Source organism: Mesoplodon densirostris, chromosome X (assembly GCF_025265405.1).
Source record: "Mesoplodon densirostris isolate mMesDen1 chromosome X, mMesDen1 primary haplotype, whole genome shotgun sequence".
Lineage (NCBI taxonomy): Eukaryota > Metazoa > Chordata > Mammalia > Artiodactyla > Ziphiidae > Mesoplodon > Mesoplodon densirostris.
Genome location: NC_082681.1, coordinates 32,504,323 through 32,569,125, shown reverse-complemented (window position 1 = coordinate 32,569,125; position 64,803 = coordinate 32,504,323). Strand labels below are relative to the sequence as shown.

At 42.7% G+C, this 64,803-nt stretch overlaps 1 protein-coding gene across 1 annotated transcript; it reads left to right on the top strand.

The window, feature by feature from the left end:
- The first annotated feature begins 33,115 nt into the window (after positions 1-33,115).
- On the top strand, positions 33,116-60,386 carry LOC132482118 (homeobox protein ESX1-like). The gene is made up of 4 exons (XM_060087188.1): positions 33,116-33,221; positions 33,377-33,758; positions 56,762-56,807; positions 59,943-60,386. The coding sequence occupies exons 1-4, from the start codon at positions 33,116-33,118 to the stop codon at positions 60,384-60,386; spliced, it is 978 nt and encodes a 325-aa protein (XP_059943171.1).
- The last annotated feature ends 4,417 nt before the right edge of the window (positions 60,387-64,803 follow it).

Sequence of the window (64,803 nt, the reverse complement as noted above, 5' to 3'; positions counted from 1 at the left end):
TATGTATGTATGTATGAGTGCGCGGGCACGCGCACGCGCGCACACACATACACACACACACACACACACACACACACTTTTTTTTCTTTACAATTCCAAGTAAATTAAAGGGGGTTTATCTAAATTGGTGGAGAGCTACAATGTCTAAGCCCCATATTGCCCAGAGGTCACAAATTCTGTATTACTCATTTGAGCCTGTTAACATTCCAGTTAGGTTCGCAGCACAGAGGAAAACTGCATATTTATCCCTCAGCCACCCATCGCCACCGATGTGCTCCAGAAAAAGGAATTTATAACCCTCTCCTTGTCTAGCTCCTTAAACTAGTCCCATAATATGTGAGGACAAAAAAAAAAATGTTGCCTGCCATACCAATAAACTAGGAATGTTGCCCTCCCTCAAGCCACCAGCCACTGCAGCCGCCTTGACCCCCACACCCTACCCCTGAGGGGAATTCAGGGTGTTGAAAAAACAGGATAGTGGCCCTAGATAGGGAAGATGCATATCTAAGGAATAATTGCAATGAGCCCAGACTTTGGCATCTTTCCATACAGAGAAAAGCACTAAAGTCATTAACTTGAGATGTCTGGTTGTTTTGTGATTAGCAGTAATCTTTTGATGTTCAACTACAGGTTTTTTGTTTTTGTTTTTCAGCAAAAACTCCTATATATCGTGGCTCCTCCTTTACCACTTCAGAACAGTTCCTCAGAGCTGAGAGGCTGTCTCCCAGGCTATAGTCCTCAGTAGGGTCCCCAAATGAAACATAACTGGCAACTTTTAGGTTGTGTGTTTTTCTTCAGTCGATATATACTAGCTCAGCAATACATGGTTAATGGTCATTATTTCTCTTCATTTTATACTGTTTTAAATGAAAGAGCATTAAAACACAAATTATACTAATTTTTAAGATTTATTTTTTTAAATTTTATTGACATATAGTTGATTTATAATATTATATTAGTTGTGTCTCATGGTTTTGATTTGCATTTCTCTGATGATTATCGATGTTGAGCATCTTTTCATGTGCCTGTTGGCCATCTGTAGGTGTTCTTTGGAAAAATGTCTATTCAGGTCCTCTGCCCATTTTCTAAAAAAATTATTTATTTAATTTATTTATTTTTGGCTGCATTGGGTCCTCATTGCTGTGCAGGCTTTCTCTAGTTGTGGCGAGCGGGGGCTACTCTTCGTTGTGGTGCCCGTGCTTCTCACTGCAGTGGCTTCTCTTGTTGCAGAGCACGGGCTCTAGGTGCACGGGCTTCAGTAGTTGTGGCTCATGGACTTCAGTAGTTGTGGCGCACGGGCTTCAGTAGTTGTGGTGCACAGGCGTAGTTGCTTGGCAGCATGTGGGGTCTTCCCGGACCAGGGCTCGAATCCATGTCCCCTGCATTGGCAGGCAGAATCTTAACAACTGCGCCACCAGGGAAGCCCCCCTCTGCCCATTTTAAAATCAGGTTGTTTGTTTCTTTGATATTGAGTTGTATGTGCTGTTTATATATTTTGGATATTAACCCCTTATTGGTCATATAATTTTCAAATGTTTTCTTCCATTCAGTAGGTTGTCTTTTCATTTTGTTGATGGTTTCCTTTCTATTGACCTTAATTTTTGAAGGCAGAATGAGTTTGCTCTGGAAATTATTATTATTATTATTATTTTTTTACTGTACGTGGGCCTCTCACCGTTGTGGTCTCTCCCGTTGCGGAGCACAGGCTCCGGATGCGCAGGCTCAGCGACCATGGCTCACGGACCCAGCCGCTCCACGGCACGTGGGATCCTCCCGGACTGGGGCACGAACCCGTGTCCCCTGCATTGGCAGGCAGACTCTCAACCACTGCGCCACCAGGGAAGCCCTGGAAATTATTTTGAAAAAATTATTTCCAGTTGTAAAGTACATTTAATGGTAGGAAATCAATAATGATGATAGTAATGGACACCATTATATTGAGCACATTCTATGTGCACAGCACTTTACATGTACTATCTGTATTCCACATAACAACCAGGGTTAATATTGTACATTTCAAATGTTTTTAATAAATGAGTCTCAGAGAGACAAATGTGCCATATATCAAGTAAATGGCAGAGCTGAGGTGCAAACCAAGATATCTAAAAAGTCCAGATTCTTAGATGTCAATGAAAGGTGGTAGAACATTTTTCCCTTTTCTAATCTCAGTCAATCTCTCTTCCACCCTCCGTGTCTTCTTCTGTCCTGTACTCAGTTCCCTGCCCTGCCCCTCACCTGCCACTGCTGTGGGAATTCTGAATCCAGTCTATCAGTAGTTAGATGGCCTCTGGGGTTTTCCTCTTAAGAAGTAACCTATCAGACCATGAAAACTAATGCCATTGATTATTGGAAATCTCCTTCTTTTGGAATTTAAGAGAAAGATGTACAATATAATGTTAAATGGAAAAAGCGGACCACACTACTGGATATCTTCTATGTAAATACAATTAGCCATGGGGTGAGGACCAATAACTGAATTGAGTAAGAGAAGTTATGTTATTTGGGATGGGGATTTAGGGAAATTTCTAATAAGCCAGTTTTCAGTGGAAAACCTATGCCTAACTTTTGTGACACCTGGCTGTACACTTTCACATCAATTGCCTGTAAAAGCCAACTTCGGAACAGTGCTTCGTCTACCTGCCCAATGGCTGGTAGGCATGCATTTTAGTTCCAGTGAGAAATCCTAACCCTACACCTCTGATTTGCATGTTACACTTATTGCTCAGCTTCCTTGGAGCAGCCTGTTTTTTTTCGTTGTTGTTGTTTTTTTTAAATAAATTTTATTTTTGGCTGCGTTGGGTCTTCATTGCAGCGCGCGGGCTTCTCATTGCAGTGGCTTCTCTTGTGGCGGAGCACGGCGCGCAGGCTTCAGTAGTTGTGGTGCATGGGCTTAGTTGCTCTGCGGCATGTGGGATCTGCCCGGGCCAGGGCTCGAACCCGTGTCCCCTGCATTGGCAGGCAGATTCTTAACCACTGCGCCACCAGGGAAGCCCAGCCTGTGTTTTTTGACTAGGAAGTGAGGAGGAAGCCAGAACACACAGGCAGGTGTAGGTAGTGAATAGAGTCAGGCAGATGTTGAGTCCTGTGGAAGCCCAGCCCAGCCAAGACAAGGAATCATTCACACTCACATTGATTCGTTCTTTACAGGAGTTAAATCATTTGTGTGTTATGGGCTATGAGGGCATTTGGCTTTCATTAACTACTTCTCTTTGTAATCCAGTTGCCTGGACAGGTTCATCACTACCACCCAGAGCACCAAGGCTGGGATCTGGGTTGTGGAAATGAGGGTTGAGGTGGTAGAAGTTAGGGGGACTCTTTTGTAGTCTGTGTCCATTTGAATTTGTAGGTGCTTTCCAATTATATCAACGATTGTTTAAGAAGTTCCAAGACTAAAAGTTTTAAATTACGAATCTGTTTTGAAAGGATTTACAGGCTCAAAATCTGAACTACATACTTGAACATTTTTTTCTTCCCAAATACTTCTTGGTTGATACATACTTGTGGTCTCTAGTAACTCTGCTATGGTGCCAGCTTTGTCAGTCCCTCTAACACCAGGATTTCTTCTCTGATACTGAATTGATGCTCCATTTATAGGAAGGAGTTTGATCATATTAGGCCTCTAGATGTATGGGAAATTTATCAAACTCTTGGGTCAGCTAATATGAATTTCACATTGGAAAACTGTGCCGTAAATGGACAATTATTTCTAGCTTACCCTCACTGGGAGGAGCTATGTCTGCCAACAGGTAGAAAAGCAGCTGGAGTTTATGGGAGTGTTCTGATGGCCCAAATTAACACAGGATGAAATGGAATGATGTGACCATTGCAGGATATATTTGAGCTAAAGTGTCTGTGTGTGTGTATTCAAAAGATAGAGGAAAGAATGAATAATGCACTGCACAGAGCATGGCTTGGATGGAGAATTTGAGTGTTTTGCTGCCCGCCAGGCCCCTAGTGGAATAAGATGTTGACCAGCTTTGCTAGAGGCTAGTGTTGAGCGTGGGAAAGCTCATCCTCAATGTCTGAGAAGGGTGGAGACTGAGGAAGCCGCAAAAATTGGCAAATAACTCAGATCCTGAAGCACAGCCAATGGTTGTGGTATCACAGATTCCAAATAAAATTAAACAACTATCAATTCACATCTCTCTGTGAAAGAGGAGAAAAGGGAAAGACGGTTGAATACAGAGGCAAAGAAGATACAGCTCTCCACTCCTGCATTGCTTAATTCCAATTTACTAATGTCTTTATTTGTGGCATTTAAGGTATAAAACTTTGGTTGTGATGATATTAAAAGATAAATGTGCTGCACATTTGCTATTCCTTTAAGGGCAAATGTTAAATATGGTGTTTGATTTCCTCGGGCTGCCGTCTTCTTTTCTTCTTTCCTTTTCCTTCTCCACATCTCCCTTCCTCCTTCCTTTGCTTTAAAAATGAAAGAACACGGGTTTCCCAGAATGAGGTTTTGCAAAATTTAACCAACAGCACACGAAGTACTTTTATATCTATTATCAGATAAACTACACCAAGAATCCTAAAATCCAAAATAGGCACATCTTGAAAACATTGGATTCAAACAAGTGGAGATGCTAGCAATATTCATGCTTTGATCTTGTCTTGCTTTTTAAAAAAATTAGTAGACTTTATTTTTTTTAGATGGTTTGCAGCAAAATTGAGCAGAAAGTACAGACAGTTCTCATACACTCCCCCTCCACCCTAGCTAGCTCCCTGCCCCCCACAGTTTCCTCTATTATTAACATTTTGCATTGGTATATTTGTTACAATTGATGAACCACATTCATGCATTGTAATTAACAAAAACCTGTTGTTTACCTTAGGGTTCACTTCTTTGTGTCTTGATTCCTATGGATTTTGTCAAATGCTTAAGGTCAAATGTGTCTACCATTACAGTATCATACAGAATAGTTTCACTGCCCTAAAACCCGCCTGTGCTCCACCTATACATTCTTACTCTTCTGCTCTCTTCCCCTTCCCCCACCCCTGGCAACCTCTGAAATTTTTACTGTCCCTACAGTTGTACCTTTTCCAGATTGTCATATTGTTGGAATCAGACTGGCTTCTTCCACTTAGCAATATGTATTTAAAGTTCTTCCATGTCGGGACTTCCCTTGTGGTCCAATGGTTAAGACTCTGTGCTCCCAATGCAGGAGGCCCGGGTTCGATCCCTGATCAGGGAACTAGATCCCGCATGCTGCAACCAAGAGCCTGCATGCTGTGACTAAAAGATCCCGCATGCCGCAACTAAGACCCGGCGCAGCCAAATAAATAAATAAATATTAAAAAAAATAAAGTTCCTCCATGTCTTTTCATGGCTTGGTAGCTCATTTCTTTTTTCTTTTTTAAAATTTAATTTACTTTTTTAAAAATTAATTTTTATTGGAGTATAGTTGATTTACAATGTTGTGTTAGTTTCTGCTGTACAGCAAAGTGAATCACTTATATTGATACGTATACATTTATCCACTCTTTTTTAGATTCTTTTCCCGTATAGATCATTACAGAGTATTGAGTAGAGTTCCCTGTGCTATACAGTAGGTCCTAGTTGGTTATCTATTTTATATATAGTAGTGTATATGTCAATCCCAATCTCCCAATTTATCCCTCCCCCACTTTCCCCCTTTGGTAAGCATAAGTTTGTTTTCTACATCTGTGACTCTATTTCTGTTTTGTAAATAAGTTCATCTGTACCATTTTTTTTAGATTCCACATATAAGCAATATCATATGATATTTGTCTTTGTCTGACTTATTTCACTCAGTATGACAATCTCTAGGTCCATCCATGTCGCTGCAAATGGCATTATTTCGTTCTTTTTTATGGCTAAAATAGTCCACTGTATATATGTACCACATCTTCTTTATCCATTAATCCGTTGAAGGACATTTAGGTTGATTCCATGTCCTGGCTATTGTAAACAGTGCTGCAATGAACATTGGGGTAAATGCATTTTTCGAATTATGGTTTTCTCTGTATATATGCCCAGGAGTAAGATTGCTGGATCATATGGTAGCTCGATTTTTAGTTTTTTAGGGAACCTCCATACTGTTCTCCATAGTGGCTGTACCAATTTACATTCCCACCAACAGTGTAGGAGGGTAGCTCATTTCATTTTATCACTGAATAATATCCCATTGTATGGATGTACCATAGTTTATCTACTCACCTATTGAAGGGCATCTTGGTTGCTTCCAGGTTTTGGTGATTATGAATAGCTATTACACACATTCAAGAGAAATGTTTTTGTGTAGACATTAATTGTCAACTTACTTGGATAAATATCTAGGGGTGGGATTGTTGGATCGTATGGTAAGAGTATGTTTAGTTTTGTAAGAAACTGCCAAATTGTCTTCCAATGTAGCTGAACCATTTTGCATTGCCACCAGCAATGAATTAGAGTTCCTGTTGCTGCACATCTTTGCCAGCATTTGGTGTTGTCAGTGTTTTGGATTTTAGCCATTCTAATAGGTGTGTAGTGAAATTTTGTTTTAATTTTCAATTTCCAAATTACTAATGATATTGAGCATCTTTTCATATTATTTGCCAACTTTTTATATTCTTTGGTGAGTTATCTGTTCAAACATTTTGCCCACTTTTAAATAGCATTGTTTGTTTTGTTGAGTTTTAAGAGTTCCTTGTATATTGTGAATACAAGTCTTTTATCTGATATGTGTTTTGCAAACATGTTCTTCCTGTCTGTGGCTTGTCTTTTCATTCTCTTAACAATGTTTGCAGGGCACACATTTTTTATTCTAATGAAGTGCAAGTTATCAGTTTTTCTTCATGGATTGTGCTGTTTGTGTTGTATCTAAAAACCCATTGCCAAACCTGAGGTTACCTAGATTTTTCTCCTATATTATCTTCTAGAAGTGAAAGATGTGAGATTTGTTTTTTTGTTTGTTTGGAATGTGAATGTCTAGTTGTTCCAGCACCAGTTGTTTCTTTCTCCATTGTAATATCTTTGTTCCTTTGTCAAAGATCAGTTGACTATATTTATGTGAGTCTATTTTTGAGCTCTCTATTCTGTTTCATTCATCTATTTGTTTATGCATTTGGCAGTACCACACTGTCTTGATTACAGTAGCTTTATAGTGAGTCTTGAAGTTGGTAGTGTCAGTCTTCTGGCTTTGTTCTTCTTCAGTATTAATTTGACTATTCTGGGTCTTTGGCCTTTACATATAAACTTTAGGATCAGTTTGTCAATTTCCACAAAGTAACTTGCTGGAATTTTGATTGGGATTATGTTCAATCTATAGATCTAGTTGGGAAGAACTGACATCTTAACAAAATCAGGTCTTCCTATCCATGAACGTAGAATATCTCTCCATTTATTCAGATCTTTTGATTTGTTACATCAGAGTTTTATAGTTTTCCATATATAGATATTGAGATATTGCACATATTTTGTTAGGTTTATACATAAGTATCTCAGTTTTGGCATGCTAATATAAATGGTGTGTCTTTAATTTCAAATTCCAATTGCTAATTGCTGGTATATAGGAAAATGATTGAATGTGTCCTGCAATCTTGCTATAATCATTTATTGGTTCCAGGAGGGTTGCTTTTTTTGTCAATTCCTTGGGAATTTCTACCTAGACAGTCATGTCATCTGAGGACAAAGACAGTTTTATTTCTTCCTTCCCTATCCCTATACCTGTTTTTTTTTTAAATAACAGTGAACTTTTAAAAATAATTAGTTAATTTATTTATGGCTGCGTTGGGTCCTCATTGCTGTGCGCGGGCTTTCTCTAGTTGCAGCGAGTGGGGGCTACTCTTCGTTGCGGTGCGTGGGCTTCTCATTGCGGTGGCTTCTCTTGTTGCGGAGCACGGGCTCTAGGCACGCTGGCCTCAGTAGTTGTGGCACGTGGGATCTAGGGCGCAGGCTCAGTAGTTGTGGCACACAGGCTTACTTGCTCCACAGGATGTGGGATCTTCCCGGACCAGGGCTTGAACCCCTGTCTCCTGCATTGGCAGGTGGATTCTTAACGACTGCGGCACCAGGGAAGCCCCCTATACCTTTTATTTCACTTTGTCTTAGTGCATTACCTAGGACTTCCAGTATGTTCTTCAATAGGAGTGGTTAGAGGGGACATTCTTGCTTTGTTTCTGATCTCAAGGTGAAAGCACCTAGTTTCTCACCATTATGATGATAGCTGTTAGTTTTTTTATACATGTCCTTTATTGTGTTAAGGAACTTCCCCTCTATTCCTAGTTTGTTGAGAGTATTTTTTTTTTCTTGGCCGCCCCGTGCAGCTTGTGAGATCTTAGTTCCCCAACCAGGGATCGAACCCAGGCCCACGGCAGTGAAAGCACCAAGTCCTAACCACTGAACAGCCAGGGAATTCCCTGTTGAGAGTGTTTAGCATGAATTGGTGTTGGATTTTGTCAAATGCTTTTTCTGCATCTGTTGATATGAATATGTGATTTTTCTTCTTTAGCCTCAAAAGTCAACAATTGACTTTTGAGTGTGAAACAGCTTTGCATACCTGGGATAAATCCCACTTGGTCATCATGTATTGAATATAAATCTTTTCATACATTGTTGAGTTTGATCTGCTAATATTTTGTTGAATATTTTTACATCTATATTCATGAGAGACATTGGTCTTCAGTTTTCCTTTCTTGTAATGTATTGTCTGGTTTTGGTATTAGGGTAATGCTTACCTCATAGAATGAGTTAGGAAACTTTCCCTCTCCTATTTTGTAGACCAGATTGAAGAGAATTGGTATCATTTCTTTTTTTTTTTTTTTTTTTTTTTTTTTGCGGTACGCGGGCCTCTCACCATTGTGGCCTCTCCCATTGCGGAGCACAGGCTCTGGACGCGCAGGCTCAGCAGCCATGGCTCACGGGCCTAGCCGCTCCGTGGCATGTGGGATCCTCCTGGACCGGGGCACGAACCCACGTCCCCTGCATCGGCAGGCGGACCCTCAACCACTGCGCCACCAGGGAAGCCCCTTTTTAAAAATTAATTAATTTATTTATTTATTTTTGGCTGCATTGGGTCTTAGTTGCTGTGTGCGGGCTTTCTCTAGTTGCAGCAAGTGGGGGCTACTCTTCATTGCGGTGCGCGGGCTTCTCATTGAGGTGGCTTCTCATTGCAGAGCACAGAATCTAGGTGCACAGGCTTCAGTAGTTGTAGTTTGTGGGCTCTAGAGTGCAGGCTCAGTAGTTGTGGCACACAGGCTTAGTTGCTCCATGGCATGTGGGATCTTCCTGGACCAGGGCTTGAACCCATGTCCCCTGCGTTGGCAGGCAGATTCTCAACCAATGCGGCACCAGGGAAGCCCTACCTCACTGATTCTTACCTGTCTTGTCCAGTCTATTGATAAGCCCATCAAAGGCATTCTTCATTTCTGTCACAGTGTTTTTGATTTCTGTCATTTCCTTTTGATTCTTCTTTAGAGTTTTTATCTCTTAGCTTACATTACTCATCTGTTCTTGCATTTTGTCCACGTTTTTCATTCCAGCCCTTAGTATATTAATCATAGTTGTTTTAAATTCTAGATCAGGGAATTCCCTGGTGGTCCAGTGGTTAGTACTCTGCGCTTTCACTGCCAAGGGTGCAGGTTGGATGCCAGGTCGGGGAAGTAAGATTCTGCAAGCTGCATGGCATGGCCAAAAAAAAAAAAAAAAGATTAAAAAAAAGTTCTAGATCAAATAATTCCAAATATCTATGCCATATTTGAGTTTGGTTCTGATGCTTGTTTTAGCTCTTCAGAATATGTTTATTTTTATTTTTAGCATGCATTATAATTTTTTGTTGAAAGCCAGACATGATGTATTGGATAAAAGAACTGAAGTAGATGGTTTTTTGGTGTGAGGTTTTGTGTTTATCTGGCTTGGAATTAGGCTGTATTTACTGTTAGTAGTAGGTGTCAGAGGCTAAAATTTCCACTAGTGTCCTTGTTTTGTTTCCCCTGTCATCTTTGAGTTTCCTTAGAGGCTTATTCTTTTATTTTTTTTAAGATTTATTTATTTATTTGGTTGCACCAGGTTTTACTTGCGGCAGGTGGGCTTCTTAGTTGCGGCAGGCAGGCTCTTTAGTTGCAGCATGCCCGTGGGATCTAGTTCCCCGACCAGGGATCGAACTGGGCCCCCTGCATTGGGAGCATTGAGTCTTAACCACTACACCACCAGGGAAGTCCTGAGGCTTATTCTTTTTTTTTAAATTAATTAATTTAATTTATTTAATTTTGGCTGCGTTGGGTCTTTGTTGCTGCACGCAGGCTTTCTCTAGTTGTGGCAAGCAGGGGCTACTCTTTCTTGCGGCACATGGGCTTCTCATTGCGGTGGCTTCTCTTGTTGTGGAGCATGGGCTCTAGGCACAGGGTTCAGTAGTTGTGGCACGTGGGCTCAGTAGTTGTGGCTCGCGGGCTCTAGAGCACAGGCTCAGGAGTTGTGGTACATGGGCTTAGTTGCTTCACAGCATGTGGGATCTCCCGGGACCAGGGCTCGAACCTGTGTCCCCTGCATTGGCAGGTGGATTCTTAACCACTGCGCCACCAGGGAAGCCCTCAAGGCTAATTCTTAAATAGAGTCTGAGGCTTGCAGTTCTTTTCAGCTATCATCCACTGTTATACAGGAGCACTGTTGATGTGGTGGTACGGTTGGGGGGAGGGGAAGCAGTCTATAGTCCTATGATTAGATCTCAGTCTTTTAGTGAGCCTATCTCCCTGGGCTGTGACCTTTACAAGTGCTTCTCAGATCTCCCACCCTTCCCTTCAGCTGAGAAAGGAAGGCTAGAAGGAGCTGGAATTGGGTATTTCCTTGCCCCCTGGTCAGCTGGGCTTTGGTGAAACCCAAGTCACTTAGGCTCTGGTAAAATAATTTCCCTTCAGGGCAAGTCTTTGTTGAAGAAAACAGAGCTCTGGGTATATTTCAAAATGGTTACTTTTCAGGAATTCACAGGTGGTTTAGTGTTTAGGATTCCTTGTTTTCACTGCCGAGAGCCCGCCTTCAATCCCTGGTCGGGTAACTGAAATCCCACAAGCTGAGGGGTGCAGCAAAAAAAAAAAGGTTAGTTTTCCTCTCCCCTTGCTGTAAGCAAGAGGGGATTTTTCTCCAATCTTTACAGTGACAACTTGGTGGCTGTTCCTAGAGGTAAAAGTCATGAGAGTGTGGAGTCCCCTTAAGGAACTCTGCCCTCAGTGTTAGCTCTCAAGGTAGTCCATACTGAGCTTCTAGAAATTCCTCAATTACAGTGTAATGTGTCCCTACTTATACTGGCTCCAACTGTGGGTTTCTGCTCTTGGGCTTCTGTTCCTGGTAAACTGTGTTTCTCTTTATCCATCTGTCTCTCAAGTTTTCAGGGCAGCAGTTTGCCCTGTGACTACAATTCTCCGATCTAAGAAGAGTTGTTTTTAGTTTGTTCAGGTTTTTCTTGTGAAGATGAGAATGACTTCCATACCCTTTACATTTGAGGCTGGAAACTGGAAGTTCTTATCTTGCTTTTTGAAGTGTGAGAGTTCTATATTTCCATAATATTGTGTGTTGACACACTGCTTACCGTTGACATAGGGAAAGAGACATTGTGTTTTCTTTGAAAAATAACAGCTTAATCCACTAACTTAAAAAAGCCACCACTTTTCATTTTTCTTTTCTTATTGTATGTATGTCTTTTTTTTGTGTGTGGTATACAGCAGCCTCTCACTGTTGTGGCCTCTCCCGTTGCGGAGCACAGGCTCCAGATGCGCAGGCTCAGCGGCCATGGCTCACGGACCCAGCCCCTCCGCGGCATGTGGGATTCTCCCAGACCAGGGCACGAACCCGTGTCACCTGCATCTGCAGGCAGACTCTCAACCACTGCGCCACCAGGGAAGCCCTGTATGCATGTCTTATATTTTGCCTTAAATCCTAAGACAGAGAATAAATGGATGAATGAATGAATAACAAAAAAAGATAGTTTAAAGTAAAGGGAATTCATTTAATTGATGCAGGTACAAGAATAAATGAGAATTACCTGCTTCATGCCCAGTGGTTTAATCTGCTTAATTTTTATCCGGAAGGATTGTATGGTGATATATTAAAGTGAATCCTTAATTCAGCAGAATGTCTAACGTATGGGGTTATTCTGGTCAACGAAATATTATGATGAACTGAGAATGAACACACAACCTATGTTTTTTGTTTATTTCCATCTGTCCTATTGAAAAGAAATGTGAAGGGCTTCCCTGGTGGCACAGTGGTTAAGAATCTGCCTGCCAGTGCCAGGGACACGGGTTCCAGCCCTGGTCTGGGAAGGTCCCATGCCACAGAGCAGCTAAGCCCGTGAGCCAGAACTACTGAGCCCACGTGCCACAACTAGTGAAGCCTGCGCACCTATAGCCCATGCTCTGCAACAAGAGAAGCCACTGCAATGAGAAGCCCGCGCACCGCAGCATAGAGTAACCCTCGCTCGCCGCAACTAGAGAAAGCCTGCGCGCAGCAACAAACCCAACTCAGCCAAAAATAAATAAATAAATAAATAAATAAATAAATTTTTTAAAAAAAGAAAAGAAATGTGACATTCACTAGTGCAGGAGACCCAACCCCCAGGGCCATGGACTGGTACTGGTAGGTCCGAGGCCTGTTAGGAACTGGGCCACACAGCAGGAGGTGAGCGAGGGGCAAGCGAGTGAAACTTCATTTGCAGCTCCCCATCCCCCCCATCGCTCCCCATTGCTCGCATTACCGCCTGAACCATCCCCCCTTCCCCCATCCGTGGAAAAATTGTCTTCCATGAAACTGGTCCCTGGTGCCAAAAAGGTTGGAGACCGCTGCCCTAGTGCATTTTCTCCCAAATTCAAAGAATTTATTGAAATGACTTGAATATTTGATTCAATGAATTCTGTTGTAGCCACTTGTCAGCTGTGTGACTTTAGGCATATTATTTAACCCAGGGGTCCCCTACCCCTGAGCTGAGGACGGTATTGGCCCGAGGCCTGTTAGGAACCAGGCCCACAGAAAAAAGCGAGCAGCAAGTGAGCTAGGGAAGTTTCATCTGCCGCTCCCCATCCCCCCCATGGCTCGCATTACCACCTGAATCATCGCCCAGCCCCCCATCCCCCAGTCCATGGAAAAATTGTCTTCCACAGGACCAGTCCCTGGTGCGAAAAAGGTTGGGGACTGCTGATTTAACCTCTCTCTGTGTTAGTTTTCTCCTCTGCAAAAAAGAACAATGATAATTCATGCATATTGCTTAGCACAGTACTGTGTACACATTAAGCCCTCAGAAAATTGTAGCTGTTTTAATTGTCATTATTCATGATTGTAAAGCACCACCTAGCCAGCTGTATTGAGGGAAACAAAAAAGCTAAAGACTCAGTGGGTACTTCAGGTACTTACTGTGCAGGTAAGGGACACAGGATTGACATCACAAAACAGTTAAGTTTCATTGTGAGGCCATTGTTTATGACCTTTCTTGCCAAATGAGTGATCCACACTTCAGGTTTGTAGAAGTTCAGGGAGGGGAGACACCATGTGGGCAGGCTAGGATGAAAAAGGAAGGAGGAAGAACGAAAGGAGAATAGGCAAGACCTGAATGAATTGGCTAGATGAAAAAGGGGGAAGAGGAACGGAACAAGCAAACTGTAGGGTCAGAAATGAGCGACATGCTCTGGGGATCCGCTGTGAGGTTGCAGTGTCTCAGAGTCATCGTTCTGGAGATCAGATTTCATTGTCAGAAGACTACAGCTAGAAAATTTGACAGAATGTGTGCTGAACCCTGGGACTTTTCTCTGAATGGTTACAATGGAAACAGTAGGAAAAATAAAAAAGATAAAAACTCAGCAAAAGAAAAAAAAGACTCTTTCCTGGCAATTTGCCTTTTCCTGCAATAAATATGCAATCCTATGAACCAAAATTACCTCCTAGTATGATTCTACGTAATTGAGATATTGCTGTACAATATTACAGGACTACCAGTGGTGAGGGAGAGCAAGCCCGTGCTTGTGCAAAAGGCCCTGGAATGGCAAGGGAGTGTTAAGAGCTATTGAAAGTACCATTGGTCTGTTTCCTGTGGATTAAAGTCTTCTCATGGTTCTCAGGGGAAGGAATGGTGAGAAGGAGCAGGGTGAGGCTCATGGACTTCAATTTCTGGCCTTGGATTTGGTTACTATTCTTGGACGGCTGTCTGATGACTATGAGCTCTCTTTCCTTATCTCTTCACGCTCCCATCTTGGTGTGGTCAGCCTTCTTTTTTTCTTTTTCTTTTTTTGCTAATTGAAGTATAGTTGATTTACAATATTGTGTAAGTTTCAGGCGTACAGCACAGTGATACGTTTTTCTTTTTTGCAGATTATATTCCATTATAGGTTATTATAAGATATTGAGTATAATTCCCTGTGCTATATAGTAAGTCGTTGTTGGCTATCTATTTTATGTATAGTAGTTTGTATCTGTTAATGCCATACTCCTGATTTATCCCTCCCCCTTCCCTCTCCCTTTTGGTAACCATAAGTTTGTTTTCTATGTCTGTGAGTCTACTTCCATTTTGTATATAGGTTCATTTGTATTATTTTTTAGAATCCACATGTTAGTGATATCATATAGTATGTCTTTCTCCATCTGACTTATTTTGCTAAGCATAATATTCTCTAGGTTCATGCATGTTGTTGCAAATGGCAGAATTTCATTCTTTTTTATGGCTGAGTAATATTCCATTGTATATATATACCACATCTTCTTAATCCATTTGTCAGTTGATGGACATTTCAGTTGCTTCCATGTCTTGGCTATTGTAAATAAATAGTGCTGCTATGAACACTAGGGTGCATGTACCTTTTCAAATTAGAGTTTTTGTGTTTTTCAGATATATAACCAGGAGTGGAATTGCTGGGTCATATGGTAGTTCTATTTTTAGTTTTTTAAGGAACTTCCATACTGTTTTCCATAGTGGCTGCACCAATTTACACCCCATCAACAGTGTATGAGGAACCTCCCTGGTGGTCCAGTGGCTAAGACTGTGTGCTTCCAATGCAGGGGGCCCAGGTTCAATCCCTGGTCAGGGAACTAGATCCCACATGCCACAACTGAGAGTTCACATGCCGCAACTAAAGATCCCACATGCAGTGTTGTTATTCAGGTTCCAAAGAAGAGACAGACAAGGAGAATGTATTTAAACAGATGAACAGCAGGGGACTCAGGACTCCAACAGTCAAGAGTCCCAAACCTCTGCCCATCCACATATTTATTTACTGGATACACAATGAACTTGTTTTTCAGCTAGTATTGAATAGAAATCAGATATAGGTCATCGGCTTCAAAATATGTGTTGGTCTGCAGGCAAGCTCGTACAAAAACATTTGCGAACCCATTAAAGTAATTAAATTGTTCAAACTTTTCTTGTTCTTAAACAACATGAACAAGTCGTTCCAGGACACTTAATTCTCTGAACACTTCAAAGAGGGGCTAGAACCATTTGTGATTCTTCAGCCAGATGTCTCTTGTGTGCAAGGACATCTCCGTGTTCTCAAGAATGCCGTCCCAAAACAACCTTTTCGTATAAGCTAAACTTTTTGGACACTTTCCACAATGCAGCAACGAAAATCCCGCATACCACAATTAAGACCTCGTGCAGCCAAATAAGTAAATAAGTATTTTTGAAAAACTCAAAAAACAGTGTACGAGATGAACACTCTTTTAAACTGAGTGTTAAGCAGGGTTTTGGAACTGTAGAATGCATTCATCTAATGGAAGGGCAGGTTTGGTCACAGAGACCCCTGAAGTCTAAGTCTCTATGCTAAATAAGTAAAAGAACCAATTTAGGACCTGGAAATATTTCTGTCTGACTCCCTGTTGGAGTTAAGGTTTTGATGTGGTGGGTGGGCCCACAGAATTAATTGGATATTCTTTTTTTTTTTTTTTTTTGCGGTACGTGGGCCTCTCACTGTTGTGGCCTCTCCCGCTGTGGAGCACAGGCTCCGGACGTGCAGGCTCAGCGGCCATGGCTTATGGGCCCAGCCGCTCCATGGCATGTGGGATCTTTCCGGACCGGGGCATGAACCCGTGTACCCTGCGTCGGCAGGTGGACTCTCAACAACTGCGCCAACAGGGAAGCCCGGATATTCTTTATTTTTATTTTTTTTTAATTTTTGGCCACGCCACATGGCTTACAAGATCTTAGTTCCCCAACCAGGGATTGAACCCAGGCCCCGGCAGTCAAAGTGCAGAGTCCTAACCACTGGACCGCCAGGGAATTCCCTAATTGGATATTCTTAGGAATTTCTTCATATTAAAATGAAGAAATAGGACCATTCTGGATGGTTTTTGAGGTGCTGGGGTTGGGGACCTGGGCTAGGGCCAGTCACAGTGAGCGCCCCCCTGCCCCCCCCCCATTTTGACTTTCCCTCCTTCCTTACGAATATTTCAGTCCTGGTGAAATCCCTGCAGGTGACCAGTTGCGTTAAAAGGAGGGTAGGCAAGAGAGAAAAAAAGAAAAAAGAGCTCTGTTGCTTGACCTTGTGATGGGGGCTGAGGAAGGGGATGTAAGGAACTCATCTGCACATGAACCTGAGTCCTGTTTTTCCTTTCTCTTAGAAAGCCCAGCGAGCCAGAGCCATCTCCTTGTACCCGCCCCCCCCCCCCCCGACTACTATCCAGAGGACGTGCTGAGCTGCCAGCTCCCCTCAATACCCAGCTCCCTAAACCGGATCGATAGCTCCGGGCCCAGCTGTCGACATCGATTTCTTTTTCCCCTAGAGCCTCCTTTCCACTTACTATGAAAAAATATCCTTTGTTTCACCCTTTGTCTCTCTTGTTCATGGGTGAGGTGGACAGAGACTTTTCTTTGGTCTCTACCTTGTCTCCATTTTTTTTTCCGTAAACCAAGATTCTTGGGACTGGAATAGGAGGAGGTGGTGCTCCAAACCTGCAATTCTCAATAGCAGCATTAATTTTGTCTGGGGACCGTGCTTCAGATGGGTCTAGGCATATCAATTACATACCCGTGCCTGAATGCCACCACTTAAGTGTCTTGTGTCCCTTGATTTTGAAAGCCAGCTTGTGGGTAGGAGACATGTTTTGTACGCCTGGAGTCTAAAATATTGGCATGTAAATGTTAGGAATTCAGACATTTACCTTAAGACCTACCCTTGGCGTGGTGGGGGGGCGTGGGTAGGTGGAGACAGCTCACTGCAGTTGAAAATTATATTTACACCATCGCACCCAGGGTCCCCGCCCCATAGATTCATGCTGATATCTGAGAAGGAGCAAGTGTGACATTGATCAAGGCAAACCATAAATTATCAACTTCAAAGTAAGTATTAATTGCCTCATGACAGTTTCCATTATCCTCCTTTCCTAAAAAAGCGAATTCAGCACGAGCTTAGGGCTGGGTCTTGATCATGGGGCATGCCGCTAGTTGGCAGACTTGGCTTTGCAAGGAGATTGGGAGAAATGAGGGCTCTGGTAATGGAAGCACACTCAGCCTTTTGTGAGGAGGGTACAAATTGCATCACTCTCAGGGCCTGAAACTGTGGACATCAGGAGGCCGAATGCCTCTGCAGGGGAGGTTGATTCCTTTTCCTACAGGTAAAATGGCTCAGTGATCAGGCTTTGGTGGGAGCTTTGAGTCTTCAGCCCTCTGAAGGAAAGAGTTCTTGGGCAGGATGGAGCTTTAAGGGCTGAGGAGCTGAACCTGGGCTGATGTGCACTGCCTGTAGCTGGACGATACAAGGCCCAGTGGAGGGCATGGCCACCAAAAGGCTGGTCTTCTCTGGGATGAACTCTGGGTGCTTTTTTGGGCTGGCCACTCCACTGCTCTGAGCCTATGTCCCAAATCTGTAAAATGAAGGGTGTGAACTGGATGACCCCAAAAGTCCCTTGCAGTTTGGAGACCACCATGGTCTCTTCCTTTAAGCTAGGTACAGAAAACAAAGGCACTTTGCCTGGAAGAGCCACATGACCCAATGGGACTGGTTCTCTGTGGTTGCCAGCCTTCTACTGCAGGGTCTGTGAACATTTGTCTCTTTTGCCGAATGAAGGTATCTTGTGTAAGTGTTCCACAAAGGAAAATGAGAATATGCCTGCTAAGAAAGATGACCTGGTGAAGGTAAGGATTCACTCTCACTGGGACACCCCACTGCTTTGGCTTAATGGGAGGGAGTGGAAAGTCTCAGATGAATCCCAAAGTAAAAGTAATGTCTTACAGCATTCTTAGGATGAGGGGTATGTCATGAGGTTTATGTTATCATAGCAGCTGACTCCTGAGGTGTCCACTCAAGGTTTTGGGAACCCCAGTCCATGTCATGGGCTACAGGAAGTCAAATGAGACCAACTTGGGCTTACCAGTCAGGAAATCCAGTGAAGAACTCTCTTTTAGCTCCACTATTTCACTTCCAGGATTCCAACAAGTAAACTAAAGATGACTGTGATAGGTAGAATAGTTAGTTGAATCCAGGAAGTTGAAAACCATATTCTTCTCAGCTCTACCTGCTTATTTCTTGTTGGGAAAGTCAGATAACACTACAGATAACTGAGTGTCCCTAGGGTGCTAGATAACTAGAAATGGGTAGAGATAAGTAGAAAAACTTATAGACGTCCAGAACCTGGAAAACACGTTTTTTTTTTTTTCAAATTTAAATACAAATTACTTGTGGAAAAATGAGCAAAGAGTATGGTTATCTAGTGGTACCTAGGTAATTAGTGAAATGAAGGTAACTAGAAACAAGCGGAATAAATACTTTAGATGAGGCTGTTAAGAAAAACATTATTCTGGGACTTCCCCTGGCCGTCCAGTGGTTAGGGTTCGCACTTCCACCGTGGGGAGCACGGGTTTGATCCCTGGTGGGGGAACTAAGATCCCACATGCCGCACGGCCAAAAAAAGAACTAAAGAAAAAGAAAAACATTATTCTGAAATATAACTTTTATTTCTTGTGATAATAATGAGTATTATCAGTGAGTAGTGGTACCTATGTATTTATTTAATTAGGGGAAACTAGATATTCCTTAGAAGAATAATTTGAAGCCACGAAGCTGAAATCCATTTCTCTCACAACTAAATATTAATTCTTGTTGCAGTAATGAGTTAGACTATAGATAACTGTTGGTACCTAGGTAATTTGTCTACTATGGACAGCTAGAGAAAACCAGGAATCTATAAACCTGGACGTTGAAAACCACTCCTCACAGCACAGTCTTATCTCTTGTGGGAATAAAGATTTAGTACTATGGATAACTACTGGTAACGAGGTAACTACCTAACTACAGACGACTACAGATAAGTACTTGTAGCCAGAATGTGGAAAACACAATCTTCTCAACCCAAACTTCTCATTTCTCATTGAAATGCTGCATCAGTAATAAGATAACTATTAGTAACCAGGTAAGTAATATACCAGATATCTAGAACAGTTTGAATCTAGGATGCTAGAAAGCACCCTACTCAGTTCTTATGTTTTGAATATTCAGTTAGTAATGTAGAAAATGACAATTGCTTAGGTAAGATTTAAATAGAGATAATCATGTAAAAACAGAATAAAAATTTGAAGCCAGAAAGCTAAAAACATTCTTCTTAACTGTTAGTGCTTATCAAAACCACAATGAGATACCACTTCACACCCAGTAGGATAGCTGTTACCAACAAAACAGAAAATAAGCGTTGGTGAAGATGTGGAGAAGTTGAAACCCTGTGTATTACTGGTTGGAATATAAATGGTGCAGCCACTATGAGAAAAGGTATAGTGGTTCCTCAAAAAATTAAACAGAATTATCACATGATCCAGCAATTCCACAGCGGTTCCCTAAGAACTGAAAGCAAGGACTTGAATACACATTCATAGCAGCATTAATCACAATAGCCCAAAGATGGAAACAACCCAAATGTCCATCGACAGATGAATGGGCAAACAAAATGTGATGTATACATACAATAGAATATTATTCAGCCTTAAAAAGGAATGAAATTCTGACACATGCTACAACATGGATGAAGCTTGAAGACGTTAAGCTAAACGAAATAAGCCGGACACAAAAGGACAAATATTGTGTGATACCATTTATATGAGATACCCAGAGTAGTCAAATTTATAGAGACAGAAAGTAGAACAATAGTCCCCAAAGGCTGGGAGAAGAGGTATTTGGGAGTTTTTGTATGGAGTTTGGGAAGGTGAAAAAATTCTGGAGATGGATGGTGGTGATGGCTGCACAACAATGTGAATGTACTTAATGCCCCTGAACTATACCCTTAAAAATGGTTAAGATGGTAAGTTTTATTTATGTGTATTTTATTGCAATAGAATAATATTAGTCTTAATTTTTCTTGGAATAATGATTTCGTACTATAGACATTGGCACTAGGTGTCTAGTTACTTAGAGATATCTAGAAGAAGTAGTTGAAGTTAGGAGCTTAAATGTAGGTTCTTCTGGACCCTAAATTCTTTTTCTCCTGGTAGATTAATGAGTTAATAATATAGCTAAATAATAGAACTTAGGTTACTAATTACCTAAACAATATTAGTATACGGAGTTGAAGCCCTGAATTGGAAAACATATCCTTCTCAATCTAACTTTATATTTCGTGTTGAAAGAGCTCATAAGTCTGAGATGAATAGTGGTACATAGATAACTAGTTTACAGGAGGTATCTAGAGATAACTACTAGTACTCATTGAAGTCAGAAAGCTGAAAACTACATTCTTCTAAAATGTAAATTCTTATTTGCTTTTGGAATAATGAGTTAGTACTGCCGACTGAAAAAAATGCACAACCTAAAAGTTGAGAATTATGTTTTATTTGGTAGACAAAACTGAGGACTTCAGCCCAGAAGACAGCTTCTCAGGCCGCTCTGAGGGACTGCTCCAGGGAGGTAAGGGAGGAGCCAGGATATACAGGGTTTTTTGCAACAAAAACCAGGTAGTCAGAACATCAAAAGATTACTGTGAATTAAAGAAACCATACATCTCAAGTTATTGAGACGCGCTTCTCTCCGTATGGGAAGATGCAGAAGTCTGGGCTCATTGAAATCATTCCTTTGATAGGCACCTTAGCTATCTAGGGCCAGTTTCCTGCTTTTCTCCATCCTGAATCCCCTCAGGGTGCACTGTTGTGGGTGGCTGTAGTGGCTGCTGGCTTGATGGCTGCAGCATCCCTTGTTTACTGATATGGCAGGCGACAGTTTTCATCCACAGTACCATAGATATGTAAGGGGACCTAGATGATTTGTTAGCTATAGATAACTAGTGATAACTAGAATAACCAGTCCAAACCAGTAAGGTGAAGACCACAATCTTCTGTCTAAATTCTTATTCCTTGTTCTAATAACGAGTTGATTGTACAGATATCCAGTGGAATCTAGGTAATTTGTTAACTAGAGCTACCTAGACTAAACCAGAAAGATGACTTGTAGACGTTGTTTTGCAGCACCGTAGAGAGTATCTGGGTCAGAGGGCACCAAAGGGCAGCAGTGGCTTGTGGTCTTATTGGCCCAGGGCTCATCTTACTGATGGCTAGCAGATGTTAGGCACAATTTCATGGGGAAGGTAAAACAGCCAGGCTCTAAATGGATAAAAATATGGCTAATTTGGATATGTTTTAAACAATTGGATGTGTAAAAATTTGTTTGGCTCCAGAAGGCTTTTGAGGTAATGGGTCTCAGCCTCCAGTGAAGAAATAAACACCTAGCGGCCAATAGACAGTGGCCATTTTTGGCTCATTGGTATAACGTAAGTTAAAGTCCCCAAGCTGAAAGACACCATCCTCTCAACCCTAAATTCATATTTCTTGTTGGAATGAAATATTAGTACTAGAGATAACTAGTAATACCTAGACAACTACTTTACTAGAGTTAAGTAGAGGTGACTAAGAAAACTGATGAATCCAGGAAGTTGTAAAATCATTCAACACTAGCTTCTTTGCATCTAAATGCAAAACAAATGCAATGCATGAAACAGATACCTATTCTAAAAGCAGCTATAAAAGACATTTGGGACAATTGCGGAAATTGGAATATGGACTAGATATATGCTAATATTACTACATTATTGTTAATTTTATTAAGATGTAATAGCATTGTGGTTATGTAGGAACATTTCTTTTTTAAGGGGATGTATAGTGGAATCTTTTAGAGTTATAAATGTCATGACAACTGTAACTATTTTTGCAAGGTTCCCGAGACAGACAGAGAAAGCAAATATGACAACATATAAAAAATTTTGAAATACAGGTGAAAGTTGTGCCGGGGCGTTGTTGTTCCTGTGTGTTTGAAATGACTTGACATCCAACCCTGTTATTTGTTCAGCTTCCTCCCAGTTTAAAGAACTAGTGTAGGAAGAATCATCTGAAACTTATGACCAATTTCTCCTCCCGTCCTCCTTGGACCTGATGAGGGATGTGGTGACTTGGTCCCGGCTGTGCTGCCAGCTGTGATAGGAGACCAGACGCCACCACGGGAATGTGTGCCAGCTGCAATTATATGGAGATTCTCTCCCTATAAGATGTCGGGATGTGTGAACTTGACAAACCAGGATAAAAGCCTCTTCATTTTAATGGTAATTTTATTTCAACAGAGATTAATATGCCAGGCACTCTTCTAGGTTCTGGGGATACAACAGTGTACAAAAGACACAAAAACCTCTGTCTGCATGGAGCTTTCATTCTGCTGGTGGGGATACAGGCAGGGAATACGCAAAATAAATAAGGACATTATGAAGTGAGGAGAGCTAAAGAGAAGAAATGGAGCAGGGACATGGTGTAAAAGGTTTCCAGGAAGGGGGTAGGCGATGAAATTTTAGTTGGGGTGGGCAAAAAAGGCCCCCTGGTGAATTGTTTTTGAGGAAAGTCCTGAAGAGGGCGAGAGAGCAAGCCGTTGCAGATATCTGGGGGGAAGGCGTTGCAGGCAGAAAGAATAGCTAGGTGACTTCTACCCCTGAGCAGAGCATGGAGATCATGGGTCACAAATGGAGACCGTATAAGTCGCCTCTCTCTTGTTTCCCTGGCGCATATCTTTGATTAGTCATTGAGCACTTTCCCACAGTACCCAGATACAGCCTCAGAATCTTCCTGAACACCGTGTATTAATTTGCTATTGCTGCCATAGCAAATGACCACAAACGTAGTCACTTAAAGTAACACAAATTTATTCTCTCCCATTTCTGTGTGGGTTGGCAGCCCAGGTAAGATGTAGCTCAGCTAGATCCTCTGTTGGGTGTCACAAGGCTGAAATCAAGGTGTCAGCTGCATTCCTTCCTGGAGGCTTTGGGGATAAATTTACTCCCAAGGTCATTCAGATTGTTAGCCAGATTCAGTTCCTTGTGGTGTGGGACTGAGGACCTCGCTTCCTTGTTGCCTGTCAGCTGGGAGTCAGTTTTTGCTACTAGACACTGCCCTCATTCCCTCTCATGCTTTTCTTTCTTTTTTAAAGCATATTTATTTACTTATTTGGTTGCACTGGGTCTTAGTTGTGGCAGGCGGGCTCCTTAGTTGTGGCATGCGAACTCTTTAGTTGCGGCGTGCATGTGGGATCTAGTTCCCTGACCAGGGATCGAACCTGGGCCCCCTGCATTGGGAGCACAGCGTCTTAACCACTGTGCCACCAGGGAAGTCCCCCTTCTCATGCTTTTCATGTGGCCTTCCTTCAACAAGAGCTGGCCAAGTTCCTCTTACTTTTTTTTTTTTTTTTTTTTTTCGGTACACGGGCCTCTCACCGCTGTGGCAACTCCTGCTGCGGACACGCAGGCTCAGCGGCCATGGCTCAGGGGCCTAGCTGCTCTGCGGCATGTGGGATCCTCCCGGACCAGGGCACGAACCCGTGTCCCCTGCATCAGCAGGCGGACTCTCAACCCCTGTGCCACCAGGCAAGCCCCCTCTTACATTTTGACTCTCCAACTGCTCTATCTGCTACATGTCTCTTGCCTCCAGCCAGGGAAAGTTCTTGACTTTGAAGAACTCATGTGGTTAGATTAGCCCCATCCAGCTAATCCAGAATAACTTCCCTATGTTAAGGTCCATAACCTTAATTATATGTGCAAAGTCCCTCTTTGCAGATGGCATATAAGATAACATATTCGCAGGATACAGGGATTCGGGCATGAACATCTCTGGTCAGCTATTCCATCTACCACATTGCAATCCAGAAAGTCATCACTTGTTGGCATAGGAAGAGGAGATGAAACTTGTTTGATCTAGGTAACGATAGGGAAACTTAGGCCTTTTACATCCATATATCTGGACTTTGACTCAGCCCATTGCAACCTATGTGTTAGTTTTCTATTGCTGTACCACAAACTTAGCTGCTTAGACCAACACAAATGTATTATGTGATAGTTTCCTTGTGTCAGGAGTTTGAGCATGGCTCAACTGGATCCTCTGCTCAGGGTCTCACAGCCCGTAATCAGAGTGTCAGTCAGGCCAGGAACTCTTAAAATTTTCACATTTTGGTGTGTTTTGGTAAAAGGCATAAAAGAAGGAAAATTCTTTATAAAATAAATCCAAAGCTGTGTTTTTATTCTTTCTCTTCGTTGCGGTGCGCGGGCTTCTCATTGCGGTGGCTTCTCTTGTTGCAGAGCATGGGGCTCTAGGCACACGGGTTTCAGTAGTTGTGGCACGTGGGCTCCAGAGCGCAGGCTAAGTAGTTGTGGCGCACAGGCTTAGTTGCTCCATGTTACGTGGGATCTTCCCGGACCAGGGATTGAGCCCGTGTCCCCTGCATTGGCAGGCAGATTCTCAACCACTGCGCCACCAGGGAAGTCCGTGGGATAGGTATTTAAAGGCAAGCATGGGGGCTTCCCTGGCGGTCCAGTGTTAAGACTCCAGGCTTCCACTGCAGGGGGTGCGGGTTCAATCCCTGGTCCGGAAACTAAGATTAAAAAAAGAAAGAAAGAAAAAAAAAAAGCAAGCACGAACAGAACATGGTGTATTTCATTTCACCTTCAACTCCAAACACTGAGTATTTGTGGTTTTCTCCCCCTCAGAAAGGAGCTTACAAGATGCATGTGTGTGACTGAAGCCAGAATATAGGTCAGTAAACCTGAAAAAATTGTGGAGGCAACCATTCTAAAACCTGCTTCAGGACTTACCTTTGCCCTAGATATTCTGAAGTTGTGTGTTTTGTTGCCTTTTCCATGTTTGGGGAATAAGTTTTGAACTTTGGGTCTTTGTGAGTGGAAACTGGGATATGTAAACCCCAGCTTCTGGGAATTTCCTATTACCACCAGAAACATGATTTCCTAAAGGAAAAAGAAAAATAGTACTGAACCACTTCTTCTAGTCTCTGTATACAATTAAATATATATATGGATAATTTATAAGTAACACATAAAATCTGGCAACCACCTGTATGTACTCTGTATCTATAACTCTGTTCTGCTTTGTTTGTTCATTTGTTTTTTTAGATTCCACATATAAATGAACTCATACAGTATTTGTCTTACTGTCTGACTTATTTCACTTAACATAACACCTCCTAAGTTCATCCATGTCATTGCACATGGCAAGATTTCATTCTTTTTTATGGCTGAGTAATGTCCCATTGTGTATATATACATCTTCTTTATCTATCCATCTATTGATGGGCATTTAGGTTGCTTCCATATCTTGACTATTGTGAATAATGCCGCAATGAACTTAGGGGTGCATATATCTTTTCTAATTAGTGTTTTTGCTTTCTTTGGATAAATACCCAGGAGTAAAATTGCTGGGTCATATGGTAGTTCTATTTTTAATTTTTTGAGGAATATCCATACTGTTTTCCATAGTGGCTGCAGCGATTTACATTCCCACCAGCAGTGAACGAGGATTCCCTTTTCTCTACATTCACTACATGTTTTTTAAAAATTAGAATCAGATTTGAGTAACATAAGCATAATCCTCTGAAATGTAGCCTGTCCAACTATGATTTCTGTCCCATCGATCTGCTAGATTCTAGCAGTCTATGAAATGCTACCACAATTTTTTTTCTTTCACTCAAACCATAGTACCAGATTGACAGACCATTGATGACATAATTGCCTGAGAGTTGCAGTAGTGAAATGTTGGAAATATTTCTACTAAAAGGCATATATATCTAAGTTGACTATTGGATATCACCAAATTTTGAGCACTTTCTCTAGCTATCCCCAAAATTGAGCCTAAGCATCCTTAAATTTGGTGGACAATGAACTTAAAACATAATTTACTTAGGGACTTCCCTGGTGGCACAGTGGTTAAGACTCCACGCTCCCAACGCAGGGGGCCTGGGTTCGATCCCTGGTCCGGGAACTAGATCCCACATGCATGCCTCAACTAAGAGTTCGCATGCCACAACTAAGGAGCCCTCGAGCTGCAGCTAAGGAGCCTGCCTGCCGCAACTAAGACCCGATGCAACCAAATAAATAAATAAAATAAATATTTTTTTAAAAACTTCCTATTTAAAAAAACCCCCAGAAAACATAATTTACTTATATTTTACAATGAAAAAACAACCAAAATGGAAATCAAAGACATCTGGGAGTTCTATAACAAGTCATTAAATCTTCTTTCATGACATAACATACACAAGTACGTAGCACAATGTCTAGCCACAGAAGAAGCCCTCAGAAATGTTCACTACTGTTACTCCATAATATATCCTTATCACCACGGTGTATTACCTGTGGAATATGTGGCATAATGGAAAGAGGCCTGATTAGGAATCACACATTCTGGTTCTTTAAGAGACACACACTGAAATATTTACAGATGAGATGATGTCTAGATTTGCATCTAAATAATCAAGGGGCAGATGCAAGTGTGTTGGAGAACTGGTTAGGGTGTTGATGAAACAACACTGGTGATGGATAATTGTTGATACCGCGTGAGGAGTACATGGGGTTTATCCTAAGATTCTCTCTGCTATTATTTTGAATAATTAAAAAAACATGTTTTTAAATGATCAGGGTTACAAACAAATGCTGACAAAGGCAGGCCGATAATTTAATAGCAAGGAGCGTGGGGACTGGCAAATTGGGGAAGAATACGTCTCTTCCAAAGAAGATGGCCCATACTCAGCTCCAGCTCAGTGTTGCCAGGCAGGAATGTTGGGCCAGGACTGCCAGATTTTCCCAGTTTTTCAAGACTGGCCCCAAATCAAAATGTTTATATGAAACCTTCCATTCTTTAAATGTTGGCAACTAACTGAAATATGTTTTATCGAAAAGCATGCTGCCTATCTAAAACAGGTCTGTGGAATAGACTCAGTCTGCAGCTGCCAATTTGCAGCCTCTGCCTGAGAAGCTAATAACATTAAACAATTTTCATTTTCTGGAGCAGAAGAATGTAATTGAAAGCACACCTAAAGCTAACAATCATAGGATGCCACTGTTCTGCCCTGTTGTGTCTCATTATAAGTCCTGCTCCCATACATGCTTTGGTCTCTCCCCTCCATCCCTGCCTGTGAGTTTCTCTAACTTGATCCTTCACTCTGCTTACCTAGTTCTGATCTCAACTTTCTGACCACTGAGGACTAAGACATCACGAGTGTCCAGGACAGGAAGTCCCATGGTAATGAACCAGGTCCCACTTGTCCTAGTCATACTTGCTGGCGAATTTTGGAGCTGTTATTAGTGATAAGCATGCATCTTGGGAGAGTCTTTTTTGTTAAATAAATTTATTTATTCATTTATTTATTTTTGGCTGCGTTGGATCTTCGTTGCTGTGCACCGGCTTTCTTCAGTTGCGGCGAGCGGGGGCTTCTCTTCGTTGCAGTGCACGGGCTTCTCATTGCGGTGGCTTCTCTTGTTGTGGAGCACGGGCTCTAGGCGCGCGGGCTTCAGTAGTTGTGGCACGCAGGCTCAGTAGTTGTGGCACACAGGCTCAGTAGTTGTGGTGCACGGGCTTAGTTGCTCCACGGCATGTGGGATCTTCCCGGACCAGGGATCAAACCCGTGTCCCTTGCATTGGCAGGCAGATTCTTAACCACTGCACCACCAGGGAGGCCCCTTGGGAGAGTATGAAGAAACATTATGCCTCAGGGACAAGGTAACTGGCTGGGAAGGTCAGAGTACCCTGGAGAAGAAAAAGGGGATTTTATGAATCCCCTTTTGTCCCTCATGTGGTCAAGAACGTTTTCCTGAAGTTCAGCAGTTTTTTTCAATCTCCTTTGTTTCTTTTCTTCTGTTAAACGAAGTAAAATTTAATTATAATACTCTATATTTTAAAAGTGTATGTGGTATGATTCCAGTCTTATTAGATTCTCCTGCTGCACACACGGCCCCATTCACCCTCTCTTCTTCATCCTTGTGTGCATAGGGATGTCGGAGGGAAGGTACATCAATATCATCAACCCTGATTATCTCATCTTCATCAGATGTGAGTAGATTTGTTCTTTTTACTTTGGACCTTTATGAAGTCCTTGTATTTTCATAATGCCAATTATCATTTTATGACTAAAATGAAGTATTACATAAAGGAACAACTAGTATATATCCAGGGCTGTCTTAAATTTCCTGCTCCCCTTTCTAAGGCTGGGATTACATATGCAAATCCCCTCCCCCTGAGTTTTCCTTTTACTTTATCAGTGTAGACACAGAAAAACTTATATCCTATAAAAACCAACTGTAAGAAGTCATTTTTGAGGCAATCAGGGAATTTGGAATACAAGTGACTGGGTGATGGCACCAAGGGATTATTATTACCATTCAGGTGCCTGGATGGCACTGTGGTTATGTAGGAAAAAAAGTCTGTATTTTGTAGAAAGTGCATACACATAAAGATATAGGGATGAAAATACATGTTGTGTTGAGTTTCTTTTAAATTAGCACAGCAAGAAGAGGAGAGTGAGTGGGGAGGGGAGGAGTAGAAAAAGACAGAAAGAAAGAAGGGAGGGAACAAAGGAGAGAGGGAAGAAAGAAAACAGGATAGATGAAGCAAGTTTAGCAAAATCCTGATATTGAATCTGGATGATGATTTCTATGGGGGTTCATTATTGCATTACTGTATTCTTTCTACTCTTGTGTATGTTTGAAAATTTCATGATAAATGGTATTTAAAAAATAAAGACAAATCCCTTAGCACAAATGACAATAATAAAAATCACCCCTTATAGTTTTACTCAGTTAAAATTAATAAAGTACCTTTCCACACTTCATTCTCGCTTCACAAGAATTCTGTAAGTAGCAAGACATACAAACAACCTGAGTGTCCATTGATGGATGAATGGATAAAGAAGATCGGGTGTACATATACAATGGGATATTTTTCAGTCACGAGAAAGAAGGAAATCCTGCCACAACATGGATGAATCTAGAGGGCATTATGCTAAGTGAAATGTAGACAGAGACTAAGAAATTAAAAAAAAGAAAAGTATTTTGTAAGATGATTATCTTTATTTTAGCTAGTAGTAGTAGGTAATGATAGTCACCCTATTTTACAGTTGGGAAACTGAAGCTCAGAGAGATGTCAGGCATGCTCAGTGTCGCGTGACAAGAACATGGGGCCAAAGTTCTTGCTATGAGAAGGGAACTAGAAGAACAGTGCTGTGCGCTGAAGCCAGATTCAGGTGTTCCAACTCTAAAGCCTGGCATCTTTACTCAACACTCTGGCCTTCTGTGTTTCGGGAGGAGATAGTTAGTGTCATCATGTACACCTTTGATTATCTGGTGAAAGGTGCACACACTCTTAAGATTTACATTCAAGTTCAAACAGACTCATGGTCTCCCCAATGGCCAACCATGGCCTCCAAGTCAGGAACCCCATGTCTGGTTGATGTACCCCACTGCAACAACTGCAATGAACTGAGCAGGGTGCCACGTTAGAGACTCTCCCCCTCTACTCCACATCCTAAGACACCACTTTCATTATCACCGCCCCCAACCAAAACCATTCCAGTTATCCATGCCCAGATGCTGGCATTCTGACTCCTTCCGTAACTTTGACCTCAATCCACCTTTTAAACTTCACTTCTCATCCACTACAGTGTTATCTTCAGGTTCTCCCTCCAACTCCCTCTCAAGGCCACACTTTGCATGCACTTGACTGGCCACCCTGGCTGTGTTGGGGTTCCCTGAGACAAGCTTGCACTCATCCCTCCTGGGGCTGCTCACCTACCTTTTTTTTTTATTTTTTAAGTATACTTGATTTACACCATGCTACTTCTTTTAACTGGGATTCCCAGCACAACCTGCACAGCATCTGCCAGTGTCTGATCCAGCCTGTGATGTACAAACAACACACGACCCACAAAAACCAAACCTGCTTCTACCACAGGCTGCTAAGTACAAAGTCTTTTCAAAGATTTGAATCCTGTCCCTACCTTTGGGCCGTGTAACCGTGGGAAAGTCACTGAACCTCTCAGAGCCTCCATTTCCTTAGTTAGGAACTAAAAGAATGATGCCCCCTCCTCAGGGGACGGCTATAAGATCGATTAGCCAGGCCCTGGTGCACAGTGAGCACCCGCATGGTGTCACCAGCATGAGCAAGCACAGCTATGTGCCACTCCACAGACTCTCATATCCACTCAGGAGCAGGGGCGACACTCTGTGTCCAGCATCTTCAGTCACAGTGCAGGCCCCTGTGCAGAATGACCGCAGTCAGTCCCGACCCCTTAACTCTAGCATCAGCTAAAGTTATCTGAGCCCTCACCATGGGCCTTACTTGTATTCCTTCATGTAAATTTCACAACACGGTACAGCAGGTACCATCATGATCCCCATCCTACAGATGTGGTACCCAAAGCTCTAAGAGGTCAGCTACCTTGCCCAGGGTCACAGAGTAAGTAAGGTGTGGGGCTTGGAGGTCTGCCTCCATACTGTGGGTCCTCCTACTCCTAGGTGGGCCAGTTTGCCTCCCCAGATTGTGAGAACCTCCAGCACAATGGCCAGGTTGCCTTTCACAGGCCTTCCCACATTGCTGTCCTTTACATGCAGCAGCCAACATAGGCTTATTGCCTGAAGCACGTGTAGGTACAAGAAGACACGGCAGGGACATTATTTTCACAAGAAAATATCCTCTCTTCATTGCCAACACTCAGATGATAACCATCTTTATCTTCTCTCCTGGGCCCTCATGAAAAATAATTACTAAAAAGATGGAAGGAAATGGGAGGCAACATGGTATGGTCACTTATAAAGATTTTAACAAATTATCTCCATTAATCCTCAAAACAACCCCAAGAATTAGGTACTGTTGTTATCTCGACTTTGGAGATAAGGAAACTAAGGCTAAAGGAGAATAAGTAACTCAGGTGAGCCAGGTAGCAAGTGAGGAGACAGCAAGGTTTCTGATGTCAGTAGTTTGGCTCCAGGAAGTGCTATCCTGAGAACGTAATATCTTGGTCAAAGACAGAGGCCGTCAGATTGCAATCTCTTACCATCTTTTTGAGAGTGAATTGGCCAACCAAACATTTTTTTTTAATTTATTTTTTGGCTGCGTTGGGTCTTGTTGCTGCACGCGGGCTTTCTCTAGTTGTGGTGAGCGGGGTCTACTACTTTGTTGTGGTGCACAGGCTTCTCATTGCGGTGGCTTCTCTTGTTGCAGAGCACAGGCTCTAGAGCGCAGGCTCAGTAGTTGTGGCACACGGGCTTACTTGCTCCACAGCATGTGGGATCTTCCCGGACTAGGGATCGAGCCCGTGTCCCCTGCATTGGCAGGCAGATTCTCAACCACTGCGCCACCAGGGAAGTCCCCAACCAAACATTTGAGCTGTTTTCTTACCCATTCTCTGGGAGCATGAGGCAGGGGGTAGTTATCTATTGGGCATAGTACATGAGGTGACTAGGGTGCATGATACATTTGGGGCCCATGAACGTAGTTTAATTTCTGATATAAAATAGGGTTAATGAGAATGGTGGTCGTGCAGGTAAAATTACGATACTTCACATACATTGTCAAGCATAGGGTCCATTGTTAGAAGCTAGTCTTAATATTTAGAATATTAACACGTCCTGAAGCATCCACAAAACACTCCTTGCAGGAAGAATCTCAGGGCCCTCAATCTGGTCTGGCTCTCTGTATTTGACAATAAATAAATTTTATTTATTCCGCAGCAAGAGCTCAGGAAGCTATTTCTAGAAAAGGGAGGTTTAGAGGAAAAGGGGAGGAGGCAGCCGCAGGAAAGGGAGGAATTCGACCAGGTCCACAGCACTCGCCCAGCACAGGGAACAAGTAGGCTTTTGAAGAAGGTCTATAGCCAGACGCAGCGCAGAAGTTGCATTAGCCATAGTCAAAACCAGGACGAAGAGGAGCCCTTGCACTTTATGCATTCTCAGATGCTCTAAGCACTGTGCAGGTTTCAACTTCTGCAATCTGATGTGGATTCATTACTAAAAAGCTACAGGCCATGGACTTTCTTAAGGGGTGTGCTAGGTTGGTTTTTACCCCTGTAGTGCATCTGAGCGCCCTGCATGATCATGAAACCCAAGCTCCTGTTCCCGGAGACCCTGGGGGAGTATAGTGGACTCTAACTTTAGCCTCATTGCAAAACTTCAGAGCAAGCAAACTCCTAGCTAATCAAATACACGGCTTTTGAACTTGCAAGTCCACTTAAACACAGGTTTTTTTTTTTTTTAATTTCAATAAGTATACAGGCGGCCCTCCATATCCATGGGTATCGCATCAGCAGATGCAGAGGGCCGACTATGGGACTTGAGCATCCGCCGATTTTGGTACCCGCGGCGGGTCCTGGAACCAATCGCCTGCGGATACCTAGGGGCGACCGTTATTACTTTGATTACTGTTCCCTTCTTGGTACTGGCTGTTGGATATGGAGGGCTCGGTCAAGAGATAGTCCCCAAACGCTTCTCCAAGGTCTATGGAGCTTGGGTGAGTTCTCTCTCTTACCCTCCACAAATCGGGCACAGCCCCTTGGTCTGGGAAGACGCCCGACCCAGGGCGGAGTACTTAGTCAGTTAGGTTGCAACCTTTGACCCGGAGTTCTGCTCTCACGCATGCTCCCTACCAGCGGCCGGTTGGCGCGCAACGTGCCCCGCCCCCCGCCCGTGGCCCCTAGAAGGCCGAGGCCCTGCCGCATGCACACATCAGCTCACCCAACCCCCGGCAGTCTGTGGTAAACCCACAGGGGGCGGGCGTCATACCAGACTCCCTGAAACCCGACCAGACGCCAGAGGAGCCGGGTCGTGGGCCACCGCTCTAGCCTTTAGTCGTGAGCCGGGGGTCTCAGGAGATCCAGCGCAGCCTCCGCTGAAGCTCACAGCCTTCTCGACAGCAGTCGGGACATGGAGCGTCAGCCGCAGAGCAGCTACGATGCCTATGCCATCGCCTGCGCAGCCGTCGCCAGCTTCTTCAAGCTGAGTGTCGACGAGGAGCGGGAAGAAGCGCACGGTCAGTGGCGGGCGGGGCACTCGCTTTATAAGATTCCAGGAAAGGAACTTTCCCAGGGCGGGGCGAACGCCAGGACCCCCCTCAGACGCAGCCCCTCCACAGAGCTGGGCTCCCTCGACGGCCTGATCTTTCTCTTTGGGTTTCCTCCCTTTCAGAGGTGAAGCCCGCGGAGATCTCGCCTCCCGGAGACGGGGGAGAGGAGCAGAAGGCTCAGTCCGAACCGGAGCAGGGAGCAGCCGCGGAAGGGAAAGAGGCGGGAGACGAAGGAGAAGGAGAGGAAGGCTGCGATGTCAGCGTCGGAGCCGCCGGCCCCGCGGACGGCGAAAGCCGCGAGGCCGAGGCCGAGGCCGAGGCCGGGGCGGGCGGCGGCCTAGGCGGAGAGCAGGGCGATGAGGAGCAGCCCCCGCGGGCCGCCGTCGAGGGTCCCGAGGCCGCAGATGGGCAGCGGTGCGCCCCCTACTCCAGGCTCACGAAGAGGCAGCTGCAGGACCTGGAGCGCGTTTTCCGGCATACTCAGTACCTCAGCGTGCCCATGCGGTAAGCGGGCGTCTCGGGTGGCGCGGGCTGCTGCGCGGGTGGCGGGCGGCGGGCGGCGCTCTCGTGGGTCCCCCTCCTCAGCTCCGGACCTGAAAGCCCCGGGGCCTGGCGGCGGCCCGGCCCCTCTGGCGCACTCGGGGCCTAGGACGGGGGCGGGGGCTCTGCCTGGTGGGAATCGAGGTCGATATTTCCCTGTGGTGTTTGAATAAGTCACGTTGCGGAGCTTTGTCGGCCGCGGGTTAACATAAATAACGAGTCGCCTGAGGCGTGGTGGAGCAAATGCGGAGTTGGAGGCTACTTTTATCTGAAGTTTTGATCATCAGTTATTCATGGATTATATTTGCATTAATTTAAACACTACATTAAAACATCCTCGGGCTTCCCTGGTGGCGCAGTGGTTGAGAGTCCGCCTGCCGATGCAGGGGACGCGGGTTCGTGCCCCGGTCCGGGAGGATCCCACGTGCCGCGGAGCGGCTGGGCCCGTGAGCCATGGCCGCTGAGCCTGCGCGTCCGGAGCCCGTGCTCCGCAGCGGGAGAGGCCACAGCAGTGAGAGGTCCGCGTACCGCAAAACAAACAAACAAACAAAGAACATCCTTTATCTTGATTACTAAATTTTTAAAACTAAATCAAGTTATTTATTTATGGCTGCATTGGGTCTTTGTTGCTGCGCTCGGTCTCTGGGCGCGGGCTTTCTCTAGTTGCGGCGAGCGGGGGCTACCCTAAGGTGCGTTGCGCGGGCTGCTCATTGTGGTGGCTCCTCTTGTTGCAGAGCGCGGGCTCTAGGCGGGTGGGCTTCCGTAGTAGTTGTGGCACGTGGGCTCAGTAGTTGTGGCTCACGGGCTCTAGAGCGCAGTCTCGGTAGTGGTGGCACACGGGCTTAGTTGCCCCGCGTCATGTGGGATCTTCCCGGACCATGGCACGGACCTGTGTCCCCTGCATTGGCAGGTGGATTCTTAACCACTGTGCCACCAGGGAAGCCCGATTACTGAATTTTTAGTTACCCCAAAGTTTGTGCCTGAGGTAGAATTGTTCCCTAAAGCAAACTTCAGTGTGGAGAATGAATGGGTTGCTGAGTACCTGTGAATGCGGCTAAAATTTAAAGAGCTATCATTTACATTGTGCTTACTGTGTGTTAAGCACTTGTTTTAAAGGCTTTTTCTACATACTGTCATTGAATCTTCACAACCCCTTGTAAATGTGGTAGCCACTGTTATTATCCCCACTTAACCTGTGAAAAAGCTGAAGCTCAGAGAAGTGATGAGACTTGCCCAAGATGGCACAGCTGGAATGTGGCAGAGCTGGGATTCGATCCTAGGAGGCTGTTCAGTAGGCAAGGCCAGAGGTGATGGTGTGTTGGTCCAGGGTAGTGGCGATGGAGAGAAGTGAACAGATTAAAGAGATATTTAGCAGGTAAAATTGATAGCAATTCATGGTAATTTGAACATGGGGGTAAAAGGAAATGTTTAAGAAAAATGTATAAATTTCTGATTTGCCCAAATGAATGGCTGCTGGTATATTCACTGAGCTAGGGAATATTGAAAGACAATAAAAGAAGCTTGCAAGAGACAAGAGGAGGAGTGTTTGGAGAGGCTGTTTGTAGGCAAACCCGTATCGTGGAAGCCTGGATGGCGGTAGGAGACGATTCAACAAGAAGGGATGGTAACTAGCATCAACTTCGGTTTAGGATTTTCTGTTCAACTCGATTACTCCAAGTTTGGTTGCTTTTGCTGTGGTGTGATAACTGGATCAGCCCAATTTCTCCGTTTCTCAAAAGTGTCAAACTCAAGATGCCCCTTGATTTGGATGTCTAGAGCTGCCTGATAAATATTTTTTCTTCCAGTTTATTATGATACAATTAACATTCAGTACTGTACAAGTTTAAGGTGCACAGCATAATGAGTTGGCTTACGTGCATCATGAAATGATTATCATAATAAGCTTGGTGACCATCCATCATCTCATATAGATACATAATTAAACAGAAAAAAATTTTTGTGTGATGAGAACTTCTAGGAACTCTCTTAAATTTCATATATAACATACAGCAGTGTTAATTTTATTTATCATGTTGTACATTATATCCCTAGTACTTATTTATCTTATAACTGGAAGTTTGTACCTTTTGACTGCCTTCATCCAATTTCCCCACCTCACCCCCACCTCTGGTAACCACAAATCGGATCTCTTTTTCTCTGAGTTTCCTTTGTTCGTTTACTTTCGAAGTATAATTGACCTACAACAATATGTTAGTTCCTGTTACACAACATAGTGATTCTATATTTCTATACATTTAAAAATGATCGCCGTGATACACCTAGTTACCATCTGTCACCATACAAAGATATTACATAATTATTGACTGTATTCCCCACACTGTACATTTCATACCAGTTATTTATTTTGCAACTGGAAGTTTGTACCTCTTAATCTCCCTCACCTATTTCTCTCCCTCCCCACCCCTTCCCTTCTGGCAGCCACCTGTTTGCTCTCTGTATCTATACTTCTGTTTCTGTTTAGTTATGTTTGTTCATTTGTTTTGTTTTTTAGATTCCACATATAAGTGAAATCATACAGTATTTGTCTTTCTCTGTCTGACTTATTTCACTAAGGATAATACTCTCTAGGTCCATCCACGTTGTTACAAATGGCAGAATTTCATTCGTTATTATGGCTGAGAAGCTTTCCACTGTGTGTGTGTGTGTGTATATATATATATATATATATATATATATATATACGCCACATCTCCTTTTTTTTTCTTTGCGGTACGTGGGCCTCTCACTGTTGTGGCCTCTCCCATTGCAGAGCACAGGCTCCGGATGCGCAGGCTCAGCGGCCGTGGCTCAGGGGCCCAGCCGCTCCGTGGCATGTGGGATCTTCCCGGACCGGAGCATGAACCCGTGACCCCTGCATCGGCAGGCGGACTCTCAACCACTGCGCCACCAGGGAAGCCAGATACCACATCTTCTTTATCCATTAATCTGTTGCTGGGTACTGAGGTTGCTTCCATATCTTGACTATTGGAAATAGTGCTGCTGTGAACATTAGGGTGCATGTATCTTCTTGAATTAGTGTTTTTGTTTCCTTTGGATAACAAAAGGAGTGGAACTGCTGGACCATATGGTAGTTCTATTTTTAGTTTCTTGAGAAACCTCCACATTGTTTTCTATAGTGGCTGTATCAATTTACACTCCCCCAACAGCGTAGGAAGGCTCCCTTTTCTCCACATCCTCGCCAACATTTGTTATCCTTTTGAGGATGACCATTTTGACAGGTGTGAGGTGATCTCATTATGGTTTTGATTTGCATTTCTCTGATGATTAGCAGTGTTGAGCATTTTTTTCATGTGCCTGTTGGCCATCTGTGTGTCTTCTTTGGCAAAATGTCTATTCAGGTTTTCTGCCCATTTTTGAATTAGGTTCTTTGTTTGTTTGTTTTTTAACATCGGTTCTTTGTTTTTTTGATACTGAGTTGTATGAGCTGTTTATAAATTTTGGATATTAACCCCTTGTCAGTAATGTCCTTTGCAAAAATTTTCTCCCATTCAGTAGGTTGTCTTTGCATTTTGTATGTGGTTTCCTTTGCTGTGCAAAAGCTTTTACGTTTAATTAGGTCTCATTTGTTTATTTTTGCTTTTATTTCTTTTCCTTGGTAGACAGATCCCCAAAAATATTGCTGCGATTTATGTCACAGAGTGTTCTGCCTATGTTTTCCTCTAGGAGCTTTATAGTATCAGGTCTTACATTTAGGTCTTTAATCCGTTTTGAGTTTTTTTTTTTTTTTTTGCGGTATGCGGGCCTCTCACTGTTGTGGCCTCCCCCGTCGCGGAGCACAGGCTCCGGACGCGCAGGCTCAGCGGCCATGGCTCACGGGCCCAGCCGCTCCGCGGCATATGGGATCCTCCCAGACCGGGGCACGAACCCGCATCCCCTGCATCGGCAGGCGGACTCTTAACCACTTGCGCCACCAGGGAGGCCCTTGAGTTTATTTTTTAATATGCTGTGAGCACATGCTCTAATTTCTGTCTTTTACGTGTAGCTGTCCAGTTTTCCCAGCACCGCTTATTGAAGAGACTGTCTTTTCCCCATTGTATATTCTTGCTTCCTTTGTCATAGATTAATTGACCATAAGTGCGTGGGTTTATTTCTGGGCTCTCTATTCTGTTCCATTGATCTGTGTGTCTGTTTTTGTGTCAGTACCATACTGGGTTTTTTATTATTATTTTTTGGCCATGCCCCGCGGCATGCGCGATCTTCCCCAACCAGGGATCGAACCTGCGCCCCCTGTAGTGGAAGGGCTGAGTCTTAACCACTGGACTGCCAGGGAAGTCCATTGATGACTATAGCTTTGTAGTATACAGTAGTCTGAAGTCAGGGAGTGTGATACCTCTAGGTTTGTTATTTTTTCTCAAGATTACTTCGGCCATTCGGGGGTCTTTTGTGGTTCCATATAAATTTTGGGGTTATTTGTTCTAGTTGGTGAAAAATGTCATGTATTTTGATAGCGATTGCATTAAATCTGTAGATTGCTTTGGGTTGTATGGATATTTTAACAATATTAATTCTTCCAATCCAAGAACACGGTATATCTTGCCATTTTTTGGTATCATTTTCAAATTCCTTCATCAGTGTTTTATATATAGTTTTCAGAGTCTAGGTCTTTCACTTCCTTGATTAAGTTTATTCCTAGGTATTTTATTCTTTTTGATGCTATTTCATTTTTTATTATTATTTTAAATTAATTAATTAATTAATTATATTTTTGGCTGCGTTGGGTCTTTGTTGCTGCACGTGGGCTTTCTTTAGTTGCGGCAAGTGGGGGCTTCTCATTGCGGTGGCTCCTCTTGTTGCAGAGCACAGGCTCTAGGCGTGCGGGCTTTAGTAGTTGTGGCACACGGGCTCAGTAGCTGTGGCTCGCGGGCTCCAGAGCGCAGGCTCAGTAGTTGCGTCCCACAGGCTTAGTTGCTCCGCGGCATGTGGGATCTTCCCAGACCAGGGCTTGAACCCGTGGCCCCTGCATTGGCAGGTGGATTCTTAACTACTGCGCCACCAGGGAAGCCCTTGATGCTATTTTAAATGGGATTGTTTTCTTGCTTTCTCTCTGAGAGTATAGTGTATTATAGCGCACAGAAAAGCAGCAGATTTGTGTATATTAATCTTGAATCCTGAAACTTTACTGAATTCATTTATTAGTTCTAGCAGTTTTTTGGGGGAGACTTTAGGGTTATCGTTTTTTTTTTAAATTGAGTTATAGTTGATGTACAATATTATATGTTTCAGGTGTACAATACAGTGATTCACAATTTTTAAAGGTTACACTCCATTATAGTTATTATAAAATATTGGCTATATTCCCCATGCTGTACAATATATCCTTGTAGCTTATTTATTTTATACATAGTAGTTTGTACCTATTAATCCACTGCCCCTATCTTGTCCTTCTCCCCTGTTTCTCCCCACTGGTAACCACTAGTTTGTTCTCTATATCTATGAGACTGTTTCTTTTCTGTTGTATTCAATAGTTTGTTTTAATTTTTAGATTCCACATATAAGTGATATCATTTGTCTTTCTCTGTCCTACTTGTTTCACTAAGCATAATACCCTCCAAGTCCATCCATGTTGTTGCAAATGGCAAATTTTTATTCTTTTTAACGTCCATTGTATATATATACCACATCTTCTTTATCCGTTCCTCTATTGATGGACACTCAGGTTGCTTCCATATCTTGGCTATTGTAAATGATGCTGCTATGAACATTGGGGTGCATGCATCTTTTTGAATTAGTGTTTTTGTTTTTCTCAGATATATACCCAGGATTGAAATTGCTGGGTCATATGGTAGTTCTATTTTTAGTTTTTTGAGAAACCTCCATACCGTTTGCCACAGTGGCTGCACCAATTTACATTCCCACCAACAGTGTACAAGGGTTCCCCCTTCTCCACATCCTCACCAATATTTGTTATCTGTAGTCTTTTTAAGAATTAATTAATTTACTTAGTTTTGGCTGCATTGGGTCTTCAATGCTTTGCGCGAGCTTCCTCTAGTTGCAGTGAGCCAGAGCTGCTCTTTGTTGCGGTGCACAGGCTTCTCATTGCGGTGGCTTCTCTTGTTGCAGAGCACGGGCTGCAGGTGCGCAGGCTTCAGTAGTTGTGGCACATGGGCTCAGTAGTTGTGGCTCGAGGGCTCTAGAGCGCAGGCTCAGTAGTTGTGGCACACGGGCTTAGCTGCTCTGTGGCATGTAGGATCTTCCTGGACCAGGGCTCAAACCCGCGTCCCCTGCATTGGCAGGTGGATTCTTAACCACTGTGCCACCAGGGAAGCCCCTGTAGTCTTTTGGACGGTAGCTACTCTAAGGTGATATCTCACTGTAGTTGTGGTTTGCATTTCTCTGATGATTAGTGATGTCTGTTTTAATTTTTTTATATATATTTTTTTGAATTTTTGAATTTTATTTATTTTTTTATACAGCGGGTTCTTATTAGTTATCCATTTTATACATATTAGTGTATATATGTCAATACCAGTCTCCCAGTTCATCCCACCACCACCACCACCCCACTTTCCCCCCTTGGTGTCCATATGTTTGTTCTGTACATGTGCGTCTCTATTTCTGCCCTGCAAACTGGTTCATCTGTACCATTCTTCTAGGTTCCACATATATGCATTAATATATGATATTAGTTTTTTGCTTTCTGACTTACTTCACTCTATATGACAGTCTCTAGATCCATCCACGTCTCTACAAATGACCCAATTTCGTTCCTTTTCATGGCTGAGTAATATTCCATTGTACAAATGTACCACATCTTCTTTATCCATTCATCTGTCAATAGGCATTTAGGTTGCTTCCATGACCTGGCTATTGTAAATAGTGCTACAATGAACATTGGGGAGCATGTGTCTTTTCGAGTTATGGTTTTCTCTGGGAATATGCCCAGGAGTGGGATTGCTGGGTCATATGGTAATTCTATTTTTAGTTTTTTAAGGAGCCTCCATACTGTTCTCCATAGTGGCTATATCAATTTACATTCCCACCAACAGTGCAAGAGGGTTTCCTTTTCTCCACACCCTCTCCAGCATTTGTTGTTTGTAGATTTTCTGATGATACCCATCCTAACTGGTATGTGGTGATACCTCATTGTAGTTTTGATTTGCATTTCTCTAATAATTAGTGATGTTGAGCAGCTTGTCATGTGCTTCTTGGCCATCTGTATGTCTTCTTTGGAGAAATGTCTATTTAGGTCTTCTGCCAATTTTGGATTGGGTTGTTTGTTTTTTTGATATTGAGCTGCATGAGCTGCTTGTAAATTTTGGAGATTAATCCTTTGTCACTTGCTTCATTTGCAAATATTTTCTCCCATTCTGAGGGTTGTCTTTTGGTCTTGTTTATGGTTTCCTTTGCTGTACAAAAGCTTTTAAGTTTCATTAGGTCCCATTTGTTTATTTTTGTTTTTATTTTCATTACTCTAGGAGGTGGAACAAAAAAGATCTTGCTGCAATTTATCTCAAAGAGTGTTCTTCCTATGTTTTCCTCTAAGAGTTTTATAGTGCCCGGTCTTACATTTAGGTCTCTAATCCATTTTGAGTTTATATTTGTGTATGGTGTTAGGGAGTGTTCTAATTGCTTTCTTTTACTTGGAGCTGTCCAGTTCTCCCAGCACCACTTATTGAAGAGACTGTCTTTTCTCCATTGTACATCCCTGCCTCCTTTGTCATAGATTAGTTGACCATAGGTGCGTGGGTTTATGTCTGGGCTTTCTATCCTGTTCCATTGATCTATATTTCTGTTTTTGTGCCAGTACCATATTGTCTTGATTACTGTAGCTTTGTAGTGTAGTCTGAAGTCAGGGAGTCTGATTCCTCCAGCTCCGATTCTTTCCCTCAAGACTGCTTTGGATATTCGGGGTCTTTTGTGTCTCTATACAAATTTTAAGATTTTTTGTTCTAGTTCTGTAAAACATGCCATTGGTAATTTGATAGGGATTGCATTGAATCTGTAGGTTGCTTTGGGTAGTATAGCCATTTTCACAGTGTTGATTCTTCCAATCCAAGCACATGGTATATCTCTCCATCTGTTGGTATCATCTTTAATTTCTTTCACCAGTGTCTTACAGTTTTCTGCATACAGGTCTTTTGTCTCTCTAGGTAGGTTTATTCCCAGGTATTTTATTCTTTTTGTTGCCATGGTAAATGGGAATGTTTCCTTAATTTCTCTTTCAGATTTTTCATCATTAGTGTATAGGAATGCCAGAGATTTCTGTGCATTAATTTTGTATCCTGCACCTTTACCAAATGCACTGGTTAGCTCTAGTAGTATTCTGGTGGCATCTTTAGGATTCTCTATCTATAGTATCATGTCATCTGCAAAGAGCGACAGCTTTACTTCTTCTATTCCAATTTGTATTCCTTTTATTCATTTTTCTTCTCTGATTGCCATGGCTAGGACTTCCAAAACTATGTTGAATAATAGTGGTGAGAGTGGGCAACCTTGTCTTGTTCCTGATCTTAGGAAATGCTTTCAGTTTTTCACCACTGAGAATGTTGTTTGCTGTGGGTTTGTCGTATATGGGCTTTATTATATTGAGGTAGGGTCCCTCTATGCACACTTTCTGGAGAGCTTTTATCATAAATGGGTGTTGAATTTTCTCAAAAGCTTTTTCTTCATCTATTGAGATGATCATATGGCTTTTCTTCTTCAATTTGTTAATATGGTGTATCACATTGATTGATTTGCATATATTGAAGAATCCTTGCATTCCTGGGATAAATCCCACTTGATCACGGTGTCTGATCTTTTTAATGTGTTGTTGTATTCTGTTTGCCAGTATTTTGTTGAGGGTTTTTGCATCTATATTCATCAGTGATATTGCTCTGTAATTTTCTTTTTTGTGGTATCTTTGTTTGGTTTTGGTATCAGGGTGATGATGGCCTCATAGAATGAGTTTGGAAGTGTTCCTTCCTCTCAATTTTTTGGAAGAGTTTGAGAAGGATGGGTGTTAGCTCTTCTCTAAGTGTTTGATAGAATTCACCTGTGAAGCTATCTGGTCCTGGACTTTTGTTTGCTGGAAGATTTTTAATCACAGTTTCAACTTCATTACTTGTGATTGGTATGTTGATATTTACTATTTCTTCCTGGTTCAGTCTTGGAAGGTTATACCTTTCTAAGAATTTGTCCATTTCTTCCAGGTTGTCCATTTTATTGGTATAGAGTTGCTTGTAGTAGTCTCTTAGGTTGCTTTGTATTTCTGCAGTGTCTGTTGTAACATTTCCTTTTTCATTTCTAATTTAATTGATTTGAGTTCTCTCCCTCTTTTCCTTGAGGGGTCTGGCTAATGGTTTATCAATTTCATTTATCTTCTCAAAGAACCAGCTTTTAGTTCTATTGATCTTTGCTATTGTTTTCTTTGTTTCTGTTTCATTTATTTCTGCTCTGATCTTTATGGTTTCTTTCCTTCTGCTAACTTTGGGGTTTGTTTGTTCTTCTTTCTCTAGTTCCTTTAGGTGTAAGGTTAGATTGTTTATTTGAGATTTTTCTTGTTTCTTGAGGTAGGCTTGTATTGCTATAAACTTCCGTCTCAGAACTGCTCTTGCTGCATCCCATAGGTTTTGGATCGTCATGTTTTCATTGTCATTCGTCTCTAGGTACTTTTTGATTTCCTCTTTGATTTCTTCAGTGATCTCTTGGTTATTTAGTAACGTATTGTTTAGCCTGCATGTGTTTGTGTTTTTTACGTTTTTTTTCCCTGTAATTGATTTCTAATCTCATAGCACTGTGGTCAGAAAAGATGCTTGATATGATTTCAATTTTCTTAAATTTACTGAGGCTTGATTTGTGACCCAAGATGTGATCTATCCTGGAGAATGTTCCGTGTGCACTTGAGAAGAAAGTGTAATCTGCTGTTTTTGGATGGAATGTCCTATAAATATCAATTAAATCTATCTGGTCTATTGTGTCATTTAAAGCTTGTGTTTCCTTATTAATTTTCTGTTTGGGTGATCTGTCCATTGGTGTAAGTGAGGTGTTAAAGTCCCCCACTATTATTGTGTTGCTGTCGATTTCCTCTTTTATAGCTGTCAGCAGTTGCCTTATGTATTGAGGTGCTCCTATGTTGGGTGCATATATATTTATAATTCTTATATCTTCTTCCTGGATTGATCATTATGTAGTGTCCTTCCTTGTCTCTTGTAACATTCTTTATTTGAAAGTCTATTCTATCTGATATGAGTATTGCTACTCCAGCTTTCTTTTGATTTCCATTTGCATGGAATATCTTTTTCCATCCCCTCACTTTCAGTCTGTATGTGTCCCTAGGTCTGAAGTGGGTCTCTTGTAGACAGCATATATATGGGTCTTATTTTTGTGTCCATTCAGCGAGCCTGTGTCTTTTAGTTGGAGCATTTAGTCCATTCACGTTTAAGGTAATTATCGATACGTATGTTCCTGTTACCATTGTCTTAATTGTTATGGGTTTGTTTTTGTAGGTCCTTTTCTTCTCTTGTGTTTCCCACTTAGAGAACTTCCTGTAGCAGTTGTTGTAAAGCTGGTTTGGTGGTGCTGAATTCTCTTAGCTTTTGCTTGTCTGTAAAGCTTTTGATTTCTCCGTCGAATCTGAATGAGATCCTTGCCGGGTAGAGTAATCTTGGTTGTAGGCTCTTCCCTTACATCACTTTAAATATGTCCTGCCACTCCCTTCTGGCTTGTAGAGTTCCTGCTGAGAAATCAGCTGTTAACCTTATGGGAGTTCCCTTGTATATTATTTGTTGTTTTTCCCTTGTTGCTTTCAGTAATTTTTCTTTGTCTTTAACTTTTTCAATTTGATTACTATGTGTCTCGGCGTGTGTCTCCTTGGGTTTATCCTGCCTGGGACTCTCTGTGCTTCCTGGACTTGGGTGGCTATTTCCTTTCCCACGTTAGGGAAGTTTTTGACTATAATCTCTTCAAATATTTTCTCGGGTCCTTTCTCTCTCTCTTCTCCTTCTGGGACCCCTATAATGCGAATGTTGTTGCGTTTAATGTTGTCCCAGAGGTCTCTTAGGCTGTCTTCATTTCTTTTCATTCTTTTTTTCTTTATTCTGTTCCGCAGCAGTGAACTCCACCATTCTGTCTTCCAGGTCACTTATCTGTTCTTCTACCTCAGTTATTCTGCTATTGATTCCTTCCAGTGCATTTTTTATTTCAGTTATTGTATCGTTCATCTCTGTTTGTTTGTGCTTTGATTCTCCTAGATCTTTGTTAAACACTTCTTGCATCTTCTCAGTCTTTGCCTCCATTCATTTTCCGAGGTCCTGGATCATCTTCACTATCATTATTCTGAATTCCTTTTGTGGAAGGTTTCCTATCTCCACTTCATTTAGTCGTTTTTCTGGGGTTTTATCATGTTCCTTCATCTGGTACATAGCCCTCTGCCTTTTCATCTTGTCTATCTTTCTGTGAATGTGGTTTTTGTTCCACAGGCTGTGGGATTGTAGTTCTTCTTGCTTCTGCTGTCTGCCCCCTGATGTCTGTTTTTATTGAGGTATAGTTGATTTACAATATTATATTAGTTTCAGATGTGCAACACAGTGATTCAACATTTTCACAGATTATTCTCCATTTAAAGTTATTATAAAATATTGGCTGTATTCCTGGTGCTGTAAAATATATCCTTTTTTATTATCCAATTCAGTTTCATTACTGATAATTGATCTATTCAAATTTTCTATTTCTTACTGCTTTAGTCTTGGGAGATGGTACATTTCTAGGAATTTGTTCATTTCTTCTAGTTTGTCCATTTTATTGATGTATAATTGCTCATAGTAATCTCTTATGATCCTTTGTATTTCTGTGGTGTTGGTTGTACCCTCTTTTTCATTTCTGATTTTATTGATTTGGACCCTCGTTCTCTTTTTCTAGATGAGTCTGGCTAAAGGTTTATCAATTTTATTTACCTTTTCAAAGAATCAACTCTTACTTGCATTGATATTTTATATATTTTAAAATCTATTTCATTTCTTTCTTCTCTGATCTTTATGACTTTGTCGCTTGGACTAACTTTGGGTTTAGTTCTCTTTTTTTGGTTTTTGTTATTTGTTTTTTGTTTTTTAAACATCTTTATTGGAGTATAATTGCTTTACAATGGTGTGTTAGTTTCTGCTTTATAACCAAGTGAATCAGTTATACATATACATATGTTCCCATATCTCTTCCCTCTTGCGTCTCCCTCCCTCCCACCCTCCCTATCCCACCACTCTAGGTGGCCACAAAGCACCGAGCTGATCTCCCTGTGCTATGCGGCTGCTTCCCACTAGCTATCTATTTTATGTTTGGTAGTGTATATATGTCCATGCCACTCTCTCACTTTGTCCCAGCTTACCCTTCCCCCCCCCCCCCATATCCTCAAATCCATTCTCTAGTAGGTCTGTGTCTTTATTCCTGTCTTACCCCTAGGATCTTCATGACCTTTTTTTTCCCTTAGATTCCATATATATGTGTTAGTATACGGTATTTGTTTTCCTCTTTCTGACTTACTTCACTCTGTATGACAGACTCTAGGTCCATCCACCTCACTATAAATAACTCAATTTCGTTTCTTTTTATGGCTGAGTAATATTCCATTGTATATATGTGCCACATCTTCTTTATCCATTCCTCTGTTGATGGACACTTAGGTTGCTTCCATGTCCTGGCTGTTGTAAATAGAGCTGCAATGAACATTTTGGTACATGACTCTTTTTGAATTATGGTTTTCTCAGGGTATATTCCCAGTAGTGGGATTGCTGGGTCGTATGGTAGTTCTATTTTTAGTTTTTTAAGGAATCTCCATACTGTTCTCCGTAGTGGCTGTATCAATTTACATTCCCACCAACAGTGCAAGAGTGTTCCCTTTTCTGCACACCCTCTCCAGCATTTATTGTTTCTAGATTCTTTGATGATGGCCATTCTGACCAGTGTGATATAACATCTCATTGTAGTTTTGATTTGCATTTCTCTAATGATTAATGATGTTGAACAGGGCTTCCCTGGTGGTGCAGTGGTTGAGAATCTGCCTGCCGATGCAGGGGACACGGGTTCGAGCCCTGGTCTGGGAAGATCCCACATGCCACGGAGCAACTAAGCCCGTGCACCACAACTACTGAGCCTGCGCGTCTGGAGCCTGTGCTCCGCAACAAGAGAGGCCGCGATAGTGAGAGGCCCATGCACCGCGATGAGGAGTGGCCCCCGCTGGCCGCAACTACAGAGAGCCCTCACACAGAAATAAAGACCCAACACAGCCAAAAATAAATAAAATAAATTTAAAAAAGAAATGATGTTGAGCATTCTTTCATGTGTTTGTTGGCAATCTGTATATCTTCTGTGGAGAAATGTCTATTTAGGTCTTCTGTCCGTTTTTGGATTGGGCTGTTGTTTTTTTGATATTGAGCTGCATGAACTGCTTGTAAATTTTGGAGATTAATCCTTTTGTCAGTTGCTTCATTTGCAAATATTTTCTCCCATTCTGAGGGTTGTCTTTTGGTCTTGTTTATGGTTTCCTTTGCTGTGCAAAAGCTTTGAAGTTTCATTAGGTCCCCTTTGTTTATTTTTGTTTTTATTTCCATTTCTCTAGGAGGTGGGTCCAAAAGGATCTTGCTGTGATTTATGTCATAGAGTGTTCTGCCTATGTTTTCCTCTAAGAGTTTGATAGTGTCTGGCGTTACATTTAGGTCTTTAATCCATTTTTAGTTTATTTTTGTGTATGGTGTTAGGGAGCGTTCTAATTTCATACTTTTACATGTACCTGTCCTGTTTTCCCAGCACCACTTATTGACGAGGCTGTCTTTTCTCTACTGTATATTCTTGCCTCCTTTATCAAAGATAAGGTGACCATATGTGCGTGGGTTTATGTCTGGGCTTTCTATCCTGCTCCATTGAACTATATTTCTGGTTTTGTGCCAGTACCATACTGTCTTGATTACTGTAGCTTTGTAGTATAGTCTGTAGTCAGGGAGCCTGATTCCTCCAGCTCCATTTTTCATTCTCAAGATTGCTTTGGCTATTCGGGGTCTTTTGTGTTTCCATACAAATTGTGAAAGTTTTTGTTCTAGTTCTGTGAAAAATGCCAGTGGTAGTTTGATAGGGATTGCATTAAATCTGTAGATTGCTTTGGGTAGTAGAGTCCTTTTCACAATGTTGATTCTTCCAATCCAATCCATGGTATATCTCTCCATCTATTTGTATCATCTTTAATTTCTTTCATCAGTGTCTTATAATTTTCTGCATACAGGTCTTTTGTCTCCTTAGGTAGGTTTATTCCTAGATATTTTATTCTTTTTGTTGCAGTGGTAAATGGCAGTGTTTTCTTAATTTCACTTTCAGATTTTTCATCATTAGTGTATAGGAATGCCAGAGATTTCTGTGCATTAATTTTGTATCCTGCTACTTTACCAAGTTCATTGATTAGCTCTAGTAGTTTTCTGGTAGCATCTTTAGGATTCTCTATGTATAGTATCATGTCATCTGCAAACAATGACAGCTTTACTTCTTCTTTTCCAGTTTGGATTCCTTTTATTTCTTTTTCTTCTCTGATTACTGTGGCTAAAACGCCCAAAACTATGTTGAATAAGAGTGGTGAGAGTGGGCAACCTTTTCTTGTTCCTGATCTTAGTGGAAATGGTTTCAGTTTTTCACCATTGGGGACGATGTTGGCTGTGGGTTTGTCATATATGGCCTTTATTATGTTGAGGAAAGTTCCCTCTATGCCTACTTTCTGCAGGGTTTTTATCATAATTGGGTGTTGAATTTTGTTGAAAGCTTTCTCTGCATCGATTGAGATGATCATATGGGTTTCCTCTTTCAATCTGTCAACATGGTGTGTCACGTTGATTGATTTGCGTATATTGAAAAATCCTTGCATTCCTGGAATAAACCCCATTTGATCATGGTGCATGATCCTTTTACTGTGCTGTTGGATTCTGTTTGCTAGTATTTTGTTGAGGATTTTTGCATCTATGTTCATCAGTGATATTGGCCTGTAGTTTTCTTTCTTTGTGACATCTTTGTCTGGTTTTGGTATCAGGGTTATGGTAGCCTCGTAGAATGAGTTTGGGAGTGTTCCTCCCTCTGCTATATTTTGGAAGAGTTCGAGAAGGATACGTGTTAGCTCTTCTCTAAATGTTTGATAGAATTTGCCTGTGAAGCCATCTGGTCCTGGGCTTTTGTTTGTTGGAAGATTTTTAATCACAGTTTCCATTTCAGTGCTTGTGATTGGTCTGTTCATATGTTCTATTTCTTCCTGGTTCAGTCTCGGCAGGTTGTGCATTTCTAAGAATTTCTCCGTTTCTTCCAGGTTGTCCAATTTGTTGGCATAGAGTTGCTTGTAGTAATCTCTCGTGATCATTTGTGTTTCTGCAGTGTCAGTTGTTACTTCTCCTTTTCCATTTCTAATTCTATTGATTTGAGTCTTCTCCCTTTTTTTCTTGATGAGTCTGGCTAATGGTTTATCAATTTTGTTTATCTTCTCAAAGAACCAGCTTTTAGTTTTATTGATCTTTGCTATCATTTCCTTCATTTCTTTTTCATTTATTTCTGATCTGATCTTTATGATTTCTTTCCTTCTGCTAACTTTGGGCTTTTTTTTGTGCTTCTTTCTCTAATTGCTTTAGGTGCAAGGTTAGGTTGTTTATTTGAGGTGTTTCCTGTTTCTTAAGGTAGGATTGTATTGCTATAAACTTCCCTCTTAGAACTGCTTTTGCTGCATCCCATAGGTTTTGGGTCGTCGTGTCTCCATTTTCATCTGTTTCTAGGTATTTTTTGATTTCCTCTTTGATTTCTTCAGTGACCACTTGGTTATTAAGTAGTGTATTGTTTAGCCTCCATGTGTTTGTATTTTTTACAGATATTTTCCTGTAATTGATATCTAGTCTCATAGCATTGTTGTCGGAAAAGATACTTGATACGATTTCAATTTTCTTAAATTTACCAAGGCTTGATTTGTGGCCTAAGATATGATCTATCCTGGAAAATGTTCCATGAGCACTTGAGAAGAATGTGTATTGTGTTGTTTTGGCATGGAATGTCCTGTAAATATCAATTAAGTCCATCTGGTTTAATGTATCATTTAAAGCTTGTGTTTCCTTATTTATTTTCATTTTGGATGATCTGTCCACTGGTGAAAGTGGGGTGTTAAAGTCCCCTACTGTGATTGTGTTACTGTCGATTTCCCCTTTTATGGCTGTTAGTATTTGCCTTATGTATTGAGGTGCTCCTATGTTGGGTGCGTAAATATTTACAATTGTTATATCTTCTTCTTGGATCGATCTCTTGATCATTATGTAGTGTCCTTCTTTGTGCCTTGTAATAGTCTTTATTTTAAAGTCTATTTTGTCTGATATGAGAATTGCTACTCCAGCTTACTTTTTATTTCTATTTGCATGGAATATCTTTTTCCAACCCCTCACTTTCAGTTCGTATGTCTCACTAGGTCTGAAGTAGGTCTCCTGTAGACAGCATATATACAGGTTTGTTTTTGTATCCATTCAGCGAGCCTGTGTCTTTTGGTGGGAGCATTTAATCCATTTACATTTAAGGTAATTGTCGATATGTATGTTCCTATTCCCATTTTCTTAATTGTTTTGGTTTTGTTATTGTAGGTCTTTCCCTTCTCTTGTGTTTCCTGCCTAGAGAAGTTCCTTTAGCATTTGTTGTAAAGCTGGTTTGGTGGTGCTGAATTCTCTTAGCTTTTGCTTGTCTGTAAAGTTTTTAAATTCTCCGTCAAATCTGAATGAAATCCTTGCTGGGTAGAGTAATCTTGGTTGTAGGTTTTTCTCCTTCATCACTTTAAACATGTCCTGCCACTCCCTTCTGGCTTGCAGAGTTTCTGCTGAAAGATCAGCTGTTAACCTTATGGGGATTCCCTTGTGTGCTATTTGTTGTCTTTCCCTTGCTGCTTTTAATATGTTTTCTTTGTATTTAATTTTTGATAGTTTGATTAATATGCCTCTTGGTGTGTTTCTCCTTGGATTTATCCTGTATGGGACTCTCTGTGCTTCCTGGACTTGATTAACTATTTCCTTTCCCTTATTCGGGAAGTTTTCAACTATAATCTCTTGAAATATTTTCTCAGTCCCTTTCTTTTTCTCTTCTTCTTCTGGGACCCCTATAATTCGAATGTTGGTGCATTTAGTGTTGTCCCAGAGGTCTCTGAGACTGTCCTCAGTTCCTTTCATTCTTTTTTCTTTATTCTGCTCTGCAGTAGTTATTTCCACTATTTTATCTTCCAGGTCACTTATCCGTTCTTCTGCCTCAGTTATTCTGCTATTGATCCCTTCTAGATAATTTTTAATTTCATTTAGTGTGTTGTTCATCATTGTTTGTTTGCTCTTTAGTTCTTCTAAGTCCTTGTTAGACGTTTCTTGTATTTTCTCTATTCTATTTCCAAGATTTTGGATCATCTTTACTATCATTATTCTGAATTCTTTTTCGGGTAGACTGCCTATTTCCTCTTCATTTATTAGGTCTGTTGGGTTTTTACCTTGCTCCTTCATCTGCTGTGTCTTTTTCTGTCTTCTCATTTTGCTTAACTTACTGTGTTTGGGGTCTCCTTTTCGCAGGCTGCAGGTTCGTAGTTCCCGTTGTTTTTGGTGTCTGTCCCCTGTAGCTAAGGTTGGTTCAATGGGTTGGGTAGGCTTCCTGGTGGAGGGGACTAGTGCCTGCGTTCTGGTGGATGAGGCTGGATCTTGTCTTTTGGTGGGCAGGTCCACGTCTGGTGGTGTGTTTTGGGGTGTCTGTGGTCTTATTATGATTTTAGGCAGCCTCTCTGCTAATGGATGGGGCTGTGTTCCTGTCTTGCAAGTTGTTTGGCATAGGGTGTCCAGCACTGTAGCTTGCTGGTCGTTGAGTGAAGCTGGGTCTTGGCGTTGAGATGGAGATCTCTGGGAGATTTTCACTGTTTGATATTACGTGGAGCTGGGAGGTCTCTTGGGGACCAGTGTCCTGAAGTTGGCTCTCCCACCTCACAGGCACAGCACTGACTCCTGGCTGCAGCATCAAGAGCCTTTCATCCACATGGCTCAGAATCAAAGGGAGAAAAAATAGAAAGAAAGAATGAAAGAGGATAAAATAAAATAAAGTAAAGTAAAGTTATTAAAATAAAAAATAATTATTAAGAAAAAATTGTAAAAAGTAAAAAAAAAAAAAAAAAAAACACGGACGGACAGAACCCTAGGACAAATGGTGAAAGCAAAGGTATACAGACAAAATCACACACAGAAGCATACACATACACATACACACTCACATAAACAGAAAAAGGGGAAAAATAATATATGTTTGCTCCCAAAGTCCACCTCCTCAATTTGGGATGCTTCGTTGTCTATCCAGGTATTGCACAGATGCAGGGTACATCAAGTTGATTGTGGAGCTTTAATCCGCTGCTCCTGAGGCGGCTGGGAGAAATTTCCCTTTCTCTTCTTTGTTCACCCAGCTCCTGGGGTTCAGCTTTGGATTTGAACCCGCCTCTGTGTGTAGGTCGACTGAGGGCGTATGTTCTTCGCTCAGACAGGACAGGGTTAAAGGAGCAGCTGATTCGGGGGCTCTGGCTCACTCAGGCCGGGGGGAGGGAGGGGTATGGATGCGGGGCAAGCCTGCGGCGGCAGAGGCCGGCATGACGTTGCACCAGCCTGAGGAGCGCCGTGCGTTCTCCCGGGGAAGTTGTCCCTGGATCACGGGACCCTGGCAGTGGCGGGCTGCACAGGCTCCCGGGAGGGGAGGTGTGGATAGTGACCTGTGCTCGCACACAGGCTTCTTGGTGGCGGCAGCAGCAGCCTTAGCGTCTCATGCCCGTCTCTGCGGTCTGCACTGATAGCCGTGGCTGGCGCCCGTCTCTGGAGCTCCTTTAAGCAGCGCTCTTAATCCCCTCTCCTCGCGCACCAGGAAACAAAGAGGCAAGAAAAGTCTCTTGCCTCTTCGGCAGCTCCGGACTTTTTCCCGGACTGCCTCCCGGCTAGCCGTGGCGCACTAGCCCCCTTCAGGCTGTGTTTATGCCGCCAACCCCAGTCCTCTCCCTGTGATCCGACCGAAGCCCGAGCCTCAGCCCCCAGCCCCCACCCGCCCTGGCGCGTGAGCAGACAAGCCTCTCGGGCTGGTGAGTGCTGGTGGCGCCGATCCTCTGTGTGGGAATCTCCCCGCTTTGCCCTCCGCACCCCTGTTTCTGTGCTCTCCTCTGTGGCTCCGAAGCTCCCCCCTCCGCCACCCCCATCTCTGCCCGTGAAGGGGCTTCCTAGTGTGTGGAAACCTTTCCTCCTTCACAGCTCCCTCTCACTGGTGCAGGTCCCATCCCTATTCTTTTGTCTCTGGTTTTTCTTTTTTCTTTTGCCCTACCCAGGTACGTGGGGAGTTTCTTGCCTTTTGGGAAGTCTGAGGTCTTCTGCCAGCGTTCAGTAGGTGTTCTATAGAAGCAGTTCCACGTGTAGATGTATTTCTGATGTATCTGTGGGGAGGAAGGTGACCTCCACGACTTACTCTTCCGCCATCTTGAAGCTCCTGTTCTCTTTTTTTCTAGTTCCTTTAGGAGTGTGGTTAGGTTTCTTATGTGAGATTTTTCTTGTTTCCTGAGGTAGACTTGAATTGCTATAAACTTCCCTCTTAAAACTGCTTTTGCTGCATCCCATAGATTTTGGATTATTGTGTTTTCATTTTCATTTGTCTCCAGGTATTTTTTTATTTCGTCTTTGATTTCTTCAGTGACTCATTGGTTGTTCAGTAGCATTTTGTTTAACCTCCACATGTTAGTGTTTTTTTGAAGTTTTCTTCTTGTAGTTCATTTCTAGTCTCACAGGATTATAGTTGGAAAAGATGCTTGACAGGATTTCAATTCTCTTAAATTTACTGAGGCTTGTATTTTGGAGAATGTTCCATGTGCACTTGAGAAGAGTGTGTATTCTGCTGCTTTTGGATGGAATGCTCTATAAATATCTATTAAGATATTAGACCTGAGCTTCCCTGGTGGCACAGTGGTTGAGAGTCCACCTGCCGATGCAGGGGACACGGGTTCATGCCCCGGTCTGGGAAGATCCCACATGCCGCGGAGCGGCTGGGCCTGTGAGCCGTGGCCACTGAGCCTGCGCGTCCGGAGCCTGTGCTCCACAGCGGGAGAGGCCACAACAGTGGGAGGCCCGCACACTGCAAATAAATAAATAAATAAATAAATAAATAAGATATTAGACCTAATGGAGGTCTAATATGTCATTTAAGGCCAGTGTTTCCTTATTGATTTTCTGTCTGGGTGATCTGTCCATTTATGTAAGTGGGGTGTGAAAGTCCTGAATATTATTGTTACTGTCAGTTTCTCCTTTATGTCTGTTAATATTTGCTGTATGTACTTAGGTGCTCCTAGGTTGGGTGCATATATATTTACAATTGTTATATCTTCTTGCGTTGATTCCATGTTCACTATGTAATGTCTTTCTCTGTCTCTTGTTATGGTCTTTGTTTTAAAGTCTATTTTATCTGACATAAGTATTGCTACCCCAGCTTTCTTTTGATTTCCATTTGCATGGAATACCTTTTTCCATCCCTTCACTTTCTGTCTGAGTCTTTAGATCTGAAGTGAGTCTCTTGTAGGTAGCATGTATGTGGGTCTTGTTTTTGTATCCATTCAGCCACTCTTTGTCTTTTGATTGGAGCATTTATTCCATTTATATTTAAAGTAATTATTGGTAGGTATGTACTTACTGACATTTTGCTAATTGTTTTTGGAGTTCTTTTTTGTTCCTTCTTCTTTTGCTCTCTTCCCTTGTGATTTGATGACTATCTTTAGTGTTATGTTTGGATTCCTTTCTCGTTTTTTGTGTGTGTATCTATTATAGATTTTTGGTTTGTGGTTACCATGAGGTTTATATATAGCAGTGTATTAGATTATACATATATATTTATATATCTATATTCTTTTTCCTTATTCTTTTCCATTATGGTTTATTACAAGATATTGAATAGAGTTCCCTGCGCTATACAATAAATCCTTGTGGTTTATCTGGTATATATGGTAGTGTGCATCTGTTAATCCTGTGCTCCCAATTTATCCCCCCACTTGGTAGCCATAAGTTTGTTTTTTTATGTCTGTGAGTCTGTTTTTGTTTTGTAAATAAGTTCACTTGTACTGTTTTTTAGATTCCACATGCCAGTGATATCATGTAATATTTGTCTTTCTCTGTCTGACTTACTTCACTTAGGATAATACTCTCTAAGTCCGTCCATGTTGTTACAAATGGCAGAATTTCATACCTTCTTATGGCTGAGTAATACTCCATTGTATATATATACGACATCATCTTTATCCATTCATCTGTTGATGTACACTTAGGTTGCTTCCACATCTTAGTTATTGTAAACAGTGCCGCTCTGAACATTGGGGTGCATGTATCTTTTCGAATTAGAGCTTTCATCTTTTTCAGGTATAGGCCCAGATATGGGATTAGTGATACTGAGCATCTTTTCATGTGCCTGTTGGCCATCTGTATGTCTTCTTTGGAGAAATGTCTATTCAGGTCTTCTGCCCATTTTTTGATTGCGTTGTTTGTTTTTTTGTTATTGAGTTGTATGAGCTATTGGCATATTATGGAAATTAAGCCCTTGTCAGTTGCATTGTGTGCAAATATTTTCTCCCAGTTCGTAAACCTATGGACTTTTCATTTTCTTTATGGTTTCCTTTGCTGTGCAAAAGCTTATAACCTTGCTTTCATTCTTTTTTTATTTGTGGTAATGGCCTTTTCTTTTTGCTTAGAGAAGTTCCTTTAACATTTCTTGTAAAGCAGGTTTTGTGGTGTTGAACTCTTTTAGCTTTTGCTGTCTCTAAAGGTCTTCATCTGTCCTTCAAATCTGACTGATAGCCTTGCCAGGTAGAGTATTCTTGGTTGTAGGCTTTTTTCCTTTGATCACGTTAAATATATTGTGTCACTTCCTCTGGTCACCAGAGCTATATGCTCCAGGGGTGCCCTCTATATGGGCTGCATGGGCCCTTCTATTGTGATGGGCTGACTACTGTGGATGTGCTGGTAGGCGGGGCTGGACCCCTGGTCTGTTGGTTGCCAGGCACTGCCCAGTGCAGAGGCTGCTGGTTCACTGGTGGGTGGGGCCGGGTCCTGGGACCTCTGGTGGGCGGGTCTGGTTCTTGGGCAGCTGGGGACCCAGGAGCCCCTATGGCAACTGACTTGTTGGTGGGTGATTCTGTGTCCCTGCCTGGCCAGCTGCTTGGCCTGGGGCGTCCCAGGAATGGTGTCAACAGACTGGTGGGCAGGGCAGGTCCCAGTACTGGTAAGCTAGAGGGAGGATTCCAAAATGGTGCTTGCCAGCAGCAGAGTCCTCATGGTAGAATGAGCACCCTAAAATGGCTGCTGCCAGTGTCTGTGTCCCCAGGGTGAGCTGTAGTTGCTTCCTGCCTCTCCAGGAGATTCTTCAGATCAGCAGATAGGTCTGATCCAGGCTCCTTTCAAATTCCTGCTTCTGCCCTGGGTCCTGGAGCATGTGAGATTTTGTGTGCACCCTTTAAGAGTGGAATCTCTATTTCCCACAGCCCTCTGGCTCTCCTGAAAGTAAGCCCCACTGGGTTGCAAAGCCAAACGCCCTGGGGGCTTTCTTCCCAGTGCAGGGCCCCGAGCTAGGAAATCCAATGTGCTTGGACCCCTTGCTTCTTGGGGAGAACCTCTGCAATTGTAATTATCCTCCCGTTTATGGGTCGCCAACCTGGGGGTGTGGGTCTTGACTGTACCACATCTCGGCCCTTCCTATCCATCTCGTTGTGTTTCCTTCTTTATATCTGTAGCTGTGGAAGATCTTTTCTGCTAGTCTTCAGGTCATTCTCATCAATAGTTGCTCTGTAAATAGTTGTAATTTTGGTGTACCCATGGGAGGAGGTAAGCTCGGGGTTTTCCTATGCCACCATCTTGGCTACTCTCTGAATAAACATTTTAACATAGCATGAAATGTGCATTGTATATTTCATTTCATGCATAATGTCAAATGCTGAATATTTGCAATATTTTTCCCCTCAGAAAGGAGCTTGCAAGACGCCTGGGAGTGACTGAAGCCAGAGTGCAGGTCAGTAAACCTGAAAAAAGCAACTTGGCAGGGCAGCTTTAGGAATTGGATACCTTGTCCTAGACATTCTCAAGTTGGTGTGTTTTTGTACCCTTGTCTATGTTTTGGAAATAAGGTTTGGACTTTTGGGGCTTTCGGGCCAGAATATATGTATCTTCAGTAAAGTTAAACTCCTTCCAAAACTGGTATCCCTTAGGGGGCAGTTCTCTGTGGAATCATGTTGGGACTGATTCTGACTTGGCAATTATTCAAATTAATGCACCAAATAGCTGGGTTAGAAGAGGGTTCAAGTATACTAAATTATTTAAAAACTTTAAAGCCAGGCATAAGCTCTTTGTATAAGGGGTGAATTTACAAGTATTCAGGCAATTGGGTAAGGGAATAACTCACCTCGGAACACAACATATGAGCAACTAATATATGTTTAGTTTAGATGAGACTGATGGGGAGGGGAATAGCTTAAAATTCCAAGTGCCTGGTCCTCTTGCTGTTATTTTTATGTGTTTGGTAGAGCAGTGTAGAGGGTTTCAGCCGTACATTTTAATTTTCTGAAATTTTTTGATGTGCAGCCTGAAAACTTTGCTAGCATAGTAGGTTGTGCAGTATGATGGAGATGGGGGAAAGGTTTGCAACCTTTAGGAATTTGTCTAAACATATAAAACAATAAAACAAACAAAAAGAACAAATTTGAATAAATTTCCACTGACCTCAAAAGGTGGACGGGTTTGAGAATAATTGGGTACTATCGATATATGTCTTGGAAATACAGCGTAAATTCAACATTATGAAACTACCAAATGTATCAGTGAGTATTATTTTGAGCAATTTCTAATGTCTAAGAATTTTTTTCTTCCCTTTTCATACAGTTAAGAGGTATTGGTTTTGAAGAATTTGTTTGTGATGGTCAGTGGTTGGCTCTCAGCTAGTCGCTTACCTGTGTTAATTTGAAATACTTGCTCATTCACTCAGGTAGTGGTTACTAGTTGGTAGCTCATGGCACAGAAGCTGATTATTTGTCCATAGGACACAGTAAGTTGTATCAAAGGAATATATACATATATATTTTTAAATTTATTTATTTATTTATTTTTGGCTGCGTTGGGTCTTCGTTGCTGTGCGTGGGCTCTTCTTTAGTTGAGGAGAGCCGGGGTTACTCTTCGTTGTGGTGCGAGGGCTTCTCAGTGCAGTGGCTTTGCTTGTTGTGGAAGAGGGATATTTAAAAAAAAAAAAAAAACAAGATTGATAAAGAAAGGAAGAAAGAAGGAAGGAAGGAAAGAAGAATCAGGATGGGTTCGCTAGCTTTGCTGCAGAGAGCGTGTGTGAGGGCAGTGATTTACACGGGCTGCAGAGCTGGTGGTGGGGTCTGGAAAGCAGTGCTGGCAGCCTAGGGCCACGGGCTGGGCTCACAGTCAGGTCTGGCCAGGGCTTGGGAGGCCCAGGCCTCTGCTTTCTCAAGCAGGCAAAGCAAGCTCAGGGGAAAAGAAAATCTGAAGTTTTGGTGTCTTGCTTCTCCTGGGTTTACATAGTAGTCTCTTAATGGAGTTCTGAAGGAAAAAAGAGCAACAAGAAACAAATGAAGAAAAGGGGAGAATGTTTTCATCTATTTCCAAACTCTACAGCATGAATGCCCCAAAGAAACATTTAATGAACACCCTCCCTTGTTTTGCAAAGACAGTAGGAGTTGTTTTATGAAACCAGTATTGGAAATATGGAAGTAGTGTCAGCCTGGACCTCAGATAGCCAGCTTTGCATATTGCTTATGTTTATGCAGATTTGACCATTGGTACACTCGAACCCCCCAAAATGAGCTCTATTACACTGGCTCTTTTTGACTACATATTCATGCAGCAGGAGGACCCAGATACTAAGATGGGAGAGGGAAAATGGGGCGACAGAGAGAGGAGGCCCTTGGTCTCATGTAAAATTTGCCGAGTGGAAACATCCAAAAATACTAAATATGATATAATTCCATTAACTGAGATGCTGAGGGAGCAGTGGAGTCCACAGGACAGGTTTTACTTTCAGTTGTTAATAGCTGGCAGATATTTAGGGGAGAGCCATTTTGTGACCCCTCACTCACGTGGTTGTCGCCTGTCTTCCTAAAATGCAGGTTGCACCCTCTTGCCTTAAGCATAAGGGACAGGATGGGGATCTCCTGGTGGATTAGCAGCTCCTAGAGGGCACAACCGTGCTGGGCACCAGAGGCTCTGGTCCAAGGTCCTGCAACTGTAGCCAGAGCAGAGTGAGCTGACCTGGTCCTGAGCCCAGGAAGGTTTGGAGGGTGGGGCAGGGTGGAGAGTGCAGAATTGACAGTGGTGACAATGGTATGCCTCTTTCCCCCCAAACTCTTGTCTGGGCAAAGATTTTAAGAGTTTTAGTAAATTTGGGCCGAGTTCGACCAAACATTCGTTACCCCTATAGTCTAATATTAAGGCAGTGTCCAGGGCTTCAGCTCTGCCGGTGTCCAGCAAGACAAGCCACAAAGTCCCTGGGCCCCCCATGACCAAACCTCCCTCACAATACCATCTCCATCTTTTTAACCATCCCAAGGTTCCAGAGGATGAATGACCCTTTTTAGTCATCCTTGAGGAAAGCTTTTGTTTAAAAATCCAACCCACTCCTATTGATTATTTACTGTAGCCAAAGATGGGTTTTTCAAAATGGGGACCGTTCCCCTCAGTATGATTTTAAAAGGCACCCACTTTTTCCTATGCTCAACTTCCCCCATAACTAAGGTGACACCTGCCCAATGAGTAGGGATTAGTGGCAGCTGGAGCTGACGGTCAGTTGGACGCAGACCTACCAGGCATAGTAATAGCAGCAGGGACAGAGTGCAGTTGGTCAGCTCCACCTGCGTCTAAGAGTGGGGGAAATAATAGTAAAGGTGGGAGGGGAGAGACAAAGCCATATGCCAATCCAGAGCCTGGCACAGAGTCGGTGATCGCTCTTGGGGAGGAGGGGGGCTGAAGGGAGCGCCTTCAGCTACATATCCTAAGATATTTTAGCAAGAAGGAAATAGCTTCTCCTGATGCAGTTTAAAATCTTCAAGGCACCAAGAGCTCCCTGCTGCGATTTTTCAGGTCTAACATGAAATGCTCAATATACTAATCAATCCCTTTTTCTCTGTGCTTGAAGATGTGGTTTAAGAATAGAAGGGCCAAGAGTCGGAGGTATCACAAGGCACTAATGCTCAAAAACGTGCCCCTCGTGCCCCTGGTCCCCACTGCTGTCGTCAGCATGTGTGAACCCTGCAGTGCCATCCTGCTTCAGGAGCTGGGCTGGGTCGACGTTCTTCTGGAGCAACTGCTGCTGGAGCTGTCCCTGCTGCCCGAGGCACATATGCCACCCATGCCGCCCGTGCCGCCCGTGCCACCCAACCCACCCATGCTACCCATGCTACCCATGCTGCCCGTGCCTCCCGTGCCACCCATGCCACCCTTTCCTGCTATTCTGTTGCCTCCTCCGCACTTTCAGCTTAAACACTTGCTTCTATGTAGGTGCCCTCATGCGGCATGGCATGGTCCCTTACCATTGGCGGTCCTTCAGGAGCCCGTGGTTCATCTTAAATTGTCTCTGTGACAGTGTTTTTCAAAGTGCCTTTGAGCCAGAGTCAAATTCTGCATACCTCACCACCAAAACAGTTCCCCAAATGCCTGCCAAGTGTATTAAATAGAAGTAGAGTCATTGACCCACTGTTTTAGGGCATGTTTTTGTGTGTTCAATAAAGTTGTCAATTCTCTGCATATTTGTTCTCTGTGTCACGTGGAGTTGGTAAATTTGATGGAAATTGCTAAGCCAACGCCATTCAGACCGAATGCCCAGGAGGCTTCCTTTCATGCAGTAACAGCCCTGAGTCACCATCATAGGCCATGCACATCTCAGAAGTTTCCCAGGTGCCCGTGAGGGGTTTACACAGACCCACCTGTTCTCTTCCACCCTCTCCCCCAGCACCCATGCTCCCCACACCCTGCCCCATTGGGACCACCTATATGTGCAAGATGGGTGGTGTGAGTCTCGAAAGGGAGAACAGTGTGTTTCAAAGCAGGCCTGAGGCCCATTCATGGTGACCAGCTCAGGTACAAGGAGGACTCCAAGGGACACTTCTGCAGTGACTACTCACAAGGCTTTATGGAGGAGAGGGAGCAGGGCACCGTCGGCTTCTCTCCCAGTTCTGTTCACCGCCTTCCCTGTTGTGGAGGGCACATGGGGATACAAACCACGCTAGCGGAGGGGGAGGGGCCTACCTCTGCGAAGGTAACACAAGAGGAGACTGTCTAGGCCCGCATGCAGCTCTTCTCACCCCCTCTCCCCCACCCCCAGACGCGGAAAGCACACCATAGCTCCTTCCCCAGCTCAGAGCTGACGGATTATGTGGCCTTCAAGTGTATTTGGTCACCTTCAACATCCTTGGGAGAAACCTGGTTCCAGATAATTCAACACTGAAAGGGAGCCTCTTGGTTGAGTGTTGCCTGAAGCCAGGAGGTGGTGGTCCCTGAGCACTGATCCAGGATAATCACGTTATTTAAAAGAAGCAGGTAGGGATTCCCTGGTGGCGCAGTGGTTAAAAGTCTGCCTGCGGGAAGATCCCACATGCCGCGGAGCAACTAAGCCCGAGCGCCACAACTACTGAGCCTGTGTGCCACAACTACTGAAGCCCGCACACCTACAGCACCATCTTCCCTTGTGACTCCAGGATACTTCTGTACAAATGGCAATTTTTGAAACTGCCTCTTGGTATGTTTCTTGATGGAGGTCTTGCTGTTCTTTTCCTCTGTGCATTTTAATAGTCAGGTGCTAGAGGGAAACTGGCTATTTTCATTTATTTATTTTATTTGAGTGGGATAATGACATCTTTATTTTGGACTACCTCGGAAAGAAATGTAGCATTTCCTTCCTCCCCCCAGTTTTATTGAGATATAATTGACATACAACACTGTATAAGTTTAAGGTGTACAGTATAATGATTTGACTTACATACATCATGAGATTATTAGCACAAGTTTCGTGAACATCGATCATCTCATATAGATACATAAATAAATAGAAAAGAATTTTTGTGTGTGATGAGAACTCTCAGGATTTACTCTCTTAACTTTCATATGTAACATACAGTTGTGTTGATTATATTTATCGTGTTGTACATTACATCCCCAGTACTTATTTGTCCTGTAACTGGAAGTTTGTATCATTTGATTGCCTTCATCCATTCCCCCACCCCACCACAAATCTGGTCTCTTTTGCTATGAGTTTGTGTGTTTCTTTTTGAAGTATAATTGACCTACAACACTCAGTTAGTTCCTGTTACATAGTGATTGGGTATTTCTATATATTTCAAAATGATTTCCAATATAAGTCTAGTTATGATATGTCACCAAAGATGTCATATAGGTATTGATTATATTCCCCACACTGTACATTTCATACCTGTGACTCATTTATTTTGCAAGTGGAAATTTGTACCTCTTAATTTCCCTCACCTACTTCTTTCCTTCTTCCACCCCCCTTCCCTCTGGCAACCACATGTGTTTTCTCTGTATCTGTGACTTTGTTTCTGTTTTGTAATGTTTATTCACTTGTTTTCTTTTTCAGATTCCACACATAAGTGAAATCATACAGTGTTTGTTGTCCTCTGTCTGACTTATTTCACGTACCATAGTACCCTCTAGGTCCATCCACGTTGTCACAAGTCGTGATATTTCATTCTTTTTTATGGCAGAGTAATATTCCATTGTGTGTATATATATATATATATACATATATATATATATATATACGTATATATATATGTATATATATATATATACAACTTCTTTATTCATCTATTGATGGGCACTTAGGTTGCTTCCATATATTGGCTAATGTAAGTAATGATGCAATGAACATACAGATGTATATATATTTTCTAATTAGTGTTTTTGTTTTCTTTGGATAAATACAAAGGACTGGATCATATGGTAGTTCTATTTTTAATTTTTTGAGGAATCTCCGTACTGTTTTCCATAGAGGCTGTATCACTTTACATTCCCACCAACAGCACACAAGGGTTCCTTTTTCTCCACATCCTCACCAACACTTGTTATCTGTTGTCTTTTTGATAAAAGCCATTCTGACAGGAGTGAGGTGATATCTCATTATGGTTTTGATTTGCATATCCTTGATGATTAGTGATGCTGAGCATCTTTCAATATTCCTGTTGGCCATTTGTACACCTTCTTTGGAAAAATGTCTATTCAGACCACCTGCCTTTTTTTTTTTTTTTTTTGCAGTACGCAGGGCTCTCACTGTTGTGGCCTCTCCCATTGTGGAGCACAGGCTCTGGACGGGCAGGCTCAGCGGCCATGGCTTATGGGCCCAGCCACTCCATGGCATGTGGGATCTTCCCGGACCGGGGCATGAACCCGTGTACCCTGCGTCGGCAGGCGGACTCTCAACAACTGCGCCAACAGGGAAGCCCGGATATTCTTTATTTTTATTTATTTTTAATTTTTGGCCATGCCACATGGCTTACAAGATCTTAGCTCCCCGACCAGGGATTGAACCCAGGCCCCGGCAGTCAAAGTGCAGAGTCCTAACCACTGGACCGCCAGGGAATTCCCTAATTGGATATTCTTCGGAATTTCTTCTTGTTAAAATGAGGAAATAGGACCATTCTGGATGTTTTTTGAGGTGCTGGGGTTGGGGACCTGGGCTAGGGCCAGTCAAAGTGAGCACCCCCCCGTCCCCCCATTTTGACTTTCCCTCCTTCCTTACGAATATTTCAGTCCTGGTGAAATCCCTGCAGGTGACCAGTTGCGTTAAAAGGAGGGTAGGCAAGAGAGAAAAAAAGAAAAAAGAGCTCTGTTGCTTGACCTTGTGATGGGGGCTGAGGAAGGGGATGTAAGGAACTCATCTGCACATGAACCTGAGTCCTGTTTTTCCTTTCTCTTAGAAAGCCCAGCGAGCCAGAGCCATCTCCTTGTACCCGCCCCCCCCCCCCCCCCGACTACTATCCAGAGGACGTGCTGAGCTGCCAGCTCCCCTCAATACCCAGCTCCCTAAACCGGATCGATAGCTCCGGGCCCAGCTGTCGACATCGATTTCTTTTTCCCCTAGAGCCTCCTTTCCACTTACTATGAAAAAATATCCTTTGTTTCACCCTTTGTCTCTCTTGTTCATGGGTGAGGTGGACAGAGACTTTTCTTTGGTCTCTACCTTGTCTCCATTTTTTTTCCTAAACCAAGATTCTTGGGCCTGGAATAGGAGGAGGTGGTGCTCCAAACCTGCAATTCTCAATAGCAGCTCTAATTTTGTCTGGGGGCCGTGCTTCAAATGGGTCTAGGCATATCAATTACATACCCGTGCCTGAATGCCACCACTTAAGTGTCTTGTGTCCCTTGATTTTGAAAGCCAGCTTGTGGGTAGGAGACATGTTTTGTACGCCTGGAGTCTAAAATATTGGCATGTAAATGTTAGGAATTCAGACATTTACCTTAAGACCTACCCTTGGCGTGGTGGGGGGGCGTGGGTAGGTGGAGACAGCTCACTGCAGTTGAAAATTATATTTACACCATCGCACCCAGGGTCCCCGCCCCATAGATTCATGCTGATATCTGAGAAGGAGCAAGTGTGACATTGATCAAGGCAAACCATAAATTATCAACTTCAAAGTAAGTATTAATTGCCTCATGACAGTTTCCATTATCCTCCTTTCCTAAAAAAGCGAATTCAGCACGAGCTTAGGGCTGGGTCTTGATCATGGGGCATGCCGCTAGTTGGCAGACTTGGCTTTGCAAGGAGATTGGGAGAAATGAGGGCTCTGGTAATGGAAGCACACTCAGCCTTTTGTGAGGAGGGTACAAATTGCATCACTCTCAGGGCCTGAAACTGTGGACATCAGGAGGCCGAATGCCTCTGCAGGGGAGGTTGATTCCTTTTCCTACAGGTAAAATGGCTCAGTGATCAGGCTTTGGTGGGAGCTTTGAGTCTTCAGCCCTCTGAAGGAAAGAGTTCTTGGGCA

What these genes read in the sequence shown, in the direction of transcription:
- LOC132482118 (XM_060087188.1), top strand. Translation starts at nt 33,116, where the DNA reads ATGGAGCGTCAGCCGCAGAGCAGCTACGATGCCTATGCCATCGCCTGC. An exon ending in GGAGCGGGAAGAAGCGCACG is followed by an intron (nt 33,222 to 33,376) that starts GTCAGTGGCGGG and finishes CCTCCCTTTCAG; the next exon opens with AGGTGAAGCCCGCGGAGATC. An exon ending in TACCTCAGCGTGCCCATGCG is followed by an intron (nt 33,759 to 56,761) that starts GTAAGCGGGCGT and finishes TTTTCCCCTCAG; the next exon opens with AAAGGAGCTTGCAAGACGCC.